We start from the raw sequence: 72,089 nt of genomic DNA, 5'->3' as shown, positions 1-72,089 counted from the left end.
GGGAGCTGTGATGGCAACTAGTGCTTAACAAACTATCACATAACAACCAATCACAGCTAATATATATTAGAAATTCTTAATTTTATATTTTAGAAAAACTAAATAGGGACAATAGTCTGGAAACATAAATATTTTTCCATACTCTGAATCATTTTTTTCATACTTTTCCAGACCTGGAATTTACTTAGATCAAATTCCTTTTCCAAACTGCGTAGGAACCCTGGTTGTAAAGGTGTGACACACGTTTTGACCTACAGGCCTTGATGACTGTAATGAAGTTCTTTGTTCAGGGAAGGAGGAGGCAGGAACCGGCGAAGGTTTAAAAGACTTTAAAGGTCCTGTTCTTCGTGATCCCATTTTTCAAACTTTAGTTAGTGTGTAATGTTGCTGTTAGAGAATAAATAATACCTGTAAAATTATAAAGCTCAAAGTTCAATGCCAAGCGAGATATTTTATTTAACAGAAGTTCCCTTTCAAAGCCTACAGCGAACGGCCCGTTTGGACTACATCCTGGTACTTCCTGCTTTAATGACATCAGTAGAACAGTTTGTTGGCTAACCTCCGCCCACGAGAATAAGCCAAAAAGGGGGCGTGGTCTTGTTGCTCTCCCACGTGGAGAAGAGGAAGTGTTGCGTTCGTTGTGTGTTTGTCGCCATGTCGTCCAGACGCTGTTATTTTCATCCTGGAGTCAAATCACCTTTGTTTGGCCTTCAGGGGCTGTAGTTTGAGCGCGTTCATCTCCCCGTTATGGTAAGAGGCGTGACCTTTCTGGGCAACGTGCGCTAAGCTGCTGTCCAATCACAACACGGGAACCGCTGGCACAATCAGAACTCGTTACGTTTTTCTGAAGGAGGGACTTCATAGAACAGGGAAATCCTCAAGCCGTTTTTAGGACAGTGAAAACAGCGGTATACAGATAAGTAAATTGTGTGAAAAATACTTTGTTTTTTTTACACGCGAAAAATGAACACATGTTATATTGCACACTGTAAACACAATCAAAGCTTCAAAAAACCAGGAAAAAACGGGACCTTTAATCCATAAAACAAACAAACTGAAAGTAAAAGCGGCAGCCGACACATAACAAAACGTAAACAAAACAATGTAAAGTCCAGGGGCCCGTTTCAGAAAGGAGGTTAAGTGAAAACTCTGAGTAGGTTAACCCTGAAATAAGGGAAACTCTGGCTTTTCTGTTTCAGAATGGGAGGTATGTCAAACCCGAGAAAGCAGGGTAAGCCAAGCCCGTTTCTGAAAGAGAGGTAACTTATAATCAGAGTCAGTAACCAGGGTAACTTACTCTGTGAACCTAACCTGGTCAGGAGCAGGTTTTCTTTGGTAAACCCAGAGTTCTTTCGTTCTCCTCCCCCTTTTTAAAGCACCAGCAGTGTTTAAATACTTTATTCATTCATTCAAACGCCACAAATGCTTTTCTTACTGAGTATTTTGGACGTATTTCAAGTATAAATATAAAAAAATTATAAATTTAATCTAAATATAAAGTAAGCAAAGTTTACTTAAAACAAATTAAATTTCCTGCCACTTGACAAAAATACAAAGTAAGAAAAGCATTCTTTGCAGGAACATTCATTGCTCATATTTCCATCTTGAGGACACTGTCAAAGTGACAAAAATGGCATGTCCTTTTATACAGGATCCTGACGTTCACTTGATAAACCTCTAGAAGTGACCTAATAATTCGAAATTTCCTTTAGGATTTCCAGTGGTTGGACTCATTTATGACACTCATATACCCATCATCACACTTTCTGAAAACGGATTATTGTATGGAATGGAAGGATGCTGCCAGATGGTAGTACGAGATATATGGCATAACCACCACCACAGCTGTTAAATACATTTATTTAAATTTTTTATAGTCATTTTTATTTCCTACAAATACTTTATTCTTTTTCCTGTTGGATGTTAATATTCTTCCTCCATCTCGTCTTCACCTGTCAGTCAATTCAATTCAATTCAAATTTATTTGTATAGCGCTTTTCACAATACACATTGTTTCAAAGCAGCTTCACAGAAAGTGCATTTCATAAATGTACATTGAAAAATGTTAGAAAAGAGAATGTTAAAGAAAAAATGTTAGGATAAGTTAATCAATCATGTATTATTTTAGGCCATAACAACGCTGGCGTTGAGTCGTCTCTTCACAGGCGTCGAGTCGTCTCATCACAGGTGTCGGGGCATCTGAAGTCTCCATCAGAGGCTGGATACAAACTGGAGCTGACGAACTAGTTACCTCGGGACTCTCGGGACTAGTGTCCCGAGATAACAACAGAAAAGCAGATGGGAAATAATTAGCATAGCTGCTGTTCAGAATATTAATGCTGTTGGTGCGATTTAACTGTAGTATAAAACTTAATTATAATGTGAATGCTTGGCTAAAGAGATGCGTCTTTAATCTAGTTTTAAACTGGGACAGCGTGTCTGAACCTCGAACAATATCCGGAAGACTATTCCAGAGTTTAGGAGCTAAATGTGAAAAAGCCCTCCCTCCTTTAGTGGACTTGGATATCCTAGGAATGACCAGAAGCCTCGAGTTTAGTGATCTTAAAGAGCGCGATGGATTGTAGGGCGATAAAAGATCAGTTAAATACACTGGAGCTAACCCATTTAGGGCTTTATAGGTCAGTAGCAATACTTTGTAATTGATACGGAACTTAATAGGTAACCAGTGTAGGGATGATAAAATTGGTGTTATATGATCATATTTTCTTGACCTAGTAAGCACTCTAGCAGCTGCGTTTTGGACTAACTGCAGTTTGTTTATCGATGATGCAGGACAACCAGCTAATAAAGCATTACAGTAATCTAGTCTCGAGGTCATGAATGCATGAACTAACTTTTCTGCATCAGAAATAGATAGCATGTTACGTAGCTTGGCAATGTTTCTAAGGTGGAAAAATGCCGTTTTTGTAACATATGAAATATGACTTTCGAAAGATAAGTTGCGGTCTAATATAACACCCAGGTCTTTTACTGTAGTGGATAAAGCGACAGGACATCCTTCCAAGTTAAAGTTGTATTGTGAGAGGTTTTGTGGGCAATTTTTTGGACCAATAAGTAACACCTCCGTTTTATCTGAATTTAATAGCAGAAAATTACACGTCATCCAGTGTTTAATATCATCAACACACGCTGTCAGTTTAGATAATTTAGCGTTTTCATCTGGTCGTGATGAAATATATAATTGAGTGTCATCAGCATAACAGTGGAAATTAATTCCATGTTTTCTTATAATATTACCAAGTGGCAGCATATATATTGAGAATAGCAGAGGGCCTAGCACGGATCCTTGCGGCACCCCATAGTCTACTGATGTTATCTTTGATTTTTCCCCATTTAGACAGACAAAATGGTAGCGGTCTGATAAATACGATCTAAACCAGTTTAATGCCTGTCCCTGAACACCAGTGTAATTTTGAAGTCGATCTAATAGTATTTTATGATCTATAGTATCGAACGCAGCACTAAGATCAAGTAGAACTAGTATTGAGATACAGCCTTGGTCAGAAGCTAGAAGTAAATCATTTGTGATTTTAACGAGTGCAGTTTCTGTGCTATGATGCTGCCTGAATCCTGATTGAAATTTTTCATAGATATCATTTTCTTGCAAGAAAGAGCACAATTGAGCGGACACAACTTTTTCTAGTATTTTAGACATGAATGGAAGATTTGATATTGGTCTGTAATTTGCTAGGTTATTATGATCTAATTGTGGCTTCTTAATGAGAGGCTTTATGACTGCCAACTTGAATATTCTTGGAACATGACCTAAAGATAAAGACGAGTTAATAATATTGAGAAGAGGCTCTTCCACTACAGGTAACAACTCTTTCAGTAGTTTAGTGGGTATTGGATCTAATAAACATGTTGTTGGTTTAGATGCAATGATAAGTTTATTTAGCTCTTCCTGTCCTATGGTTGTAAAGCGGTGTAGTAGTTCTTGAGGGGCGATAATTGCGGTTGAATCATAAGACATCATTAATGATTGTACATTTACAATTTTGTTTCTAATGCTTTCTATTTTGTCAGCGAAGAAGTTCATAAAATCATTACTACTAAACTGTAACGGAATATTTTGTTCAGGCGATGCTTGTTTATTTGTTAGTCTAGCCACAGTGTTAAATAAAAACCTTGGGTTATTTTGGTTATTTTCTATTAGTTTGCGGAGATGCTCAGCCCTGGCTGCTTTTAGGGCCTTTTTATAACGTGACATACTTTCTTTCCATGCGATTCTAAAGACCTCTAAATTTGTTTGTTTCCATTTACGCTCTAAGTTACGAGTTTCTCTCTTGATAACATGTGTAGCACTGTTGTACCATGGTGCTTTAGTTTTCTCTCTAACCTTTTTTAATCTAATTGGTGCTACAATTTCTAATGTACTAGAGAAAATGGTGCTCATACTGCTAGTCATTTCCTCTAGTTCATCTGTTTGTTTGGGTTCACTGAGCAGCTGAGACAGATCCGGTAAGGTATTTGAGAATCTATCTATAGTGGTTGGAAGGATTGTTCTGCCTGGTCGATAACGTGGCGCAACATGACAGATTTCAGCAGTACGCAGTATGCAAGTTACCATGTAATGGTCAGTGACATCATCACTTTGTGGTATAATATCTATATCGGTTGGGTTGGTTCCATGTGATATAATTAAATCTAGTGTGTGATTAAGACGATGAGTGGGACCAGTGACGTTTTGCTTGACCCCAAAGGAATTTAATAGATCTGTAAACGCAGCCCCTAACGCATCATTTGTGTTATCTACGTGTATGTTAAAATCTCCAACAATTAATGCTTTATCGACGTTGACCAATAGATCTGAGAGAAAGTCTGCAAACTCTTTTAGGAAAGCAGCATAGGGCCCTGGAGGTCTATATACAGTAGCTAAGGCTAGAGATAATACAGATTTCTTTCTTACATCTAATAGCGTGACATTTAGCACTAGTACTTCAAATGAATTAAACCTGTGACCTGTTTTCTGGGTAACATTAAGAATATCTCTATATATTGTTGCAACACCGCCGCCACGACCAATCAGACGGGGCTCATGCTTATAACAGTATCCTGGCGGAGTAGACTCATTTAGACCGAAATAATCATTTGGCTTAAGCCAGGTTTCAGTAAGGCAAAGTACATCGAAACTATTATCTGTGACCATTTCATTTACAATAACCGCCTTAGGTGTGAGCGATCTAATGTTTAGAAGACCTAGTTTTAGAAATTGTTTTTGTTCACTAATATTGAGATTTTCTGGTTTAATCACAATTAGATTTTTCCTAGATCCTACAGTAGATTTAATGTTTGACCTCACTAAACGAGGAATAGACACAGTTTCTATATAATGTTCTACATTGGTACTTATGTCAATTAAGTTAGTACAAAATTGGTTTTGTTCACTAATATTGAGATTTTCTGGTTTAATCACAATTAGATTTTTCCTAGATCTTACAGTAGATGTAATGTTTGACCTCACTAAACGAGGAATAGACACAGTTTCTATATAATGTTCTACACAGTTATGTTCAGACACAGTTTCTATATAATGTTCTACATTGGTACTTATGTCAATTAAGTTAGGACAGCAAATACTGTGATTTGGACTTTGACTTACTAGTCATATGATGGTGTGCAGTGCTCTGGAGATGTTGTCCGACAGAAGAGCCGCTCCGATTCTGCTGGGGTGAAGGCCATCAGGACGGAAGAGCCTAGGTCGCTCCCAAAACAGATTCCAATTATTTACAAAGAGCAGCTTCTGTTCATTACACCATGACATTAACCATTCATTTAGAGCAAATAATCTACTGAACTTTTCATGTCCTAGTCGGTACGTGGGAAGCGGTCCGGACACGATGATCGCTGCTTCAGGCGATGTTCTGCGCACCGTCTCGATCAGGCTCCTGTAGTCCCTCTTCAGAACCTCCGTCTGTCGCAGCCTGGTGTCGTTCGTCCCCGCGTGCAGCACGACAGCTCCGATGCGCTCGTCACCGTTCAGGATCTCGGGAACCTGCGCAGCGACATCGAGAACTCGAGCACCAGGAAAGCAGTGAGTGATAACCTTGCCTTTACCTGAGGTAGCGTGGACATGCCGGACGATGGAAGTACCGATGACCACAGCGTCGCGTTCCGTCTCGCGAAGAGGGGAGAAGCGGTTCCGGGTGGAGATCTCGAAGACCGGGAGGGGCGGAGAGGTCCTCGCTCTGGTCCTGGCTCGCGTCTTCCGCTGTGGAAACACCCAGGGTCCATGGCGCTGTGTCGGTGCCGGAGTGAACGAAACCAATAATAATTCAATTCAATTCAATTCAAATTTATTTGTATAGCGCTTTTCACAATACACATTGTTTCAAAGCAGCTTCACAGAAAGTGCATTTCATAAATGTACATTGAAAAATGTTAGAAAAGAGAATGTTAAAGAAAAAATGTTAGGATAAGTTAATCAATCATGTATTATTTTAGGCCATAACAACGCTGGCGTTGAGTCGTCTCTTCACAGGCGTCGAGTCGTCTCATCACAGGTGTCGGGGCATCTGAAGTCTCCATCAGAGGCTGGATACAAACTGGAGCTGACGAACTAGTTACCTCGGGACTAGTGTCCCGAGATAACAACAGAAAAGCAGATGGGAAATAATTAGCATAGCTGCTGTTCAGAATATTAATGCTGTTGGTGCGATTTAACTGTAGTATAAAACTTAATTATAATGTGAATGCTTGGCTAAAGAGATGCGTCTTTAATCTAGTTTTAAACTGGGACAGCGTGTCTGAACCTCGAACAATATCCGGAAGACTATTCCAGAGTTTAGGAGCTAAATGTGAAAAAGCCCTCCCTCCTTTAGTGGACTTGGATATCCTAGGAATGACCAGAAGCCTCGAGTTTAGTGATCTTAAAGAGCGCGATGGATTGTAGGGCGATAAAAGATCAGTTAAATACACTGGAGCTAACCCATTTAGGGCTTTATAGGTCAGTAGCAATACTTTGTAATTGATACGGAACTTAATAGGTAACCAGTGTAGGGATGATAAAATTGGTGTTATATGATCATATTTTCTTGACCTAGTAAGCACTCTAGCAGCTGCGTTTTGGACTAACTGCAGTTTGTTTATCGATGATGCAGGACAACCAGCTAATAAAGCATTACAGTAATCTAGTCTCGAGGTCATGAATGCATGAACTAACTTTTCTGCATCAGAAATAGATAGCATGTTACGTAGCTTGGCAATGTTTCTAAGGTGGAAAAATGCCGTTTTTGTAACATATGAAATATGACTTTCGAAAGATAAGTTGCGGTCTAATATAACACCCAGGTCTTTTACTGTAGTGGATAAAGCGACAGGACATCCTTCCAAGTTAAAGTTGTATTGTGAGAGGTTTTGTGGGCAATTTTTTGGACCAATAAGTAACACCTCCGTTTTATCTGAATTTAATAGCAGAAAATTACACGTCATCCAGTGTTTAATATCATCAACACACGCTGTCAGTTTAGATAATTTAGCGTTTTCATCTGGTCGTGATGAAATATATAATTGAGTGTCATCAGCATAACAGTGGAAATTAATTCCATGTTTTCTTATAATATTACCAAGTGGCAGCATATATATTGAGAATAGCAGAGGGCCTAGCACGGATCCTTGCGGCACCCCATAGTCTACTGATGTTATCTTTGATTTTTCCCCATTTAGACAGACAAAATGGTAGCGGTCTGATAAATACGATCTAAACCAGTTTAATGCCTGTCCCTGAACACCAGTGTAATTTTGAAGTCGATCTAATAGTATTTTATGATCTATAGTATCGAACGCAGCACTAAGATCAAGTAGAACTAGTATTGAGATACAGCCTTGGTCAGAAGCTAGAAGTAAATCATTTGTGATTTTAACGAGTGCAGTTTCTGTGCTATGATGCTGCCTGAATCCTGATTGAAATTTTTCATAGATATCATTTTCTTGCAAGAAAGAGCACAATTGAGCGGACACAACTTTTTCTAGTATTTTAGACATGAATGGAAGATTTGATATTGGTCTGTAATTTGCTAGGTTATTATGATCTAATTGTGGCTTCTTAATGAGAGGCTTTATGACTGCCAACTTGAATATTCTTGGAACATGACCTAAAGATAAAGACGAGTTAATAATATTGAGAAGAGGCTCTTCCACTACAGGTAACAACTCTTTCAGTAGTTTAGTGGGTATTGGATCTAATAAACATGTTGTTGGTTTAGATGCAATGATAAGTTTATTTAGCTCTTCCTGTCCTATGGTTGTAAAGCGGTGTAGTAGTTCTTGAGGGGCGATAATTGCGGTTGAATCATAAGACATCATTAATGATTGTACATTTACAATTTTGTTTCTAATGCTTTCTATTTTGTCAGCGAAGAAGTTCATAAAATCATTACTACTAAACTGTAACGGAATATTTTGTTCAGGCGATGCTTGTTTATTTGTTAGTCTAGCCACAGTGTTAAATAAAAACCTTGGGTTATTTTGGTTATTTTCTATTAGTTTGCGGAGATGCTCAGCCCTGGCTGCTTTTAGGGCCTTTTTATAACGTGACATACTTTCTTTCCATGCGATTCTAAAGACCTCTAAATTAGTATGTTTCCATTTACGCTCTAAGTTACGAGTTTCTCTCTTGATAACATGTGTAGCACTGTTGTACCATGGTGCTTTAGTTTTCTCTCTAACCTTTTTTAATCTAATTGGTGCTACAATTTCTAATGTACTAGAGAAAATGGTGCTCATACTGCTAGTCATTTCCTCTAGTTCATCTGTTTGTTTGGGTTCACTGAGCAGCTGAGACAGATCCGGTAAGGTATTTGAGAATCTATCTATAGTGGTTGGAAGGATTGTTCTGCCTGGTCGATAACGTGGCGCAACATGACAGATTTCAGCAGTACGCAGTATGCAAGTTACCATGTAATGGTCAGTGACATCATCACTTTGTGGTATAATATCTATATCGGTTGGGTTGGTTCCATGTGATATAATTAAATCTAGTGTGTGATTAAGACGATGAGTGGGACCAGTGACGTTTTGCTTGACCCCAAAGGAATTTAATAGATCTGTAAACGCAGCCCCTAACGCATCATTTGTGTTATCTACGTGTATGTTAAAATCTCCAACATCAGTGTCAGTGGTGCTGGAGTTTGGCTGGTCTGAGTAGAAGTCAATAATGTCATTACCCTGATTAATAAATGTAACAGGTGGGATCAGAGAACATTTCATTATGTGAAAAGAGCATAGAGCCTTTAACATTTCTGGGTTTCCGAAGCTGAAGTCGTCATAGTTGGGTTAACTCTTATAGCGGTGAATGAGAGAATACATTAAATATATATTTTTGTGTCTCCATTTGCTCAAATAGCAAAAGAAAAACTCCACAATAATGATTTCACAACTTTCAAAAAGATGGAAAAATTAAAGTGAGATTGATAACTGCAGTGAAAAGAGAGAAAGATGTTTTATTAGAAACACTCTCACAGCAGCGGTAACTTGATTTTTGTAATTTGATGCACAAGTAATATAATACAAAATATTAGTGTTATAAATGTACATACATAAAAAAAATAATACAAAAAACGTTGCAGGATTTACGATATTGATGACCATTAAAACGCGTCATCACAGTCTGTGAAAAGGGTCTCTGTGGGAAAAGCTGCTGCACATTGGACACTGAATGATATTTGTTTAATATGTCAAATGTTTGTAAAGTCATTAAACCTACACCCATGAACATTTTATGCTTAAAGCTTTTCCTGATTGAATGTTTTTTTTGTTTGTTTTTTTTAGCTGCTGCCACATTCTTTGTTTGCATTTTGGATACCATGAAAATTAAACTTAATTAAAATAATTAAGAATTAAACTTGTGTATTGACCCGGAAGTATGCAAACGTCTTTTTGTTGGGTGCTGTTGCCATGGTGAATCGTAATTTCGGAGCTCCATTGATCGTGGCTTTTCATAGTTGGAGTGCATGAGCTTAACTCAGAGTCAGTCTACTCAGAGTTGATTAAACTACCTCAATTCAGCTGTTCTGAAACCCAAAACTCAGAGTTTCCCATCTCAGAGTAAGTCAACTCAGAGTTCAGGTTTAAACTCAGAGTTGGTTGAACCTCCTTTCTGAAACAGGCCCCAGGCCTGGTCCTCTCTCGTCCTTCACTGTTGTCACTCCTCCTTCTATGTGCCCAAGCTCCTCTGTGAGACACAAGACCGGTGCGGCGCACAGGTGGCGCTCATAACTCGCCCCCAGCCTCGTCCCGTTCTCACGGTCACTCTGCCTCGTCCTGCTTGCCACAATGTCTATCAACACCTCTGTATTTAGGAAATCCAAATGGCCCTTCTGGTAAGAAAGATGGGGGTTGAAACAGTAAAGCAAATGTCTTTGTTCATTTTCAATTCTACAGGAATAAATAAAGAGTATTCCATGTACAAAAGGCCAATCTTTAAAGACTTTGGTGCCCTCCGCTGGACATTTATTTTATTGCACCTGAATCACATGATTATTATTTCTGTAATTTCATTGGTTTAAGTCTGCAGAACTAAATGTCAATCAAAGTCATTTTATGTCCAGACATATAACGAAACTTCTGCGGCAATTTTGAATTGATCTATGTTGTTCATACTGTACTTAAAAGTAAGTAGTTAAATACTCTTTTATGCATCTATTGTTGGATTTAATTGCTGTTATGTTATATTACGTTACTAAAAGTTGGTTTATTCCTTTGAAGTAGTCAATGCGCACGTAATTTGCACTGCACATTCATTTCAGCATAAATCAAGCTGAATAAGGCTTTAAATGCAACTTTTTGAATATTATGTTGAAATATTTGCCTGATTTGATAGTTGATTTAAAGTGCATGTACTGTATGTATAAACCAGAAGGAATTTACAGCTGCTGGACTTGTATAAATATATCCTTATCTTCATGGGCGTCGGAAGCAAAAAAAATGTGGGTGGGTCCTCAGAAATTTTTTACTGGAGTAGATGCCAATTACATTAAGTACAAATATACCGCTTTACTTGGTAAACGTATAGGTGGGAAAGACAAATTTACGTAAATCGCCATACCATTTAAAGCGACAGTAGTGTAGGGGTAAGACGCATGGCATCTGGTTTTGACACAAATCGACCCGCGGATCGAGTCCCGCTTTCGCCGAAATCAATCTTCTCCGTTTTCCCATCACATATCAAATCGGAAAGGCATTTATTTTCAATACAAATTAAGAAAATATTAGAAAAGTGGAAATAAAGCGTCTATTATGTGTTTAATAATAAGTGTGTATCGATTAGGGGTAGGTAAACAGACATGTGCTAAATGTTACAGACAATAAAAGTGAGTGGGTCCAATATGATCGTAAAAAGTGGGTGGGTCTTGTCCCACCCATATACAATGGCTCCGACGCCCATGCTTATCTTTATGCTATTGCATTTTTACTTTATATTGTTATGTTATTACTGTTTCTGTTTCATGATTGTATTTATATTCATTATTGCTATTATTGTTTATTTATATAACCACACTCATACTGATGTATGACACAAATGGGAATGGTAAAGGACTGGTACCGAATGGTAATGGTAACATTACGGTTAATTTTCCTGACCGACAGCCGCCGATCACTATCCAATTATTAACCGTTAACTGATAAGATTATAATATTGAATTGGCATTAAATAAATATACAATTGAAGAGTGTCTGTGACCTGTTAAAAAGACACTTTTTTCCACGGGTTTATTTTACTGTACAAACCGCAGCTCAGGTCAACAACAACATCAGAACCTGGATTCACATTATCAAATGTTCACGCACCTGCAGCGGTTCTGACGACAGAGAAAAATAGAATAAAATATAAATAAAAAAAGCATAAAATAAATAAGCCTACACTAAATATGTTTCACTAAAATAATTAACAAATTAAGATGACAAAATGAAAACACTGAATCCGTTTGAAGCTTTGAAGAACCGGAATAGTTTTTTTTCCGTCGAACTAACTTTTTTTTTGTCATATAAAAATAGCAGGCCTACCTCAATCCACACCTTGACTGTTTTTTATTTTTAAGTAGCATGTCTAAGTGGTGTGGGCATTTATTTATTAAATCCGGGCAATTTGGTTGATAAAACATAGATTAAAATTAAGATACAATTTATACAAAATGAAATTCACTTTAAAAAAAGGCTTTCAACAAAACAAAACTTATTGAAGTGTTATTGAACTTATTGAAGACTCCCGTCTTCTGACATTATGCATCTTATGTGTCCTGTTCACTTTTCAACGTAAATTAAATTAGAAAACTATATAAATAACATTATAATATTTAAACTGAATATTCTGCCCTAGATGCGTGTTCCATCTACGCAACACTGACAGATAGCTAACAGGAGTCAGAAAAAGGGGCAGACGCAGAAGTAAAGTTGAGATTTTTACTGTAATGTTCTTTCCTCTTCTTTCTCTTTTTTGTAAAACTGAAAAATGAAAAGACCACAGATGTCTTATTACAAAATGTTCTTAAAATAAACACAAATGAATTTCCATTGTTTACAATATTCTCTTAAGACGTATATCAAAGGCTACATACAGCTCTGCTGTCACAGTGTCGGGTTTGTGTTTCCCCGGGTGACCACTAGATGTCCTCCTCCCCCATGGTGTCATTCACTCCTAAACTACATTTCCCATCATCCTGTTCTGTCACTCATTGATTATTGCACACAGCTGTTTCCCGTCACCTTGTTAGTATCTGTGTGTATATATACCCTGTTTGTTTCAGTGTTGTCACGGAGTCCTTGTTATATGTCATGTCACTGCCGAAGTCTGGGTCACTGTCTTCTTGTGTTGTTCTTGGGTTTGGATTGACTATTTGGAGTTTCACCCTTGCCTGGACTGGTTTTGTGAGTATGGATTACCCTAATAAAGATACTGCAAATGGATCTTACTGTTTCCTGTGTGTGCCGTGACATCTGCATACTGTCATTGCTGTTAACAAATTAGCATCACTGTAAAATAATTCGTTTTTAAACTCAAACTTCTGAATTACAAATATATATGCACATACATTGTACAAATACTGAAAAAAGGGTAATAACTTACAGGCAAAGCCTTTCCAAGGCACAAAACGTAAAATAAACAGAGAGAAGCGATCTCTTGTCCAACCGCATGGAAAGAATCTGGAACACTGCGGTTATTTCCTAGTTAACCTCTAACCTAAGAGCCACATGACCTAAACCAACCACTAAGAAAACAGCTCCATGTCCTTTTGCTGTTACACCAAACCGCCACAAGATGGTGCCAAGATATAATAAATGAATGTGCCATGACACTCCCCGCCTGGTATTGTTTGGATACCACTATAACCAATTGAGATAAAGGAATGATCACACAAGTAGAACCCACAAAGTATCAGTCCTCTGTTTACATGAGAAGGACCGTTTCCGTTATAGGTCTGAGGAATGTCTTGATTAGGGATGCACCGAATCCAGATTTTTGGGGTTCGGCCGAATACCGAATCCACTGGTTAAGATTCGGCCGAATCCGAAACCGAATACCGAATCCTACTCCCATCCGCAGTCCATTATCACAGTAAACACATTAATGAAGTTAACAACGTCCACAGCAGTGTAGGGATGCCATTAACTGTTTTGGTCAAGTTTACTAAAGTAAACGTTGTCGTGTATGTTCTTCTCGACGCTATTTCATGATGGTTTATAGAAAAATTACCCCGAGTCGTCCTCGAATGTAACTAATGCATATGCTATTTTAAATACTGTAGTCTATGCCAGATATATAGCCTACATTTTGAAATCATTTGAGGCTGAAGCATCCATATGCGTGTTTATTTTAGCACTTCCGTCAGTGAAACAACACACTACAGCCTATAAAACAAACTACTTGTAGTAAAATGTGAAGAACGAAATTATCTTCCGCAGGGTCAAGAACTTAGGCTTTGTTTGATTATGCGCTGTGAGAGAAAGCGAAACTAAAAATCTCCGGCGTGTATGAAATGCGCTATACACATAAACTTGACCAAGTCTAATAGCAAGCACAAACTGTGTTAAATAAAGTAAAGTTTGAAGTAAAATGTATCTGTCCTACTCCGTTTTCTACTTTACCACAGTAAATAATGCGAATATAGCCTACTCCTAAATACATCAAACAAGGAAGAAACGTAATCCCCTGTGAGAGACGTAAATGAGGATTTGGGAAAATAAATAAGAGACTCCATGTCCAGTAGAATAAAATGGAGTAAGCCTCTTGTTAAATTCGTGGAAAATCATGTGACCAGATAGCAAAACGCAAGCAAACTTAAATTTAGCTCACCACACAAAGCCTTCCTCTCTCGTTCGGCATGAATCCATATGTTTCCATGGCTGTGATATAACATTTAACTGCGAACCTATTATTTATTTTGTAAATAAAGCTTTGTGCTTCACTCGTGTCATAATATTCACGTAAAACAGCTTCACATACAAAAAAAAAAGTGTTTTGGCCAACCACCGCCGGTGCTCCTGCTTAGTTGACGTGCAACTTTACATTCTCCTATGCGCTGATTTACCAGCCCAAGAGCCGTTGCCCCCGTTTGACGTTAGCTAAATATTTTATAATTTAAGCAGGATTTGATGGCCGCATTCCTACACTTATAAAAATGTAATTCAATGTAGAAGTAATCCAAGTATTCAGAATACGTTACTCAGATTGGCGCATGTAAACTGTTTTCCCTTATTCATCGTATCAGGCTGTCTGTTGCGATGTGTTCATCGCACAAGTTCATATCGCGATGACGATGAAAATTCGATGTATCGTTCAGCCCTAGTATAGACGTTGTAAGTTTGGCCAAACTGTCTTCTCAGTACGGGCTTCAAATTATTGGAACTGTCTCCCTGTTGAACTTAGAGAGAGCACCAGCTATTTAGCATTTAAATTTGCACTTAAAAAATTGATTAAAAACACTCAAAACTGCAATCATCTATAGTTGATTTAGCCTATCTTAAGTACTGCCTTCTTTGTATTGTACTTATTATTATCTATCTAATCTCTTAATGTGAAGCGTTTTCAGTTTTTTCATGTTTTTTTTTGTTTGTACTATGATGCTGTGTTGACCTGCCAAGGGACTACAGATGTAAATTAGCTTTATAGCTAACTCTGGCGCATTTACATTTTGAGTGTAAACAAAAAAATGTTGATTGATGTGCTTCCAGCTCCTTACAGGCTCCTACAAAATTAGTCCCACAGTCAGAACGAATTTGTTTAGCAGGTCCTCGCAGAGCAAAAAACCTTCTCAAGGCATTTATGAAGGTAGATGAATCCATGCAGTCAATCAGCTCGACGTGTATGGCACGAGTGCTCATACAGGTGAAAAGAACAGCCAATCTCTTACTTTGAGCTTGTCCTCCTCGTGTACGCCTTGCGACGACTGCCCAAGGTCCAAAAACATCCAGGCCAACATACGTGAAGGGGGGTTCCATGCTTAAGCGATCGATGGGTAAGTCGATCCCGTCCTTCGGATGAGACGTTAAACCGAGGTCCTGACTCTCTGTGGTCATTAAAAATCCCAGGATGTCCTTCGATAAAGAGTAGGGGTGTAACCCCGGCATCCTGGCCAAATTTGCCTATTGGCCCCTGTCCATCATGGCCTCCTAATCATCCCCATATATATATATATACGATTGGTATCATCCCTCAGTCTCCTCTCCACCAATCAGCTGGTGTGTGGTGGGCGTACTGGCGCAATATGGCTGCCGTCGCATCATCCAGGTGGATGCTGCACATTGGTGGTGGTTGAGGAGATTCCCCCCTTCTATGTAAAGCGCTTTGAGTGCCTAGAAAAGCGCTATATAAATGTAACAAATTATTATTATTATTATAAGTCTGCCATCTTCTGCTCAGTTAGCTTTCCACGAAGCTTGTTGCACATGATGCACCTGTGTAGAGTGCTGTTTATAAGCTTCCTAACACCAATAATCCAGTACCCTGCATTGCGGATAGAAGATTCAGTAAACACACGTCCCTGATGCTTGACTCGTTCATGGTAATGCTTCACAAGCAGTTTTGCAGCATGACTGCGTCCTGGGACGATCAAAGGAAACTTCTCTTCGAGATCCAGAGTTGCATTCTTAAACCGACCTCCCATCCTGAGAAGTCCTGTACTATCTACGTAAGGATTCAGTTTTTTCAGAGCGCTGTGCCAAGGGATGTCGTTACTTTCAGCAATGCAGGTAAGCTCTTCTTGGTAGGCTTCCCTCTGAACGCTTCTGATTACAACTTCCTCTGCTTGCGACAACTCTTTCGCTGTACGAGGCTTAGCACAATAGTGCCACGATCTACAGGATCTTTCTCTGTCATCAGACGACTTGTAAGTCTGAGCGACATGTATGAGAGAAGCTATGGCTCCGATTAATGACCTCCAAGAAGAGAATCGCTCGAATCTTTGACATTCGAGATAAGAATCGTCGGTGGATAGAGTAGTAGCGAGAGGACGAACCTCTGTGTCCAACTCTGGCCCAATGAGGTCGAATTCCTTTTCCTCCACAGATGGATTCTGATCCACTTGCGACAGGAAGGCAGGTACTGTAAGCCAGGTGGTGGTGCTCAACAGGGCTGCTGGAACGGAGCGGGTGCCTTGGTCTGCAGGGTTATGCTTCGTAGAGACATAGTGCCATTGTGTTGGGCTTGACACTTTGCGGTTACGCTGCACTCTGTTGGCTACGTATACGTAGAAACGCCTTGTCTGGTTAAAAATGTATCCCAGGATAACTCTGCTATCTGTGTAAAATTCCACAGCATCTAGAGTAAAGTCCAGCTCATTCATTATCGTCTCTGCTAACTCTGCAGCTAGAACCGCAGCTCCTAGTTCCAGCCTGGGAATGGTATGAGCAGCTTGCGGAGCCAACTTCGTCTTCCCTAGGACGAACCCGGTATGACATGCTCCTTCACTGTTGATGACACGAAGATATGCCACTGCTGCAAACGCTCTGACAGAAGCATCTGAGAAAATGTGGAGTTCCTTTCTCAGAGCCATAGAGAGAGTAGTATGAACATATGGTCTGGGAATCTCAAGCTGTTTAAGATCTTGCAGAGATAACCTCCACGCATTCCATACTTCTTCCTTATCTTCAGGGAGAGGAGAGTCCCAGTCAAGAGCCTCACCTGAGAGTTCTCGCAACAGGAATTTCCCTTCAATGATGATAGGGGCAACGAACCCAAGAGGGTCGAAGAGACTGTTGACAGTAGCAAGTATCCCTCTGCGAGTAAAGGGCTTCCTAATGTCTGTTACATGAAAAGTGAATGTGTCCCTCTTCACATCCCAGCTAAGTCCGAGACTACGTTGGATGGGCGTAGGGTCGACTTCCAAGTTCAGATCTTTGAAACCCTTCGCATGATCTTCAGTCGGGAATGCGTCCATTACTTCCTTGCTATTAGAAGCGAACTTGTGCAGTCTCAAATTTGAAGTAGCTAGCATTTCTTTTGTTCGTGTCAAGAGGTTGATTGCTTCTGCAGCTGTGGGCGTCTGAACCATACTCCTCCATGCCATAAGCCGCTGCGCGTCAGAGACCATTAATGGCTACAGCAGGAGATGGACTATTTCCGAACACATGCACCCTCATGCGCAATTTGATGATCTTTTACCTGGTGTTATTGTCCTTGAACCAAAGGAATCGAAGGAAGTCTCTATCTTCCTCTTTCACGATGAAGCTGTGAAACATCTGCTCGATGTCTGCAGTTACAGCTACCAGCTCCCTTCTGAAACGACTCCCAAGAGGCTGTTATTTAAATCTGGACCAGAGAGAAGAACATCGTTCAAGGAGATGCCCTGTGTTTGTGCGCTGGAGTCGAAGACAACTCTGATCTGACCGGGCTTCTGCGGATGGTACACCCCAAACTTAGGTAAATACCAACAATCCTGGCCTTCTCGAAGAGGAGGGGCTGCTTCAGCATGGTCACGATTAAAGATGTTCTGCATGAAGGTAAAAAAATGAGACTTCATCTGAGGCTTCTTTTCCAGTGTGCGCAAAAGTCAAGTCAAGTCAAGTCAACTTTATTTATATAGCGCTTTTAACAATGTAGATTGTTTCAAAGCAGCTTTACAGTGTTAAACAGGAAAATAATGCAGCATAATTTTATTCAGCTGTATAGCCATTCTGGAAAAAAACGCTGATGTCAGCAGTTCATTTCAATTATCATACAGTGACAGTGTGGGCTTTAGATCAATAATTAGATCAGTAATTTAGTTTAAATGGTTAATTTAGTTTATTAATTGAATTTATTTCGATGTTTAGTTGAAAAATGTAGTGTCCCCAACTGAGCACACCAAGCCAGAGGCAACAGTGGCAAGGAAACCAAAACCCCATTAGGTGACCTAATGGAGAAAAATAAACCTTGGGAGAAACCAGGCTCAGTCGGGGTGCCAGTTCTCCTCTGGCCAATTAACAAACAGCATATTATTATTATTATTCTGGCAGCTTTACAGCTCAGAGGTCATAATAGATCAGAATATTCGAGGGACCGGGGGCAACATGCTGGAGACGGGTTTATTGAGGATGATGTTGATTAAATAATTATTAAAGTGCAATATTCGAATGATCGGAGGCAACACGCTGGAGACGGGTTTATTGAGGATGACATATCGATTTAAGTATTATTTAATTGTAATATTCGAACAATCGGAGTCAACACGGCGGAGACGGGTTTATTGAGATGCCGTGTCGATGAGGCAGTTGCAGGGGGAGTCTAATCACGGTCTCTGCAGACACTTCAGGTTCCTGTGTTGGTCTTCTCTGGGCGCAGGTCCACCATCTGAACTGGATACGGCCCGGATCCAGCTGACTGCAGTAAACCTTGGGATAAAACAGAGAGACTATCATTAGCATAGATGCCATTCTTCTGATGATGTAACGAGTACATCAGGTGTTATGGGAAGTGTTCCCGGTTCCGGCTGACCTAGTTAATTTCTGTCAGATTCTGTCAGAATATATTTTATTATATTGAAATTTCCCCATAACTTAAAAAAAAAAATTAATATAACTTGATTTGAGGTCAAGTGTTTTATGTGTATGCCACAGTAAAGAGATGTGTTTTTAGTCTAGATTTAAACTGACAGAGTGTGTCTGCTTCCTGAACAATGTTAGGAAGACTGTTCCAGAGTTTCGGAGCTAAATAGGAAAAGGATCGACCGCCTGCAGTTGATTTGGATATTCTCGGTATTATCAACTGGCCAGAATTTTGAAACCGCAGTAGACGTGATGGAGTATAATATGTTAAGAGCTCGCTCAAGTATTGGGGAGCTAAACCATTTAGTGCTTTGTAAGTAATAAGCAAGATTTTAAAATGTATGCGATGTTTAATAGGCAGCCAGTGCAGTGTTGACAGAACTGGGCTAATATGGTCATACTTCCTGGTTCAAGTAAGAACTCGAGCTGCTGCGTTTTGGACCAGCTGGAGTTTATTTATTAAGCGAGCAGGGCAACCACCCAGTAGAGCATTACAATAATCTAGCCTTGAGGTCATGAACGCATGAACTAACTGTTCAGCATTTTGCATTGAGAGCATGTGCCGTAATTTAGATATATTTTTAAGATGGTAGAAAGCAGTTTTACAGATGCTAGAAACGTGGCTTTCAAACGAAAGATTGGTATCAAAGAGCACACCCAGGTTCCTCACTGACGACGAGGACTTGACAGAGCAGCCATCAAGTGTTAGACAGTATTCTAGGTTACTACTTGTGGAGCTTTTTTGTCTAATAATTAAAAATTCAGTTTTTTCTGAATTGAGTTGCAGGAAATTACCGGTCATCCAATGTTTTATATCAACTATGCATTCCGTTAATCTTGTGAATTGGTAAGTTTCTTCAGGGCGTGAAGAAATAAAGAGCTGAGTATCGTCAGCATAACAATGAAAACTAACGCCATGCTTCCTAATGATATCTCCCAGTGGTAGCATGTACAGGGTGAAGAGTAGCGGTCCTAGCACTGAGCCTTGTGGTACTCCATACTGAACTTGTGATCGGTGTGACATCTCTTCATTTACTGCTACAAACTGATAACGGTCGCATAGGTATGATTTAAACCATGATAAAGCAATTCCACTAATACCTACATAATTTTCGAGTCTATTCAAAAGAATATTGTGGTTGATAGTATCAAATGCAGCGCTAAGATCGAGTAACACTAATAGAGAGATACAGCCACGATCGGATGATAAGAGTAAATCATTTGTAACTCTGATGAGAGCAGTCTCAGTGCTATGATACGGTCTAAATCCTGACTGGAAATCCTCACAGATACCGTTTCTTTCTAAAAAGGAACATAATTGTGAAGACACTGCCTTTTCAAGTATTTTTGACAGAAAGGGTAGATTTGAGATTGGTCTATAATTGACTAATTCTGTAGGATCAAGTTGCGGTTTTTCAATAAGTGGTTTAATAATAGCCAACTTAAAAGTTTTCGGTACATATCCTAATGACAAAGATGAATTCATGAATTAAAGAGGATCTATGACCTCTGGTAGCATCTCTTTTAATAGCCTAGTCGGAATAGGGTCGAGCATACATGTTGTTGATTTTGATGATTTAACGAGTTTAGCCAATTCTTCTTCTCCTATAGCAGTGAATGAGTGTAATAAGGGAGTTTAGGCGTGTCAGTACCTGCGCTCTATTATTAGGAAGTCGCTGGCGAGGTGTTCTGAATGGGAGTGGTGCAACCCAACTATTGCTCTCGTCCATGAACATCTCTTTGTGCATGATGTCCAGAAAGCGCCTGTCTTCAATGGACAAACCTACTTTGTTATCATCCTTTGATCTCTCAAAGATGGTATCCCCTATAGCGTAGTCATCAGAGATGAAGGTGTCACACGCTAGAGAGATCTCAGGCAGAGGCTTGGCATCAAACTTCTCCTTGACGCTGAATTTGTAGAAGTAGAGAAGGACGTCCATTATCAAGTACATGGGTGCGGTAAGTACTTAGTTCTGCAGACCTGTGTACAGCTCCTAAGCAAACATCTCCTACTACGACCCATCCTAGGTCTAGTCTTTGTGCATAGGGTGCATTATTAGGCCCATTACGTTGTTCCCGTACTTTATGAACCTGAAGGATGTCACGACCCAAAAGAAGTAGGATTTGGGCTTCTGGATCCAAAGGAGGAATGCTATGAGCTATGTGCTTCAGGTGAGTGTGCCAGTGTGCAGCATCAGGAGTGGGTATCTCGGCCCTGTCATCCGGCATGTTGTTGCATTCAATCAAAGTTGGCAATTTCACCTTCATCTCTCCATCCAAAGACTCTATAGTGAAACCTGTGGCTCTTCTGCCTGCTGTCTTTGTCACACCTGCACAGGTACGTAGGGTGTATGTTGAGTTAACGGTTAAACGGTCAATATGAGTATCCCTAGTAGACATGGACCAAGTGATTTATTGTTCTGCCTGAACAATCTGTAGCGGTTGTCCCCTAGTTTAAGAACTGTAACTTTACAACTTTCATACATTCAAAGTATAGAGCAATATAATAATTGCAAAAAAAGAAATAAAAAAAAAGCTCAGACTTTTATACAGTTATCTATAGCAAACTTCAAACACACATTAGTCCTCATTTACAGGTTCATATGTTATTGATTCTTCATGATTATCATCTTAAATCATACGCTGAAGGTTCAGAGTTACTGGAATCACATTCTGCAAAGCTCATCTTCTCTTAAGGGGAACAGCAGGAAACCACTGAAAGTGTTGTGGTTATTCTGGTCATCATATATCCTGTGGCCAGACCAAAGTCTCACATAGACAACATCTCCAACCTCCAGGAGCAACACAACTCCATTCGAGGAGTTTAAACGATCCTGAGCCTGAGGCTGATTATCATGTGCAATAACCACAGACTTTCCATTCTTATCAATAGATGCAGCTGCTGCAATTCCGCCAAAACCAAACACAGAGACTCTGAACATGTAGGCTCCTCTCAGTGGGGCTGTGAAAACACCTGAATCAAACAACAAGAGACACAGAATCAGCTTCACACAGTTTAATGACCAAACACACTGTTATCGTTTTGAAATATGGCAGATCATTTGTGACCCTGTCTGTGAAAACCCAGCTAAAGTCATTTTTTTGTCATTCGCTGTTTTATACATAAAATCATCCTACATAATGTAAAGAACATTTCTGTGAAAATATAACCTTGATATCTTTAATATTGACTGAGTAAGATCATGTCAAAAGTTAGCTGAATTTCGGCCTCAGAAAATCATCATTTTGAGAAATTCCAATTTTAAAATCAAGCTTATTTTTGAAATTGTAAAACATTTTAACCATTATTATTCTGATAATGTGCCATATACCACATTAAAGCTAAGATTCTCCCATTTTCAGTGATATAGGACACATTTATGAGAAAATTCTTAGTTTTGTAAAACAAGTCTATTTATTATGATGTGCATGTCCAAAAAGCGTGAAAAATTGAAACGAATGGGGACACCACAAGAGCTTGATTTACCAAGTCAGTTCACTCTAATGATTTGTAGGCTATAACTTTATTAGTAAAATGAAATCTCAGTAGAAAATGTCATTAATAGGCCTATATATATCCATTAATATATAAAACATCCATAGAAAATGTCACTGTGTAACATTTGGAGTAAATCCAGGACTAGGCCTAATGCCCTAACAAGTTAACAGGTCAGTCTCAAACTTTGTGCAGATAGTTAGTCATAACTGTGAATCTTCACTTGTCTCACAATTCGATTAGATTATGATTCATTAGGATTTTTTCACGGCTCATTGTGCTTAATAACTCTTTTAGCCTACATAAAGCACGTCCTGCACTTTATGTTCTCATTCATGCATATTCTATTCGTATAGGTTTACGAACCAAAACCAAAACATCAGACGCAAGAGCTTTGCTTCCGAAGGACACACGCAACTTTTTTATATTAATATATAATACGGGTTCTTTATTTAGACTACAAAAAACAGTAGGCCTATATTAATCATTATTAATTAAACTATCAGCTGTTCTGTTCCTTGCACTTCGCTTGCTGCGGCCGCCCTGTCAGAGAGCGAATTCATAAACCCAGCGCATCAGCATCCAAAGACCAAACTATTTGACACTTAGCAGCCATTAAATGTCTTTAAAATAAGATGGATGTATAGGCAGAAGGTGGAGTTAGGAAACAAATAAACTGTTCCTGAAATGTCAGTGATGGCACAAAGAAATCCACATAGAAATCGGAACCCGGCTTAAGACGTCGTTTTCTTGCCTTTCCCGACACTGATCTGATCCTTGGTTGTGCGGATTGATATTATGGTCTGTTTGCACTTTGTAATAGTAAAAAATATGTTTCTGAACAGAATGATATAAGAATCAGGAGTTGTTTCTGTGTCGAAAGTAAACAAAGAGACAATTAAAATCAATATTTAAGAAGCCCACGTCCGGTATTTTTTGGTGCAAAATAATAAAACGTAGCGTCAATAAAATCATTAATTTCAGTATTTATAATATTATAAATGAAAAATTGAGTCCTGCATCTCAAATCCCTTGGTATAATCTATAATTTACAGCAATAAACACAAATTGCCTGTTTTGGTCATTTTTATGGCTATGACTATTTTGACGCTCTATATCTCATAATTAGATTATGCTACTTTAGCCGGGGTTTCACAGACGGGGGTCACATATATTTAAGACCCATCGAATCTGAATTTAAGACTTTTTAAGGACCCACGGACACCCTGAGACACTTCAGCTCATACTCGTTGATTCTCGATCACTCCCATTATAAAGCTCAGATGTGTCAGGATATTTATTAATATTTCTCCGATTGTGGTAATCAGAAAGAAGAAAGTCATACACCTAGGAATGATTGTGTTTTAGGTAATGCTGGGAATCGATTAAAAAAATTAACTAATTAATCGCATTTTTTTCTGTAATTAATCACGATTAATACATTTTCCCGGTAATGTGACCAAAAATATTTAAGACCCATCGAATCTGAATTTAAGAAATTTTAAGACTTTAAGGCCTTATTTAAGTAAAACCTTATTTAAGACATTAAGACTTTTTAAGGATCCGCGGCCACCCTGTTCTTTTCATTACCTATGATAAGAAAACTTTCAATAATTGCAAATTTAATTCCATGCAATAGTATTAGTAATTGTGTGACTTCCTTAAAAACCTGTATAACAAGGAAATTCTTTAGGGCAAATTAAGGATAAGTACAAGAGTTTTTTTTATTTTTTATAATTCATCCAAACATAAAAATAGAATTAGCAAACATGAGCAGAAGCTTTTAACTAACCATTTAATTAATCTTCCACTGACAAAACTGTAGTTTACTCACAGCATAAATGCTAGAATATATGTCAGCTTGTATTACATTTTTCTTTAGATTTTGCCATGTGAATGAAAGTCCATGGAGTCAGTCAGTCTTCTCTGAACTACTGACACAACTGTAGATTACTCACAGCATAATAAAAGAAAAACGTCAGGTTGTAGTGTCTTTTTATTTGTTTGTTTTTTCCATGTGAATGACAGTCGATCGAGTGAATGAATGTTTGGCTATGCCAAAATGTGAGAAAACACAAATTTCAACGAATCTTCCACTGGTAAAACTGTGGTTTACTCAAAGCATAATAAATACTGGAATATATCAGTTTGTATTACATTTTAATTCGTTTTTTTCCATGTAAATGTGACCCGTTACGGCAACCAGGGACACAAGTCGGCAGCACAAGTTTCAAGCAAAATGAGAATGAAGCGGTTTTTTTTCTTCAAAATTGGTGATCGCTTTTTTGCCGAATCTGTTAGTTGAGATCATGAAGAAGCCTCTCCATGTTTGAGATAGCAGAATTGGTATATTTAAAAGCATACACTTTGAGGTTGAAATCGGCTTGTTTTTAGGAGATTCTAGCATGCAGCAGAGGCGTGTTTCTCTTTTGTTATTGTCCCGCCCTCTAAGGGAAGCGTGGCTCAGTGTTGCCAAGTCCGCTGTTTTTCATGTCCGCGGGTTGAAGCGACCCCAATTATGTGATATTTAGCCCCGGGAATGTGAATTTTAGTTGGCAACCATGCCAAAAAAAACATATTTTACCCCCTGAAATTACCGGAGAAGCCCCCCTGAAACGCGATTGGGCTAGTTTTGAGTAGCAATTGTGCAGGTTTTGTTGTGAAAACCTGGCAACCCTGGTGGCTGATACACGAGCAGCGAGCAACGAGCAGCTGATACGAAGTGCAAACCTCCCAGATAACACAATGTCTGAAGCAGTAAAGAACCAACACGATCATCTTTCCCTTGTGCAGAAAGAGAGGGCTGAGTACAATGACATGACTGAAAATAAACATACAGGTCCTTGAAAGTGCTTGAATTTATTTTGTGCAAGAAGTTTTCTGGAAGAAATTCCATATTATTCTCTCCAGTCCGATAATGTGTTATTTCGCCAACACTTCGTGGACTATGCTTGATTTACGTTTGTTACTTGCATTTATGCATTACATTAAGTGTTTCCTGCGTGCGGTACTTTGTGTTGTAACGCGCGCACAAAACCACTACGGTACCTCAGCGTTTCACAGACACACCGTGAAATATTGCAAAAATAGACTGGTTACATGAGCCTAAGCTCTTTTCAATAAAATCCATGCAAAAGTTAATATCAGATCATTTTAGAATTCTTCAGTTTTATGCAAAACAGAAATATGACAAATAGAATATCAGACCTCTGTCATATGGCCAAAAGTAAAGTCCTTGAAAGGTTCTTGAATTTAAAGTTAACCAAGCTGTGGGAACGCTGTATTAACAACTATCCAAACTGGTTTAGACCTAAAAGAGCCTTTGTAGGCCTATGTTACCCTTAAATGTCAGAGAAAAGAACAGAATCAGAGATTTTTTTTTCTTATAGAAAATTGTACTTTGCATATTATACTATAAATACACATAATTATAGTTGATTTTAGTTTATCATAGTTGATCATGACGGTTATCACAGAATCCTGTTAAAAAGTCCCAATGCTACACAATGAAATCAATTCACCAAGTTTTATGTAGAAAACCAGCAAATAACAAATAAAAAGTTTTTATAAAAAGATAAAACTCACATATTTCAGCCTCTAAATAATTTTTAGTCAAAACAGATAAATTACTGACATTTACAATGCACATAATCCTTCATTATTAATAGTATGCGGTCCGATTGTAACCATGCAGCTTTACAGGGGGTATGGCTTATCTAAATGAGATGTAAATGAGCCCTATTGTCACTCCCAGCAGGCGAGAACAAAATCTTTAGAGGCAAATTTCTCTCTGTTAAGCTTTTTTGAGTGCCTACTTTCAAATGGCCACAACTTCTCCAAATATGATCAGATTTCCATGTGTTACACATCACTGGAAAGCTTGGAGACTACACTTTCAGAATATGTAAATAACTCAAAATGCCCCAGAACCGACTTGTGTCCCTACCTTCCGTGACTGGTCACAAAGGTCGGTCGGAGGATGATAATGTAACAGTCAATATCAATATTGCTCTTGACACGTTTGACTGAAAACGCCACAATGTGAAAAAAACACACTAACACATACATTTTCCACTGACAAATCTGTGGTTTAATCAAAGTATAATATATACAGGGGCGGATCTACAGGGGGGCAAGGGGGGGCAGGTGCCCCCCCACTCTAGAGCCTTGCCCCCCCAGCTGCCCCCCTAACTTTGATAATCCAAAAACTGTACTTGTAAAAACAACCCGCCAGTATGTCCAATACATTTACCAAAAGTAAACCATTCAAAAAATTTTTTTAAATGTATTAAAATTAAAATGCATAAAATACCCCTCCCCCCGCACCTCTAATACTTAGCTACGTCCCTGATTCAAGCGTGCAGAGCGGCCGCAGCGGCGTTCGCTCAGTCTGGTTCACGCACAGCGAGTCTGCTGCGGTGCGGTCGCCCTACAAATCGACTGGAGAGACTGAGCTGCCCCAGAGCCCCTGAAGGTGAAGTGAGTTTCCCCAGGTGTAGTTTAAACACACGTTTAAAGCTGTAGTCTACGATGTTGAAAATCAGTCGAGAAAGCCTGAATTTAAAAAAAAACTCATCCCGCCCCTCGACACGCACACCCCTCCCCTCTGTGCTACCTGATCCCTCCCACTGGGAAACGACCTGAACAACGTCACTCAGTCAAGCAGGAGTAAACATCGGAACAGAGATGTTGATAGCTCAAAGGCACACGTTTGAGTTCACGCCCACGCAAGATTAGCAACACATGCAATGTTCTATCGGCTCGAACAGAAAACCGCTAACGTTAGGCCTATTGAAATAGTCAAGCACTTCAAGAAATATAATTACTTTGACCCGTGATAGGCGATGCTAAACGGCTAACATTCCAATGCCGACTGGCAGCATGATCATGTTGTCATGCTGATAAAAAGCTATTTATGTAATACACCACACCATAAAAGTATAAATAAATGTTTACCTGCTCAACAAATAATCAGAGTCAGTTTTAAGTCCAAAGGTTTCTCTGAAGCTTCCTCCAACGGGCAACGGTGGACCCTATATTGATTCGGCTTTGAGTCCGGCGTTCTTCACATTTATTTTAAATATCTGCTCTTTCCTCAATTGACTTTCTCTTTATTCCAACCTTGACTGTTGGGGCGAGCAGGGGCCGCTTGCCGCTGTCTGTTTGTTGGTTTTTCTCCATTGCTGAGTTGACGCTGCCTACTTGCCAGCAAAATTTCATGTCGCAGGAGGGGGCGGGGTGGGGTGCGGTCGGGGGGAAACGCGAGTGGAGCAGGGATTGGATGAGAGCAGTTAACCAATGTAAGCTGTCCGGCCGGACTGCTTACATTGGTCAATTTCTCTGCGGGTGTACACCCAATAGAGTGAATGGATTTTTTTCATTCTTTTTTCTCTTCATATTGTTAGGATTGTACTGTAGAACCATAACCAGCATCTAAACGAGATTATTAATAATGAACAATCTTTGAAATCGTAGACCATAGCTTTAACTTGAAATTACATTTGTAATGAATGTATTGTATGCTAAAGACGATTCAGCATCAGCAAAAACAGCGAGTCTATTACGTAAGCCAAAATCAGCGGTTGTGAATCGTAAGAGCACTCTTCCCTTTGATTAGCCTAATTTTGATTTTAGTAAAGACAAGAACATATAAAAATATTGTATCCATAACTGCCAAATCTCACGCATTCACCGTGAGACACATGCAATTGACACTTTTCACGCTCTCACGCCACATACATTATCTCACGCACAGAAAAATCGCGAAGCAAAGAGGACACGGAGACCGACAGACTAGACAGAGCAGGTTACTTATGATATAAAAAAAATCTCAGCTCTCAGATTCTGCCACTTTTATTACGAAATTCAAACAATAAATGCCGTTTTGGCGCTTGTAAATGTTATCTGACAGATCCCTAGCTGCACGTGGACCGATCATCTCTAGCTAGGCTAAATAAACACGAATGAACAATGTTGAAAGAAACAGTAGCCTACAACTTACCTAAATGTATATTCCTCATACATAATATCGACCAATCAATCTAACAAAGGGGTCAATAAAACAACTGGAGAACAATTATGTCACATAACATTTACCTCAGGAAAGCCATTTAATGACCATAATAGGCTATAGCACATTAGTTGGCTAGAAAAAAAGAGCTATAGAGAGTATTTTGCTAAATATGTGTAATGTACCATATTACATATTTATTATATTTTTTATTTATATCATTCAATAAAGTTGTTAATATAATAAAAAAAACGCATTGTATGTAATTCGAGTTATTTTTAACCTTAAATAACACTGCCAGCTGATAGGGCTCTCTCTATGTTTACAGCATTAGGTGAGTTGTTTTTTCTTGAGATTAGGTACATCTTGTGTGCCTAATATTTATCCAAATGAGTCAATATTAAATCAAATCACAATAATTTAATTGAATTGAAATAACAAAAAAACGTAGCTTACCAGAAATTGTACCATGTAAACACTGTAACATGTTGTCACTGAACCTAATAAAATTCAGTTGTTACTAAAATGTTAGTGACAATCACAATACACTTATTGTGATGCAATTATTATTTTTTTTTTTACATTTGATTTAGCTAAGCAGTCCTATTAAATCCAAATCCTCTCAGATATCACAGCAATGAAACCAACTGGGGAAATAACAAATACAATAGGATTAAGTAGTCTAAACATAACTGGTGTGTGCATGTGATTAAATCTTTCTGATTTTATATTTGTTATATAGGCTACTTATTAGCTACATGGCCCTACAGTGTAATGTAATACAAGGATAACCAGAGGTTTTCACATATTGACTTTTGCAGGCAAGAGTAGTTGAAGAAAGTAGCTGGAGCCTAACCATGAAAAGGAAGGCTAACAGTGGGGATATTGCCAGCTTTTTTGCCAAAAAAATTCAAAGAAGTACACAGGAGGAAGAGCGTGAGGGAAATGAAGGAGAAGGTAGTAAACTGGAGAGACCAGGAGGGTCAGAGCAGGAGAAGACAGAAGGAGACAAGGAAATAAGTGACAGAGAAGAGGAAATAAGTGAAGGAGACGATTAAATAAGTGAAGGAGACGAGGAAAAAGAAGAATCAGTGAGGGATGAAGAGGAAGCTCCAGATTCAGAGAGAGGGACAGAGGCAGGGAGTGATCAGGAGGAGGAAGATGACAGAGAGGAAGAGGGTAGACCTGCAGTTCCCCCTGGACCACATGGTATGTTTTTATTCTTCTCCCATATAAATTGCCGTACAGTAGAATAATATGTAATGCCACATATATGCATTGGCTATGTCCATGTACTGTTCAATTGCATTAGATAATTATATTTGGCACTCTCCTCTTTCTTAAGATATATCAAAATGCCAAGGTGATGAAGCAGTGCAGCCTGATTTAAAGACATTCCCAAAGACACAACATGGAGCAGCAAAAAGAAGCTTCCACAGGGAGTGGTACAGTTCTTGGCCATGGCTTGAATATTCCATGTCTAAAGATGCAGCATACTGTTTTGCATGCAGACATTTTGCACATTTAAAAAACAGTGTATTCACATCAGAAAATGGCTATTCTAACTGGAAGAAGGCCACTTCCAAAGACAGTGGGTTTAGTGTACATGCCAGATCAGACACACATGTCAATGCGATGATTGCATGGAGTGATTTCAAAAGAATGGCCAAGAAAAATACAACTGTCTTGGGAATGATGGGAGAAGAAAATCAGAAACAAGTAATCGAAAATCAAAAGTACATTAAAACTTTGGCTGAAACCTTGCTGTTGACAGCCACTCAGAATATTTCCCAACGTGGCCATGATGAATCGGAAAACTAAAAAAACAGGGGAAATTTCCTTGAGATTTTAGATCTTGTGAGTAAACATGATGCCTTAGTGAAAAAACGGCTGTCACAGGGTCCCAGAAATGCTAAATACACAAGCAAAAGCACTCAAAATGAGATTTTGGAGTGTTTAGCAGAAATGGTGAGAGAGGAATTATTAAAGAGGTTAAAGAAAGTGAGCACTTTTCTATTTTAGCGGATGAGACTAAAGACATTCAAAAAAAGTTCAGTGGTGGGGCACAACGAGAACTTCCAAGGCAAAGTGACACTAGATGGGCCTGTCGCTATGCTGCATGTAGAAATCTTATGGACAGGCTGCCTGCAGTAATAAGAGTGCTGGATGAAATTTCAGATGAGGCCAATCCACAGAGAGCTGTAGACGCAAGAGGACTACGTTCTCAAATTGATTTTAATTTCATAGGGCTCCTTGCAGTCTTCAGAAAAGTGCTAGGTGAAACCAAGTTTTTATCTGAGATGCTCCAGTCAACTAATGTGGACCTTACCAAAGCAGTTGAACTTACTGAAACCCTCAGACAGACATTGGAAGATTATCGCAAAGAGGAGAGCTTTAATGACCTGTGGAGTACAGCAATTGACACATGCAATGGTTGCAACATTTCTACAATTGTCAAATCAAAAAGAACCAAACAGACCTCTAGGAGACTACATGATACTCTTGTAACATCTACACTTGGACAGCAAACACATGTTGACAGCAAAGATGCCTTTAGAATAGGTATATTCATTCCCATCATAGACTCAATGATCAGTGAAGTGGACAGGCGCTTTTCAAACTCTAGCAGCAAGATAATGAGGGGTATACAAGCTTTAAACCCATCAAACAATGACTTCTTAAAGGAAGAATTGGTTTTGTTAGTGGCTGAGGAATATGGTTCTGACTTGCAAGACTTGAAAACTGAGATACACCAGGCAAAAAGACTTCTTGAAAGAAACAGAGCAAATGGCAAAGTAAACCCGTCCAGTCTGACTGAGTTTGTGACGTTCTTGGTGCCTTTTAAAGAGGTTTTCTTTGAGCTTTTTCGCCTGTGCAAGATCGCTATTGTTTTGCCAGTGAGTACTGCTGGGTGTGAGCGAAGCTTTTCAACTTTAAAGCTTGTAAAAACTCACCTGCGCTCAACCATGGCAGATGACCGTCTGAGAAATTTGGCTGTTCTCAGTATTGAGAAACAGCGTGCAAAAGCACTAGATTTAGATATGTTTGTGAAACATTTTGCTGCAAAGCACAACAACCGTCGCCTTAAGCTTTCCTAAAAAAGATGGGTGATCATGGGTCATTTCGTTTGTGGACTGTAATTATAAGTTTTTAATTATAATAAGAACTTGAGTATTGTCCACTGTTGTATATTTGTAGTCCACTGCATCTTGGACACAATTATTGTACTTTTTTATATTTTCATTTAGCTTTTTATACTGTTTTGTTTTGTTTGGCTTATTCCTGTTGGGAATTAAAAACCTTTGTAGTGTGTAAGGGCATGATTAAACAATAAGTACTGTAGTTAAGCGGTTTTTTGTTTGTTTTGTTAAAACAATTCACATATAGGGATTTCCATGTACCGTCTACCTCTGCCACCCTGCCAAGACCTCTTGCCACCCCTTTGCCCCCCCATGTAAAATTTTCTAGATCCGCCACTGAATATATAGAAGAATATGTCAGCTTGTATTACCCATTTCTTAAGTTTGTCATGTGAATGACGGTCGCTGGAGGATATTCAGTCAGTCTATTGATGGATAACTTTGCGCAGGACACGCTTGTTTATGCCAAAATGTGAAAAAAACAAACAAATATAAATTACTTTTTCACAAACCTTGAGTAATTTACGTTAACTTAGGCAATGTCGCGTTGGCTCGTCTTAACTGACATGACACAAATTACCATAACTTAGCCCAGGGGTTTTCAAACCTGTCCTGGAGGACCCCCAGCACTGCATATTTTGTATGTCTCCCTCATCTAACACACCTGATTCAACTCATGAGCTCATTATTAGAGACTGCAAGACCTGAAGTGGGTGTGTCAAATATGGGAGACATACAAAATGTGCAGGGCTGGGGGTCCTCCAGGACAGGTTTGAAAACCACTGACTTAGCCAATCGATCTTCTTAAAGGTCCTGTTCTTCGTGATCCCATTTTTCAAACTTTAGTTAGTGTGTAATGTTGCTGTTAGAGCATATATAATACCTGTAAAATTATAAAGCTCAAAGTTCAATGCCAAGCGAGATATTTTATTTAACAGAAGTTCCCTTTCAAAGCCTACAGCAAACGGCCGGTTTGGACTACAACTCTGTACATCCTGCTTTAATTACGTCAGTAGAGCAGTTTGTCGACTAACCTCCGCCCACAAGAGTACGCGAAAAAGGGGGCATGGTCTTGTTGCTCCCGCGTGGATAAGAGGAAGTGTTGCGTTCGGTTGCGTTTGTATAGTTTGTTTGTCGCCATGTCGTCGAGACGCTGTTATTTTCATCCCGGAGTCAAGTCACCTTTGTTTGGCTTTCCCAGGGACGCTGTACTTAGAGATCATTGAGTGCATGCATCCCCGTTATGGTAAGAGGCGTGACATTTCCGGTAACGTGCGCTCTGCGTGCGCTAAGCTGCTGTCGAATCACAACACGGGAACCGCTGGCACAATCAGAACTCATTACGTGTTTCTGAAGGAGGGACTTATGTATACAGATAAGTAAATTGTGTGAAAAATACTGTGTTTTTTTACACGCGAAACATGAACACATGTTATATTGCACACTGTAAACACAATCAAAGCTTAAAAAAAAACACGAAAAACGGGACCTTTAAGATGAACAGAAGAGTCACGACAATACAAAACGTTACCACATAATCAATATGATCGTAAAAAAGTTTAAAAGTGCTCTTAAGAGAATTAAATGAAGCAGTTTGCCGTGCTTACCATAACGTACCTGTTAATCATGGTCGCGATCCTCTGAACTTGTGAGTTCTTCGTCAGCGGTGTGGAGGATTGGCAGATTAACGTTTAAATAAATGTGCGGGCTTTTCCGGTGCGTGAGGTAGAATGCCGTGATGAGTAAAAATATATTTTTACAGTCTATGGTAAAAAGAAAGACCTAAATGTAGGCTTCCAATGAAGCTGAAAACTTCAAATGTATTTATTTATTTATTTATGTTAATTTAATTAACAATGAAAATATAAAAGTATATGCCTTATACTAAAGTAATTTCTTGAAACATATCAGTTTAAAGAAATTAGAAACAATTGTCGTTTCTAATTTGCTTTTAAATGATTTATTAATTACTTTCAACCATAAACAAATTATTCAATTAAAGGTAGGGTAGGTAGGATTTGGTTAAAAAACTTTTTTTCCAAATTTGTTTAAACTTTCTTTATATATCAATACATAATTAAAATGTAAGTACTCTGAAAAAGAAAGTATGAAAATTGAGTGTCTGTAGACCTCTCACGACTGTTTTAAAGACAGCTCATTATTTCCATTCACTCCACCGTCTCCCTTCTGGGCTCTTTCCAAAGCCACGCCCCCAAAACACATGAACGCGCTACGCCGACTGCGATCAGCTCAGCTGAAAGACGCATTATTCACCTGAGACGAGCGGAGAAGAAGTGCATGTAGTGACATCATGTCAGAATCACATGTAATAAAAAATCTAACTTTATCATTATGAATATAAACAAATAAGATGTCTTTTAGTACTCACTCTCAAGCTAGAATAACGATACTGGTAAAGTTTAAAATACACAAACAACACAGTGTCTACGACACACACAGATACAAGATGTAAACATTGGTAGAGTATATAAAAACAAACCAAGGGCCGAAATAAACGTGCAGGTAAAGTTCCCGGTGAACATGGTAAAAGAGTTCAGACAGAGGGTAGTAGCTAAAGCTAACTTAGTTCTAAAAAAAGTTCCTGGATGTGGTGTACTAGCTTTTACACATGCATTTTGTTATCTAAAGTTACATTTTGCGAAATTCAACACGACAGCAATCAACTTGAGATAAGCATATTGAGTATTTATCATCTCTACTAATGGCTCGCTAAGTGTATAACATTGTAACTTTATGCTAAGTAATGTTATGTTCGCTATATTAGGCAGCTACGTGTGCTAGTGAGACATGCTTCATGAAAACATGAACAGGGCGCTGCACTGTGGCGACCTGTGGAAGCAGTAGCGTCAACGTAGTAACTCTGTTTGTTCGTTTGCTTGTTCGTCCTTTTTGGATTGGATTGTGTATACTGAACTATCATGATGATATATCGCACGTTTGCGAACCTGCTGATTACTTGCCTATTCCTCGGCTATTTTGCGAGAGGACAGCGTGGGAACGGAGAGCGGCTTCAATACAGTCATGACTTCCTTGTGCAGTTCCGTGCTTCTGACTACGGCGTGTTGGATCAAATCCTCGACTGGCCTGCAGAAATCTTAAGGAGTGAGTTTCCCAGTGTGCGTACAGAAAAGACTGCTGGCCAGAAGGTGAGGAAACGGGGGAAGAAAGGGGGATTGCGGCAGAGACTACGTAAACAGCGATTGAATCGCATTCCACTCCCTTCAATAATCCTGGCCAATTGCCAGTCTCTCAGGAATAAACTGGACGAATTACAAGCAAATGTCCGGTTTATTTCTGATTATAGAAATGCATGTGTTATTTCCCTGACTGAGACTTGGCTTAAAGAACATGACTTAGACTCTGATTTGGAAATCGATGGCTTCGGTGTTCCAGTGCGGTTGGACAGGGATGCCGCTGTAACGGGAAAATCCTTGGGTGGAGGGGTATGCATCTACGTTAACCAGCGTTGGTGCAGGTCTGTGATTTTGAGAGAATCTGTGTGTACTCCCGATATTGAACTGTTGTCGATTTCACTCCGCCCCTTCTACTTGCCCCGGGAGTTTCCACAAATATTTATTTCTGTTGTATACATCCACCCAAAGGCTAATGTGGAAAATGCCTCGGATATTTTATGTAAAGTGGTACACCGGCTTCAAAGCATCTCCCCTGATGCACCTAATATTGTGATGGGAGATTTTAATCATTGTAAAATGAAGACATCACTTATACATTTTGAACAATATGTGGACTGTCCTACCAGATATGGAAAATGTTTGGATCTTTGTTATGGGTCTATTAAGGGGGCATATAAGTCGTCATTAAGAGCCCCTTTGGGCAAGTCTGACCACCATGTTGTTTATCTAGCCCCTACTTATAAACCGGTTTTAAAAAGGGAAAAAACAGAGAAGAAATTAGTTCCTGTTTGGTCTGAAGACTCAATTCAAGAGTTGATGGGATGCTTTGAATGTACTGATTGGGACTTGTTCAAATCCGAATGTACTGACTTAGACGATCTTACTGAAACTGTGACTAGCTACATCGAATTTTGTGAAGACTTGGTAATTCATAAAAAAGAATGTATAGTTTTTCCAAACAATAAGCCTTGGATTACTAAACAAGTTAAAAATTCTATTAACTTAAGGAATATTTATTTTAAACAAGGCGATAGTATTCGGTACAAAGAGGCCAATAAACAAGTTAGAAATGAGGTGAAATTAGCAAAATTGCGGTACAAGGAAAAGATAGAAACAATGTTTACAAATGGAAAGTCTCATGTAGCTTGGGACGGAGTGAAGTCTATTATCGGAACTAAACAGAAGAGAAAATGTATTAGTTTTGGAGGGAAATCTGATTATGAATTAGCAGATGCTTTTAATTCGTTTTATGTACGTTTTGACAATCATGATTTTTCAAGAGAATTGTCTGAATATAGGGGAAATTCTGTGACTCAGAACACTCCTGTTAAAATTCAAATTAATGAGGCTGATGTACGTAGCTGTTTTAGTCAGGTCAAGGTTAGAAAGAGTCCAGGCCCTGACCACATTGGTGGTAGGTTGTTGAAAAACTGCAGAGCAGCTCTCAGGGATTTATTCATTTATTTTTAATGAATCATTAAAATGTTCTAAGGTCCCTCGTTTATGGAAAGATGCCATTGTGGTACCAATTGCGAAAAAGAGAAATTCTTCTTCTCTTAAAGACTACAGGCCTGTTGCATTAACCTCCTTGATTATGAAATCTTTTGAAAAAATAGTAAGGAAGGAGATTTTAACCCTAACTAAGCCAGCACTTGATCCTATGCAGTTTGCATATAGATCTGGTAGAGGAGTTGATGATGCCACTTGTACCTTGTTGAATATGATTTTAGGACATTTAGAAGGCAAGAAAAGTCATGCACGTTTGCTTTTTATAGATTTTTCTTCTGCTTTTAATTGTGTTCAGCCTCACATTTTGGCAAAGAAATTGATTGATACTTTTAAACTAGATCTAAATACTGTGTGCTGGCTGGTGGATTTTTTAACTAATAGATCCCAAAGAGTAAGGGTCAATGGAGTGGTGTCGAATATTTTGATGTCCTCCACGGGTACGCCACAAGGTTGCGTTTTGTCTCCTCTTTTGTTTTCTTTATACACTGATGATTGTCGTAGTGTTTTTAATGGGAGACACATTGTTAAATTTGCGGACGACTCTGTGATTGTGTCTCTTCTCACTGAGTCTGAGCCAGATGTTGGGCCAGTGATCGATAATTTTATTCAATGGTGTGATAATTCATTTTTAAATATTAATGCTTCAAAAACAAAAGAGATGCTTATTGACTTCCGTAAGAAGAGCTCTGCACCTGTGTTGCCCTCTATCATAAAGGGACAGCAGGTAGAAGTAGTCAAACAATATAAATATTTAGGGACTATAATCGACGATAAATTACAATTTGAGGAAAACACCGATATAATTAGAGGAAAAGCTCTTCAGCGTATGCATTTTTTAAGGAAACTTAGACTTTTTAACATGGATGTTTCTTTTATGAAAATGTTTTATACATGCTTCATTGAAGCCATTTTAAGTTTTTCCATCGTCTGCTGGTATGGTAACCTTAATTTAAAGAACAGGAGGAAGCTGACAAGCATTGTGACAATGTGCAGTAAGATAGTGGGGACCGATTTAAGGACTATCTCACAGATTTATGAGTGCAGGACGATTAGGAAGGGCCAGGTAGTGCTTTCTGATGTTACTCATCCATTGTATGCTGAATTTCAACTCCTTCCTTCAGGGCGGAGATTTAGACTCCCCTTGTGTAAGTCAAATAGATATAGAAATTCTTTTATACCGGCGGCAATTAAATTTTTAAACGATTTTTCTGTAATTCAAGGTAATTGATGTGTTGTGTTGTGTTGTTAATATGTGTATGTGTATACTACTGTTCCTACTGCTGTCTATACAAAGAATTGCCTTTAAGGACAATAAAGTTTAACTAACTAACATAAACCAAAAAAATTTATAATCAAAATGAAAGATTACCTTTCCAGCAGAAATACAGCCTCTTGAACTCAAACGGGTGCGCCAGGGTTGCCAGGTTTTCACAACAAAATCTGCCCAATTGCTACTCAAAACTAGCCCAAAACAAGCCCAATCGTGTTTCTCCGGTAAAAATCGCATTTGGGGGGTAAAATATGTGTCTTTTTGGTAGGGCTGCCTGCTAAAATTCGCAAATCCCGGGGGAAAATATCACATAATTGGGGTCGCTTCAACCCACGGACATGAAAAACAGCCCGCGGCAACAGTGTTGAAGTAGCCCGACTTGGCAACACTGGGGTGCATGTGGGCAGATCCTGTAGCAAAAGCGGCGGTTGCCATGGTAGCGAGAGAGAGTGACAGTCGCCCAAGCCAATCACTTCTTTTCGGCCCGAACGAAAATAATGAGCGGTGTTTATTGCAGATTAAAAAGTCTAGAGTCACTCGATTTTTATACTCTCTTTTTCAGAGTACTTAAATTTTAATTATGTATTGACATATAAAGACAGTTTAAACAAATTTGAACAAAAGTGTTTTAGATCATTCTTACCTACCCTACCTTTAATTAAAGGTGGGGTAGGTAAGAATGATCTAAAACACTTTTGTCCAAATTTGTTTAAACTTTCTTAGCACTGACTGTACTAAAAGTTTACGTTAAAATTACCTTTTTCTATCGCGGAATGTGAATATGAATATAGTGTATATAACGCAGCACTGACTGTACTAAAAGTTTTTGACATTTTGACAAAGAAACATGCGTGAATGTAGAATAATGAGCAGGACATGCATGTGTTAAAATAAGCCTCCCTCAGACAGCATGCGATCCCGAAATCAATTATCTTTATGTAAAATGCGCACAATTATCTCAAAATCCCTGTCATGTGAGGTATTCACTTGATTTAAACAGTCAGTTATGTCTGAAGTAAAGTTAAACCGTTCAAGTTAACTTGGGGAAACCCGGATGCGTGTCATTCTGTGCATCCGTTCTTAAAGGGGCAGCAGATTAATAAACTGCTGTCTGTCATAATTTTAATCAAACAACAAAAGACTAGAGAACACCTTCTGCTTCTTTAAGAATCAAGTGATATTAATTCATAGAATATCTTACAGTGAAGACTTTTAAAGCAGTATTATTCTGTAGCATTTTAATAAAATATCTATCAAAATAAAATAAATATATTGTGATATCGTTATTGTGAAATAAAATTTCTTATGTGTGTAGAATAATATGGTCATAATGCCCATCCCTACTGTCAGCTAGTTTTAAGATCAAACTGTCATAAATGTAAAGGAACTTTGGAATGAGTAATCTGAGAACACTGTCATGTACACTCGTTCAGCAGAGAGGACAGGAATCCACCATACTTGGACTCTGAAGAATTATAGGCAAACCAGGATTTTGGATCTACTGTGAAGTTTTTGTATGGACCTGGTGAGTACGTTTTACAAGTCCATGTCTCTGTCAGTAAGTTGATAATTAATATTAATTATGATTTATATATATATATATCAAAATATGCATAGCTGACCTATTACCAATCAAGTCACTATGCTACAAACCTAGCCCACCCTTAGCATTAGAAGTAACCAATAAAATCACTTTTCTGGGTCTTCAATGTGTCCTGTCCTCCAATAGCAGTCTGGGTTTTGGGAGTGGTTTTAAAAGAACAACCAATCCAGTTTGAGATGAAGGACCAATAGGGAATGGAAGGCAAAGCTGTGAAAAGGAGAGGTGTGAAAATGTCTCCTGGGAAAAACCACTGATGGGATTATTTGCCATGGCAACAAATGGCTGTAGCATGGGAGTATACGGCCACAACATACATCCGATTTGGTATCATTTCGGATGTATACGGATATATACAGATCAATGGAATTTGACCTATCCGGCCAGTATACTCCTGGATTCTTCCGTATTTTAGCAGTGTATACAGGAGTATACTGGTCCGGATACACCTTTTTTCATGCAGTGTATATTTAGAGACAATCTTCTCATCAAACACACTTCACAGCCAGAAATGTCTCCTGTGCAGTGGAGGTGTAGAGGTGTAGAGAGCAGTATAATTTTGGCAGGTATTGGCACTTTGGCAGGTAACGAAATAACACTGGACCACTGGAAACCTCTTGCCTTTGTGTCTACAATCACAGTCTTCTCAGCAAACACACTCCATATAAATCACCAGTATGAATGTGATGCTTGTGAACCTGTACAGTGGAGTTTGGAAGGGCAGCATCATTTCGGCAGGTGTACTGTTGTAAAATTGATATTATATTTGATATGCTATGGCAGGGGGTAACAGGCAGCAGAAATGAGAATATGTACAGAAATAAGCAGAATTGATTGCACATAGGATGATAAGGAACATTTTTTTATATAAAAGATGTATTTTATAAAACATGTTGAACTCAAAAACTGCTAGAAAATCAAAGCCTTAAATCTAAACAAATTGTGTTCTACATTTGAGGTTGATGTCTCAAAAAGTGAGCTTTCAGTAAGATTTTATTTGGGCACAGTATCAAACCTTTTCCATTAGATGCCAGCAAAGCTCCACTGGTACACGTGTGGGATTAGTTATTTGCAGTACAGTATAATTTATCTCAAATATTACTTGCACACAATTTTTATTATACACATAACCACACTCTGACATCTGCACCAACATAGCCTACCCACACAATTATAGCGGCATAAGCTACAGTATATAATACAGCAGAAGCAGAAAACAGGAAAAAGCAAGTATTTTGTAGGCCAAACCATGGGAAATTGTGCCATCTGATAGAGAATAGTAACATTTAATTTTGAAGCCTATTAACAAAGACTGTATCGTTTTATAGTTAAATGGCCTTTGATTAAAAATTGCAGTTTTAAGGGTTTCAATGGGGACATTTTGTCATCAAGGCCCTACAAGTGCAACTGTGTTTACTCATTGTCAAATATTTAGGAAAGGATATAAGGGTGAAATATTAAAATTACAATAAAAATACACACTTCTGCCAAAATGTATGCAGTTGGCACTAACATGGGGAACATTTAAAAAAAAGAAAACACAAAAATGTCCCTAGGATGTTAAGGTTAATTCACACATTCCCTTATACTTTGTGTTGATAAATTCAATAAAACAACAACAACAAAAACACCATACCCCTAAGTGGAGTATTAATTTCAGTTAAACTGTACTTTTCACTATTTCTTAACCCTTTTTTTACGTTTGATGTTGTTGTCGTGGTGTAACTTGGGTGTAACTTATGTTTATCAGCATAAGGATGCAATAACTACATAAAATAAATAAAATAAAATTGAAAAGGCAACACAAACATATTAAATTCATTGGCTGCACGGATGTCAACAAATCACGTCATGCGCATGCACGCGGAGGGCAGTCGAAATTCGGCACAACACCGGCCATATAATGTATCCATATTTCATAATTAATGACCAACATCAAATAAACATTTAGACTAGACAAACAAGCTTGTAAATGGAAATTATAATTTCTTGTTCAATGATGATCACAGAATTAAAGCATTTCACATCATGCAACAATCACCTGAAGAGTGTGCATTCATCTGCCTTATGGCCATCATCCGTTCTTCGTGTTGCTGCATCATCATACCCATATACTGCTCATGTCTGCGGTTGGTGTTGTCTAACATCACTGCAAACTTGCTAGCTCTATTACTCTGGGCTTCTACGTTCCGTCTCTTGAACTCTTCTATCTCTTGGCTCATCCTGTCTGCTTTATCCTTAAAGCCCTTCTCCAACAGATCGGCCTGCTCCCTCAGTTTACTGTCCATGGCACGCTCAGCCTCCTCTCTCTGGAGCTTCATCTCCTCATCCATCTTCTCCTTCATCTGTCTCATCCTCTCTTCATTACTCTGTCTCTCTGCTTCCATCTTCTCTTCGAGTTGTCGCTGTTTCTCCTCTTTAGCTTTGACTTCCTGCTCCAGGAGGGCTGCTTTCTCTTTTTCCTCTGGTCATTCATTGACAAAAAAGGAGGGAATAAAAAGGATGTGAGAAGAAACTTAAACTATGATATTTAAGGGCTCTATTTTACGGTAATTTTTTTTTTACTTTTTTCAAGCCGCCAACAAAATAGCAAACTTGTTACAGAATAAATGTCTATACACAATGTATTTTGCAGCCAAGGATGATGTCATTAGGTGCATTAACAGTTATTTGAGACAATTATAATGTTATGTAAAGGAAAACTATGCAAGTCATAGCTGAATGCTGTTCATGCGTACACTCATAGAAAATTATGTGTTCAAATTTTAAAGACATGGCACCATGTCTGGAGTGTGTGACCCTCTTAAGGCAGAGAGATTTTGCATAGTAATATCAAATATTATTAAAAAATAATAAAAAAATAATAATTAATTGCTCTATGAGAAAATATGCTGGTGCTTCTAAACATAATAATACATCGTTTAACTCTTCCCCCACCAGAGTATTTTTAAGTTGCTGGCCACCACCAGCATTTAGAAACAATAAAATAGAGCCTGAAGAGCTACAAGTACTGATCTTGATCCCGCTGATCTCTATTCACAATGAAAATGGGAACTAAACCCTGGACTTCAGTTGTTATTTGAGTAAGACTATCTTCGCTCTGAAAGTGCAACAATTCATGGCTGCATCCTATGAATGCTGCGTTCAGGGTGGACTGTGTCACCGCTGCGTGACAAAGGCTGTCTTAAGGCTCTTTTAAATGCGTTCACATTCAATACAGTGCATTCAAATGAGTCCTTCTTTTCCCATGAAATGAAGGATACAACAGATGAATCCTTCGTGGCCATGCTTAACCCAGAATTCATTGTGTGCCAGTGATGACAGGGTTTTTTTTTTTTTGCAAAATTGCCGGATTGAACTTTTAAACGAAAGTATTGGGTTTCAATTGACTAAAAAATCGAATGATAAATCTAAATAGGTTCAAGTGTTGACTTGTGTCTTACCAAGATGCGATTTTAAATGGTTTATATGTACATTAATTATTATGTACATAAATGCACCATGGTGAACAAATGTAGACAGTTTGTGAACCCAATTGTTTTTAGGCAGTTAAATATAACCTTTTAAAAAGTCTAGGACAATTATTACTGCCATCAATGGCAGCTGTCACAGTTGCTAGGTGACAAGAACAGTCCTCCATAGGCTAGACCATCCCATTCAACAACGCTCAGTCCGACCTTCACGGCCTTCAAAGTCGGGGTCTTTGAAGTCCAAATCCTTCGAAGGATGCAGCCTCTAAATTAGGACACATCCTTCAGTGTGCATCAGCACTCTCACAAGTACCTAAACCTTTGAACATCTTTTAGGAACCTAGTAAGAATTTAGAAACAGGGAAATTGGGATTTTATGACTTAAATGCTCACTCATAATCTTTTTTTCCTTGTCAGTTAGTTTCTTGTCAGCCTGCAGAATGGCTTCAGAATCCACAGACTTCTGCTTCAGAAACTCCTCTAGGACCTCTACAGCCTATTGACATACAAATACATACAGGAAAACAATTATGACGATAATGATGAAAGAGTTCATGTTCCTGTGATGTCTGATATGGGCACAACCTTGACTTCTTTATTGGCCTGGCTGTTATATTTCTTCACAATGTCCTCCAGATACTTGCAGAAGAGATCATAGCCGCCAGATTTAGCATAGAAGCCCTGTTTGAGACTTTCCATCATTGGTGTCGAGAGGGATGAAAGGAGATCCTCACATCGTCTCTTTGAAGCTTGTTCGTTTTGGCACAGGTATCCATCAAAGAGTTTATTAATGTTTTCCTAAAAACATAAGATGTGGCATGTCAGTAGCAGTTCCCTCTCAAGGGAACTCGCGCTGCGTCGGTACGCTGTGAGAATGCTCTGCGTGATTGCGTCATGAAGCATGTGTGAAATCAATCCACTGGCAAGACGAAACATCATATGCGGGTGACGTCATAGACCCGGAAACTATAAAGCACCCATGCAGGCAAACAGAAAACAGCTTCTTTGCCTTCAGTAAGCGATCTGTGTGAATATTGTCTGTCAAAATTGGTGTTTTTGTCTGTCATTAGTTAAAAAAACTAAGCAGGAGTTTCCACCTTTGTTTAAATATTACAAAAAGAGAAAAACAAATAGTATGGCGAGTGAACAGCAATTCACTACATGTGATAATTCTATGTTTGTTGCCTGTTTGGGAGAACAGCATGCTCAGGCAGCCCTCGAGGGGGCTGGTTGTGAGCACTGTGAGCAGCTACCTCTAAGAACCCTGCGCTTCGCCGAGCACTCTTTGAGGAGGGTGCTTCGGATCGTGTTCCTCTTGGCTCAGGTCCCGCTTCTGCTGAGGCAGAGCGGCGACGTCAGTCATGGGGTTTGCAAATGGATCTCACAGCGGGGTTTGAGACGGGCCAAGCCTTATCTCAGCCTTTACCTGTGAGATCCAGTGCCTCATCTCGGGGTTTGGAAGCCTGCCCTGCAGTTTCTTCCTCCCCGGGTGGGGCAGCGGTGCTGTAACTATCCAGCTCTGAGGAGTTGGGTGTTGTAGGTATTGCCACTGATAACTCGCCAAGTCAAAGTACACCAGCAAGCAAGGAAGTTAAAAGAGGTACTCAGGAGAGCGGTGGCCAGATTACAGATTGACTGGCCATTGGAAAGACAGGGAGCGCATCAAAAGAGTAAACTAGATGAGCGCTTTCTGCCCTCTCGTGCAGTGCAGCCTCTGCATCGGAGCTTGCCATTCTTTCCAGACCTCCACACTGAGGTGTCGAGGTCCTGGAGGAAGCCGGCTTCAAATCGGGTTTTTAGCCCTCAAACATCTACCTACAGTAACATCGTAGGGCTAAAATCACATGGTTATGAGGAGATGCCGAGGGTAGAAGATACGCTTGCGAGCCATCTCTCTCCTTCAGAGGCATCTTCCCTAAAAGCTCAGAAGCTGGGTAAAGCTTACTCTACGGCAGGTCAGGCTGCGGCGTGTCTGCACACTATGGCTTTAGTGCAGGCATACCAAGCCGACCTGCTAAGAGATCTGGGCACTGCTGATGAGGTGGGGGGGTCATCTCTGAACTGCGTCAGTCAGCTGATTTAGCTCTCTGAGCCACCAAGGAGACGGCCCATTGTGTGGGTCAGCTACGGAGAGGCATTTATGGTTGAACCCCACCGAAATCAAGGAGAGGGACAAAAGTTTTCTCCTGTTGACAATAAGGTTTCTCCTGTTGGCCTCTTCGGTGACGCAATACAAACTGTCACCGAGAGGTTTCAGGAGGCTAAAAAGCAATCTGCGGCCCGCCCCCTCTGCGAAGGGACTCAGAACAGTTAGGGCAGGTGTTCCCTGCCGGTGCGCTGCTTCAGGGCACTGCTCTGGCTGTTCAGAGTGTACCAGAGGTACCCTTAGTAGATTTTCTAGTAGAGTGGCAACGTCTACCAAATATATCTCGTTGGGTCCTGCAAACAATAGAAAAGGGGTACGTGATTCAGTTCAGCAAACGCCCACCCCCGTTCAATGGGGTCCTACCCACAGTGGTAGGCACCGAGCAGGCTCTGGTCATGTCACAGGAAGTAGGGACTTTGCAGCGAAAGGAGGCTATTGAGAGGGTTCCTCCTCCCAGCAGGGAGTCAAAAGAAGGATGCCAAAGAAGGATGGAGGTTTGCGCCCAATATTATATCTGCGCCTATTGAATCGCTCTGTAGGGAAGCTCAAGTTCAAGATGCTTACCCTGACACAGATTGTGTCACAGATCAAGTCTGAGGACTGGTTTGTGACCATAGTTCTCAAAGACGCATATTTTCATATATCAATCCTCCCACATCACAGGAGGTTCCTGAGATTTGCTTTCGGGGAAGAAGCTTATCAATATCGGGTACTTCCATTCGGTCTAGCAATGTCACTCGGCACACTCACGAAGTGTGTGGATGCTGCTCTGGCACCGCTGCATCTTCAGGGCATCCAAATTCTCAATTACATCGACGATTGGTTGATATTAGCTCAGTCCGAGCAGATGCCGGTTCAACATCGAGATATTGTTCTCACTCATATGAAGAAGTTGGGGTTAAGACTAAACACAAATAAAAATGTGCGTTCTCCAGTTCAGAGGACCACCACTCGGTGGTGATGCAGGCTCGTCTATCACCTGCACGCATGGCATCGATACTGTCAGCAGTCAAAGAACCAAAGCTAGACCGGTCACTCACTGTTAAGCAGTTCCAGAAACTGCTAGGTCTGATGGTGGCAGTGTCCAACGTGATACCTTTTGGCCTGCTGAACATGAGTCCGTTACAGTGGTGGCTCAGAACCAAGGGGTTTTCCTCGAGGGGGAATCCATTTCGCATGATCAAAGTCACGCGGCGATGCCTTCGTGCTCTGGTCATGTGGAAAGATCCTTGGTTTCTGTCTCAAGGGCTGATGTTGGGAGCTCAGAGTTGTCACGTTATGCTAACGACGGATGCCTCCCTCACGGGTTGGGGAACAGTCATGAGTGGCCGCTCATCCCAAGGTCTATGGCAGGACCATCAGCTTTCATGGCATATAAATCGCTTGGAAATTATGGCTGTGTTTCAGGCTCTGAAGCACTTCCTGCCAGACCTCAGGGGTCACCATGTGCTCGTCCGTTCAGACAACAAGTCGGTGGTCTCATATATAAATCATCAGGGGGGTCTGCAGTCGCGCCCCTTGTACAAGTTGGCACACCAGATCCTCCTGTGGGCCCAAGGGAAACTACTGTTTGTCAGGGCAGAGTATATCCCAGGGGTCCTGAATCAGGAAGCACCCCAAGTTGGTGGATCTCCTGTGGGAGAAATTTGGAAAAGCAGAAGTAGATCTGTTTGCTTCAGCAGAGAATTCACACTGTCCTCAGTGGTTTTCTCTGACCCATCCAGGCTCTCCTGTAGAGATTCCGACCAGGATGGACCTTCTATCTCAGGCTAGCGGGTTGATCCTTCACCCCCGCCCAGAAATATGGAAGCTGTGGGCTTGGCCCCTGAGGGGGCCCAGCTCATAAGTGCTGGTCTCTCAACTGAGGTTGTTGAGACCATCCTTCACTCCAGAGCTCCGTCCACGAGGAAACTATATGCACTGAAGTGGAGGTTATTCACTTCAGTACAGTGCTGGAGTTCCTGTAGGATAGATTCTCGGCGGGCTTATCCCCCTCCACACTGAAGTGGCGGCCCTAGCTGCTTTCCACACTCCTTTTGGTGAGGTTTCTCTGGGGAGACACCCATTTATTACTTGTTTCCTTCGTGGCGGTTTGAGGCGGATGCCTGTAGTTCGTACGAGGGTTCTGGCCTGGGATTTGGCCACTGTGCTTCAGGGCCTTTCTGGGGCTCCATTTGAGCCCATTGAGGAAGTGTCTGATTGCCATCTTGTCTCTTAAAAGAATTGGAGATATGCAGTCCCTCTTGGAGGTTCCCTTGTGCTTGGAATTTGCATGGTGAAGGCATTTCTCCACCCTAGGCCAGGTTTTGTTCCCAAGGTTCCTACAAATACTTTGAGTCCTATTGTACTTCTGGCTTTTTGTCCTTCGCCTTTTCGGACGTCAGACCAAGAGAAACTTAATCTGCTGTGCCCGGTTAGGGCTTTGGATGCTTATGTTCACAGAGCTGCCCTGTGGAGAAAAGCTGAACAATTGTTTGTGTGCTTTGGGTCACCTAGGAAGGGTTAACCTAACCTCAGAGAATGAGTAAGTGGGTGCAGCCAAAGGAGACGGCTGTCCGGCCGCCTCATAAGCAAGTGAGATGGCCTCGACATCTCACTTGCTTATGAGGTGGCCGGACAGCTGTCTCCTTTGGCCGTTCGGGCGCATTCTACTAGGGCAGGGGTCGGCAACCCGCGGCTCTTTCATCCCTGTGAAGCGGCTCCCCCTAGTTTTGAAAAATATATATGGGAATCAATAAATAAGCTCTTTTTTTCTTTTTTCTCAATGGTATACCTATTATTTTCAAGATCGAAGTGATCTTGTAACATTAAAAAAGCTTTTTTTATTTTATTTTAAAAAATATTTTTGTCAAAATATGCGTCATAGTCCACATGCACCACAGGACTCACAGCACGCTGCTGCATGTCATCGCACGCCGCAATAATTGTGATTTTTCGGGTAAGCTAACAATGGATAAATGTAAAAAAAGAAAAGTTTCTGAAGAAAATAGAACATTTAATGTTTCATGGACAGATTAATTTGCCTTCTCTGCTGACGATGCTGGCTTACCCGTGTGCTTGATATGTGGCGAGAAATTAGCAAAAAACAAAAAATTTTATGTAGAAAGACATTTCCAGAACAAACACACAGCATTCGTGGAAAAGTACAAAGCTGGAGATGAATGAAAAAGAGCAATATCGGAACTGCTGCGGAAAGCTGAGCAAAGCAAACATACTTTCAAGAAGTGGATCAAGTCTACAAACGTAAGTCAACCTGATCTTGAAAATTGAACTGGCCGACATAGCTGATAAAGACGTATGGATGTCTAAGTTCAAAAGAATGACAGCTGATCTTGAAGATGTTGCTCGTCAGAAGGCCATTCTTGCTCAGAATCACAAATTGAGAGATATTGAAAACCTCTCAAAATCCGACCAACTTGTGTTTGAAACATGGAATGCCATTCCTGACACTTACATGAACATGAAAAAGTATGCATTTGGAGTCCTGTCGATCTTTGGATCCACATACTTATGCGAGCAGCTTTTTTCCAGCATGAACTACATAAAAAGCAAACATCGCTCGCGCCTCATGGATGACAGCTTGCAGTCCTGTGTGAAGAGCAAAAGTCTTGTCTTACAGCCCTGATATCGAGAAGCTCTGCAGTGATGTTCAGGAACAGAAATCACATTAATCAGGTGATTAATTTAATACGCTATTATTTTGATAAATATATATTTGTGTCTTGGACCCTGAACTGATGTAGTTGTGTTTTATGTTCAGGCTCAATGGTTGATTGCTGTATACGTGACTGAGAAAAAAAGAGGATTACAACTGACAACTTCGGTCATAATTAAACCATAAACTGGCAGAATTTTATGCTTGCTCTTTCTAATATGCTGCTGCTATGTATGGGAAGGACTCAAAAAGCCATGCATTATGCATTTTGTTTTAAAGTAACCCTACACGTGCCAGTGTTTGAGTTTGATGTTTTCCATTGTCACAAACAGCAATAAAATATCAATAGTTTTATTTTTGTAGTTCTGTAATTTCATAAATGCTACACACTTTAGTTATTTTATGTGCAGTGATATTTTAATTTTAGGGATCACATAGGTTTGTGGCTCCCGTGAATTTTATTCGGTGGTAAAGAGGCCAAAATGGCTCTTTTGATTTTGAAGGTTGCAGACCCCTGTACTAGGGGTATGGCTGCTTCTAAAGCTTTATTATCGGGGGTTTCCCTCCAAGATGTCTGTGATGTGGCAGGTTGGTCTTTGCCGCATACCTTTGTCAGGTTCTACCAGAACTTGACTTTGGCTCCACTCCTGGGGATCAGGTGGTTCATAGTAGTGTGCGCTGAGGTTTCACACATACAGTCACTTGTTCTTATGGTGGCGTGGGTATTGCGTTCTCACAGCGTTTCGACGCAGCATGAGTTCCCTTGAAAGGGAACGTCTCGGTTACGTATGTAACCTTAGTTCCCTGAAGAGGGAACGAGACGCTGCGTCGCCTCGCCATACTCCCTATGTGCCTGTGATCGGCTTACTTCAGGCTTGTAGAAGCTGTTTTCTGTTTGCCTTCACGGGTGCTTTATAGTTTCCGGGTCTATGACGTCACCCGCATATGGCGTTCCGTCTTGCCATTGGACTGATTTCACACGTGCTTCATGACGCAATTATGCAGAGCGTTCTCACAGCGTTTAGACACAGCGTCTCGTTCCCTCTTCAGGGAACTAAGGTTACATATGTAACCGAGACGTTCTCATTTTTATAATGAATCAGAACGGGGACATACACTTCAACATATTTTCATGTCACTGAACCCCTAGTAACTGTTACATTGATTACTAGACATACAATATGTATTCAGAAACAACAAATGGCCAGAAGAGAGATTAAAAATTTTCAGTTGGTTGCCCAGTGTTAGTTTACCACATCATCCTAATTAACCGAAACTGAAAATCCGTAAATGATATTCGGTCTACCTCTAGAGATTTCAGGTACTTCCCGTCAGTGTCCCTGAAGGAAAGCTTCATGAAGGTTTGTGTTGCTGCACTGCTGAGACATTGGTGTTCTGAAGACACTTCCTTCAGTTCCATAGGGAAGGAGTCCTTTAGCTTCTCCATTCCACTCTGGTAAACCTTAAGCCCTTCCTTCACTGCAGACTCATTCTCAATCATTGACATGGCGATCACAGCGTTCTCCAGACACGGCACAGCCCCGCTGGAGATGGTGTCCACGTACATTTTTGCCAACTGACCCAGAACTTCAGAGAAGGAAAGCATTCAAACACTATAATACGGAAAATGTATTGAACAACAATCTGTAAGTACATGCCAACTCTTTATATTTAAATCACCTCTGCCAGTGACTGTGATTCCATCTTTCAGCTTCTTCACATTGCTGTCATGAAAGACAAACTTGCAGAAATTGTCTGTGACCTTCAGAAACTCAAAGGAAAGGTCAGCAGGATTTAAGCTGTCCAGACCAGACACTTTTTCTGGGGCAGTTGGAAACGGAAAAATGAAGCACATCCTGGAAGGGAAGAATTTTTTGATGCACTCCCTGGGAAAGTTGTACTCCATCACATTTCTTGAAGTGCCTAGAAAAGATGAGATAATTCTTTAGCTGCTCTCAATTGTAGAGGAGTAAAGAAAAGCATGCTTGTTCTATGTTTAGAGTGGAGCTGGTTGAACTACTGGATAGAATTGTGACAAGTTTGTAGTCTAGAAATAGTAAGCTTGAATACCAAAATAATTCACCACAGTAATGATTTGATCACATGTTGTGAAACCAAAAATATTACCTTAATAAATTATGAATTTTAAAATAGTAATACAACAGATCTGTTGACAAACCTGAGAAGTCAAGTCTGAGAAGCTAGTCACAAGAACCCATTGTTATAGTGATTAGGAGGACTCTTAAAATAAACTTTTGCAGTATTTTTTACTTACCATGTTTCAGCTTCAGGGCAAACTCTAGGTACTCATTCACTGTTGCATCTTTGCCGTCGATCTTTAGCTCCAGTGTGAAGTCCCTCACAGCCCAGATGAAACTAGGGAAAAACTTCACAAACTCACTTGAATCGTCGGCATCCTCATCTGATGATTTGACCTTAATGCACTCAGTTAGTTCAGTAATGTATCTGACAGTTTGTTCAGGCATGAACACAAAGCGACAAAAAAAAAATTTACATAGTAGGGGTGTGAATCGTCACTGGTCTCACGATCTCTGGTCTCATGTCAACCATTTGATTTGATATCACGATGTATTGCATCCTCAATTTTCAATATTATTGCACATGGCTGCATTTTTGTCAATTGAATACAAGCAGTCAGATATATGAAAAAAACCTCACCTAATGCTGTAAACATACAGAGTGCCCTGTCAGCTGGTATCATGGGGGTCACTAGTTACTTCTGCCCAGCCCCACTAATAAAATGTGTGATTAACTCCATGATTAGAAGACTAATTCATGATTGCATCATTCCACTTTATGAAACCGGCAGCAGGTTGTGGCTTCACCCTGTATTTTAGTCTGCGTAAATCAGCACGCGCTTCTTCAATCCACAACAGCACCGAGTAGAGCGCACGTCAGAAGCAGAGGACAAGGTGTGTGCGTTCATCTGAGCCTCATTGGTCTGTCACCACTCGTCAATGTCAAAATATTTGAGATAACCAATTAAATCAAAGTAGGCGGGCTTAGGTGGGATAATATGCAAGTATAGCTAAATAGTACATATTTGACAGCTGCTTTTGGTCAGAAATGTTAAACGAATTACAAAAATTACAATTGAAAATTGGCCTATGTAACGTGATTCATGTAATGTAATAATAGAATTCAAATGGGTCTGATATGTTTTGTTGTCTGCGCTGACTCGCGTATGTGATCCGCTCTGTGCTCTTGTGTCTGGACCGGAGCAGACTGTGTGTGTGTCAATCGGCTAAACTTTTGTAAGAATGTAAAGAACAAGGCCAGATTGTCTGGATGAGGAACAAAGACTGTCTGAAAAAAATGAAAGAGATTAACATCTGAATCCACTCATGCAATTATCTCTCTCATCTGAGACAACGTCCCACTGAGTGAGTCAACTGAGAATGGCTTCATTTGCATGTATTTACCTTGTCCCAAACTTCCCCCAAACTCCTGATCCCCTCTCCTGGGATATCACCAAATCCAATAGATTTGGGTATATTTCAATGTAATTTCTCACTATACAATATTATATGTGTTTGGTATCGTTTGAAATGTCTCAGTGCGAATGGTACAATAATCTCATAATCACAGAAGTATACAAGAAGTTAATAAGAATGTTTAGAGCTTAGAGGTATTTTACTAATGATGGTGGGTGTGGCTGTTGGAGCCATTTGGTTTCCTTTCAATCGAGCCAAATGGGAATTCGACTCAATTTAAATTCCCTTTGTTTTCATGTATTTCCATTTGAAACAGTTTTCGTTCTGGTCTGAGTTATTTAAAGCAATGTAGTAATGAGTTCGGGGCGCTTACTGTAATGAGTTCGACCCGACACTCTGCGTTGCGTAATATTCAGTCAGGTATCGATATCTTATTCTTTGCTACAGAGTATTTGATGTTATGTACAAATTATCTTTGAATTGATTATGTAATTGGCATTATACATTTACCTCACTGTTAATAAAATTGTTACATTTTGATCCTTTCTGAATTACTCTGTAATTATTAACTATCTCCAGAACGGAACAATATAATTGCAACAAAGGGTTAAAGGTCCCATGGCATGAAATTTTCATTTTATGAGGTATTTCAACATTAATATGAGTTCCCCTAGCCTGAATATTGTTCCCAAGTGGATAGAAATGTTGATCGGTGTAAAACCGAGTTCTGGCTGTCTTTCTCTGCCTTTGAGAAAATGACAGGCCAGACGAGCCAATCCTGAAGTCTCCTGGTTTGACGTCCAAGCAGGAACGGTTCCCTCCCTTTCCTCCGCCCAGAGAATCTGGCACGCCCATGCAAACGCTCGAGAGATCATGGGTTGTGAACGAGTGAACGCTGGCAGTTTCTCAGTGTTTGGATGTACAAATGAAAACAGAATTCTTTTTCAGTTCCTTCTGATCTGTGATTTCTTATGTGTAGCTAATTATTTATTATTCGTGCACACACTGCGGCTTCTCTCTCTCCCGACAGAACGGTGTTTTCGTGTTTTCTATCTTGTGAGTCAGTGTTTTTGTACGTCCTCGTCGTGTCTATCTGTTCTTAAATGTGCATACAGTCGGGAGTTTCTGCTTAACATCGGCAGAGCCACATCTTGAGAGATAAATCTCACGCACGCCGAAGCTCGGCCTTCAACATCCCCAACCCCCAGTACTGCATCTGGCCCACAGCGGAGGCACCAAACGCGGCGTGAGATTAAGCAGAAGGGGGGTAAGCGTGAGCATATCCGGCTAGGCTAGCCAGCTTTCCCCACAATAAACTGGATTACATTCGATTACTGCTGTTGTGTCTTTGTCAGCGCTGTGTAAGTTCCTCAATGCGCGTCACTGACGCTTTTCATATGATTGGAACATATCTAGAAATAATGCTTTAATCAAACTTACTAACTCGTTTATCTCGCTGTAATGGTACATTGCATGTGTTACAAAGTTGGTAGAATAATGATGAAGACGGACTCGGCGTGACTGGGACTCGTGTTTATTCAGAACTCTCAGATACAAACACAATAAACTCGCGCTGACTGACAGAGCTCTCACAACTCAGTAGTTACTATAAATAACTTTGTTAGCAATCGCTCCGTCTCCGTGATGTCCTGGTACATTAGTGATGTCCGGTTCGCGAACGAATCATTCTTTTGAATCGGTTCTTTTTAGTGAACCGAACCAGTTCACCAAATCGGACTGAATCGTTCTAAACGGTTCGCGTCTCGAGTCAGCGCTGATCCATAATTTACTAAAGTTACTAACTTTCTGACATGAGTGACAGCCCCTCCGACTAGAAATAAACTAATAACCTGAAGTATATTCTAGTAACTACAACAGTTCACCCTGAACTGAGACATGCTAAGAGAACTGATGAGAAGTGAACTCAGGTCCATCCGTCTCTCTGGCAGCAGCTCGTGCGTCGTAGACCTCGTCAAACCACGCCCCCTCCGCTCATTTCAAATGCAAATATGTCAGCCAATCACAACAAACATTAAGAAAGCTGTTTTCATCATATTAGGCATAAGATTAATAATCAATGTGAATAGATCCTTTCAGATCGGTAAAGCCACTGTTATCTCCTAATTGCTGCGGCGATGCGCATGAAACTAACATGAAACCAGACCTCATTTGCCTCAACTGAAAGCATATTTACACTGTCTGAATCATTTCCTATCCCCTATGTAGTGCACTATGTGCCATTTATCATGTAGAAAATAGTAAATGTGTGAACAAGTGAGCGATTTCAGCCGCAGCTTCAGCGTCTATTTAGGGGCGGGACGCTTCAGATTCTAGAGAGCATTTGATTGGACAGAAGATGTGATGAGAAGCTGAAGTCCGCGGTGATGTCATAAAAAATCTGTGATCAATTTTAGTGGATGTGAAAGACTGTATGTTTTGAATGCTTATATCCCCTAAATGCGAATTTTGTCATTGTTTTGGAACACACCAGCTTATTCATAACCTTAAAGCTAACCTATTCATACTAAAAGCTAAAAATTCTCAGCTTTAAAAGGGGTAGAGACAGGGCAAGATAAGTAGACTGAGAGAAAAAGAAAGAGTGATGGAGATGAGGAGAGAGCAGGAATTGACAAATAGTCTACTGCCCTCTGACATGGTTTTAAAGAAAGCTATTTTTTATCCCTTTTTTGGCCTTCAAACATCTTGAAATGAACATTTATAGATCAGAGAAATAGAATGTTCTCAGGGGAGCCCCCGAACCCCCTGACAACCTCAAATGTATGACCTGTGTGCTTATAAAGACCGGCTTACGGCCCTGTATTAGACATAGTGTACATATATATATACGCATTAATGTGTACATATTGTGAATGAACATCCTGGTAGCCTTCAGTAAATAAGGGCTGGCTAGCATGTTATCTTAGCGCAGCATCAAAATACAGATTAAACAGATTAACACCATGATTTTGCATTACACTCACTTTCTAACATCAGTCGAGTGTTTGAAATAACCTGTGATCTCAAGTGGCTTATCACAGAACGAGGCAGAACAAATATTATTTTATAGTATTCTGCACAGTGATAAAGGCTATGTCGATTAGCATTGCATTTTAAATGTACATTATTCTTATGAAAATCATGTTTCATGGACTAGCGATCTCTAGATGCCTTTGTCCATATAAGAAGATTTTTGACTTTGAGTCTCCCTTGTGGATTTCTGCACAAGGGAATCCTCCGTCTTCCAGTATGAATGAAACAGACATTAGATGAGAGTGTTTGGCACTCCATAATGCTCACATCGCCTTATTTTGGGAAACAATGTAATAAATTTGATGTAAACGAGAATTTGACCGCAGAGACAGTAGGTATCTGCAAATGGTCAGAAGGATACTGCAGCTCCTCTACAGCCCTGTTGTCAATCGTCCCTCGACTGTTGTAGACCAGAGTGCTGCTCAGTAACACAGCCAGACAGAAGATGTTGGTGTCATGCTTTGAGTCTCCCTGTGAGGTAGAAAGACAATCATGGACAGGGGTCCATTTTTTAATGATCAGCCTCGCCCAATACGTTTTTCTGTTTGGACAATAAATGTCATAAGCTCATGAGTTCCCATTCTCGATATTAATTTGTGTACTCATTTTACTTGTTTGTGTATTTGTAGCCAGTGTTAATTTCATTAATGAAGACGATGACGAAAAATATTCGTCAATGCCCACTTTTTCTGTGACTAAAACGAGACGTTGACAAGCTAAACTAATATCTGATGATAAAGACTATGACGAAACGTATGCTTATTCTTTGTTTACTAGACGAGACGGGACTAGAATATTATTTGAGGAATATTGTACATTAAAAATACATGATGTCTTCTTCCTATGCTGTCTCAAAAATGTTTGTCCGTCTCTCAGGCAGCCGCAGCGGTAGCTGACGTCACAAGTACGGGTAGTCTAGGCTACCAAAACGCGAACTAGCAAGCTCGCGGCAACAATTTGTTTATTCAGCACCTACGGAAGCATCTGTTATATATTATCTGAAGGGAAAACATTGCGCAGTGTCACGGAGAGAAGCCCTGTGGCTATTAGGATTAGGTACCGAACACTTTTAAGGGCACCGACCGAATTAGGTCTGTACAATTTTTTCACATTAAATCAATCGGTACCAAATTTTGGTACCTGAGAAGTTGCGGTGATATAGAATATCTGTATCATATCGTATAATAGTGTCTGTGAATAGTAAACAGCAAGAAGACTGTCTATACAGTCTTACGATTCCTGCATGTCTCTGTGAATGAATCATGCTGAAACGCAGTTTATTTACCTCTCTCTCTCTCACACACACACACACACACACACAGAGAGAGAATTGCGTGTGACGGTCGCGTTTTAACATCTCATAAGAGGACATGAACGCATGTCAGTCAGTTAATCTGCATTATACCATTTCATTTGAGAAAAAATACCATCATATCATAAACACACAAACTCAAAGGTATTCACGGCAACCCATCAAAATAAAAGTTTGGTTTATTTGTACAGTAGAATTGAGATGCGTCTCAGTGTAATAATAATACTAACACTAATGTAATAATAATAAATTATCAAAACTTTATTTTTTAAAGTAATATATCACAATTTTTCTTCCATTGTTTAATTGTAACAGTATAAAGTTCAGAAAGCTTTGTGCACATGGCTCTACCTATCAGCTTCTAAAACCCCTGGCCCAAGACCTTCTTGCTGTGCCTGCATCTCAGGCATTTGCTGAGAGAGTTTGTTTTACTTGATACTTGATTCTTGAACTATAATACAATTTTTTATCTATCCTTCATGTATGATCCTACCTCGCACAGCATATAGGCTATCTAACTAAGGAAAAGGAATATGTAGCATTGCACAAGTGCTACCACTAAGATTGCAATGTCAATACAGTCTGTTACCTAGATTTAAATTTCTCATACGACCAATTTAATTGGTCTAAATAGAGAAAAATTATCATGACCATTTTTGTCTAAAGACTATATATAAAAAAGCTAAATTAATGTTGGTAACAGGCAGTTTGACTAAAAGTAAACTTGACAAAAATGGAATGACTTTTCGTAGACTAAAACTAGACTAAAACTATGAAAGACAAAATAACTAAAATGTGACTAAGACTAATAAGCATTTTCATCTGAAGACGAAGAATGGCTGTCAAAATTAACACTGTTTGTAGCCTTTATAGTGTGCAAATTGGATACGGACAGGTGTTCAGCTGTCACTCAACACACACAAGCAAAACACTTTAAATAAAGACCAGGTAATGCTAAATTTACAGAACTGATGTGATGAATTTGATGAAAATGACAGTGAAAAAAAACATGTATATGGTGAATGTGTGTAACCCCCTTTCAACGTATTTTGCTGAAATGTTCCACTAAACATCAAAGAGAATTGTTTAGCACTGTGTTCATTTACTCGCAAACAGTTCATCATAACATTGTTTTCAGTGTCTCAGGGCAACTAAACACAGTAAATGCTGTTGCCCAATTTATTAAATGAGAAGTGGAAAAAAAAGAGAAGCTTTAATGTCTTTTGTGGTTTTCTTGAGAAATTAGTTGCTAATCTTCAAAATGTTGTACATACAGTAGGTAGTCAACCAAAATGCCTATTACTGTGCTTAATGTTCCAGCTATTTGACTACTTGCTGGCACTGTAGCATATACATATTATATACTTATTGTAGTAATTAACTGGGTAATAACCAGGTTCTAGACCTGAACCTACCCCTAAACCTAATCTTAACCCATGTAGTTACCTTAAAGTACTCAGTACTTTCTTGGTAAGTACACTAGGTGTATTGAAAGTGCATGTACTGTAAAATAAAGTGCAACCGACTACTTTTACAGTGCATTTACTTTTTTACTGTACTGTACTAGTATTTTAGATTATTACACATGAGAGTTCATTATGAAATTTTAATTTGAATAGTATTGTTAAATTTAATAAACCAATAGAAAATGTGGATTACTCTGAATAGGAATGCGTTATATAGCCTAGTTCCCTTTCGAACGGTCAGTCGTACTGCGTCAAAGACGCTAGGGGTTAACTCCTGTTCCCCGCTTTCACTGAAAGCTTATAAAATCATGCAGTGCTACAGCACAGCCATAGCAGTGAAGTGGGCTCTCGCACGCTATTGGCTGGCCAGTGGAAACTGCATGAACCAATGGCAGAACGGCGTAACCAATCAGTGCTGAGCCCGCGAAGCTGAGCGCAGAACTCGCCAATATGGGCGGGGCATCTGCCTATAAAAGACGCTCGTAATGCCATATATTCAGATTTTTCTCCTTCATTGACGGTCTACTCACCTCATTGATCCCTCCTCGAAAGCTTCACCTTGCTGAGAACAGCGAGCCAGCAGCAGAACAGCGAGCTACCCAGCCCGGCCTTCCTGAGAGAGAGTCAGCGGCCTGATATCAGCGCGATCCCGCGAGCTGTTGCGCCGTCTCCTCTGCGCTCTCCGGCACTTGGTGTATCCTTTTTTTCTGACATTAACTCGAAAAAGAGCAGACAACATTTTAATGTCGAGCCACCTCTGTGGCACGTGCAGCTAGGAACTGCACAAGGAGGACGGCCATGATGAGTGTGTACTGTACTGTCTGGGCAGAGCCCATGCGGATGCAGCTCTCACCGGGTCAGGCTGCTCTCACTGCGAGAGCATGCCCATTTCTTCCCTCCGCTCGCGGATAGCATTCTTCTCAGAGTGCGACCCCGCCCCTCTCGCTCTCCCGTTCCCTTTCCCGTCCGAGCCTCGGCGGAAAAAGTGGCGAAGCCAGAGGGCTGAGTATTCTGAGGCCAGTGAACTCACGTCGTCCCAGTGCCTGCGTGACTCGCTTTCGCCTCTCTCCGGTGATGTTCTCACGAACAGACCTGCACCCTCCGCTCGACGACGAGGGACAGGTTTCTTTCGGTGTGTCTGATGATGACACGCAGGAGCGTCACGATGACCCAGGGCTGGTGTTGACGCCGAACTCACCCACGTCCTCACAAAAGCCGTCGGCGAGCTGGGCCTTGCCAGAAGAGCTTGCACGCAGCCGTTTGGATGAATGGTTCCTGCCGGGGCGTCAACAGGCCCCTCGTCAGTGAGCTGCGGCATACTCCCCAGAAGTTCATCAAGAACTGGCAAAGTCATGGCGTGCGCCCTACTCTGCGCGCCTCTGCTCATCCACTTCGCACGCGCTCTCCTCGATTGACGGCGCTGACGAAAAGGGATATGAGAAGCTTCCCCCACTTGAAGAGGCTGTGGCCGCACACCCTGGGCCCTTGGTCAAAACCCCACCTCTACGAGACAGGGGTGGACTTGGGGACGGTCTCAAGACGAATGGTGGTAACCATGGACGCCTCCAACACGGCTTGGGGCGCTCTGTTTGAGGGCAAACCGGCCTTCGGCTCGGGGTCGAGTGCACAGTCACGGGTGCACATTAACTGCCTAGAAATGCTGGCGGTGGTGCTAGGCCTCAATACCTTCCTACCTCGTCTTTCGGGTCATCATGTCTTAGTCCGCACGGAGAACACGACAGTGGTTTCAGTCTGCTCAGGTCGAGACGACTCAGCCAGCTGGTTAGAAGTCTCCTCCTATGGGCAGAGGGCAACCTGCGCTCGCTGAGAGCGGTGCATGTGACGGGCAAAATGAACCAGGGAGCAGACATGCTCTCCAGGGGCCTCGTGACCCCAGGGGAATGGACCCTCCATCCCCAGACGGTTCAAATAATATGGGAAGTTTTCGGGAGGGCTGAGGTCGACCTCTTCGCCTCCGAAGACAACGCTCATTGCCAAATATATTTTTATTAAGAGTGAAAAATATATTTTTTCCATGGCCCAACCACTTGCTTTATGCCTTCCCTCCAGTTCCGCTCCATCCCCAAGTCTTGAAGAGGATCAGGAAGAGCGACCACACAGGCTTGTAAGTGGCCCCACTCTGGCGGACCCAGTTTTGGTTCCCCGAGCTGGTCCAGCTGCTATCAGCAGCCCCATGGCCAATTCCGCTGAGGAAAGACCTCCTTTCTCAAGCGAACAGGACAATCTGGCACCCCCACCCCAAACTGTGGGCGCTGCACGTATGGCCACTCAAAGGGCGCTCAGTGACCTCCCAGCGAACGTCCTGAGCACCATGAGTGAAGCTAGAGCCCCGTCGACCAGGCGCCTCTATGCTCTTAAATGGTCTGTGTTTTCTGATTGGTGTTCAACCAGAAGCCAGGAACCATTATCATGAGATGTATCAGAGATACTCGTTTTTCTGCAAGAGCTGTTGGATGCGGGAAGAGCCCCATCCACACTCAAAGTCTATGTGGCAGCTATTGCCGCTTTTCACGCGCCAATAGCTGGTCAATCAGTAGGTAGAAACGACATGATTGTGCGTTTCTTAAGGGGAGCCGGAAGGCTGAATCCCCCCAGGCCTCCTATGGTGCCCTCCTGGGACCTCTCTCTAGTCCTACGAGCACTTAAAGAGCCTCCTTTCGAGCCGTTGCAGACGACCGAATTAAAGCCACTCACGTTTAACCCTCTGGAGTCTGAGCTCTTTTTGGGCCCTTTAGAAGTTTTGACATGCTCTGACATTTGTGTTTTTTTCAGTTGCTTATAAACACATTAATGGCTAAAGTGTAATTACACTGTATTCAGCACAAACTGGGCTACCATAATATGTGAGCAACATGTATGTACATGCTTGTATTTTTGAGAGAAAAATGTTTATGCACGGATTTTGAAAAAACAAAAACATTTGTTTTAAAATGAAGGCCTCAAAACACACAATAGATATCTGTTCCCAAGACTTTTGACTCCATCTTGTATTTTCATTGAGTCTACTCATTCACATAAAACAATACACTGATTTAAAATTTGTAAGACAGTTTCTCTTCTCAAAGCCAATATGCGAGGAGGCGTGATAGCTAATGAATAATAATGAGATAACAAAGGACTCGCATTAATGAGCTGCATAATGAATGAGCTTCAGTTAAGTCTGTGACAGAGAGCAACAGGGCAAAGGAAAAATATTTTTTTGTAGTTTATTATATTTGGAATGTAATCAACAAAGGCCTATTATATTTTAAATGATCAGAAGATTTGACTACACTGCAAAAAATGCTCTTCTTATTTGGTATTTTTTCTTGTTTCCAGTCCAAATATTTAAAATTCTTAAATCAAGATTTGCTTCATAAAGGTAGACCAGATAACTTAAAGCAATCTATATTCTCTGCCACAACAATTTATGCTTTATTAAACTATATTTTATGATTTATTACACCAATTTATTAAAACACAACAATTTGCTAATGAGATTAAAACCATGTTTTTACTCCAAACTTACTTTTGGCTTTGGATCAAAAAATCAGACAGAGAATATATATTTCACAATATTCTGCATAATTATAAAAGCTCGAGTAGCATTGCATTATAAATATAATCTATTATGAAAACACCCAACATGGCATAAATAACACAGATAAGCCATATATTGGCTTATAAAATATAAAAAACTCTTCATACTGGCAGCCGGAGGGCGCTCCGTGCACATGTAGTCCATATATAGCATGCATGAAGAAGATAGAAGATGCTATATATGGACTACATGTGCACGGAGCGCCCTCCGGCTGCCAGTATGAAGTATGAAGAGTTTTTTATGAATGAGAGCAGCTGATGCTCGTATTACTATCTTTAGAAGGTACCGACGGTTTTCATATTCATAACTCCTGACACATATTAACAAATTACGGTCACTATATGTCTTTGAGAATAAAACAGAGGTCAAAAATGGAAGCTTGAGTCTTAGATCTTTTAAATGATGTATAGTTTGTCAGGGTAATTACTTACATCTGACAGTAATTTTGAGCTAATTTAAACAAAGAAAGCTTCAGTGCGCCTCGTTGCACGATGTGTTTGTTTGAGCTGATGTGTGTGTGGGCGTCGCCTCAGTATTTGAATCTCAATAGAGCGCACGCTTCGAGGGCGTGGTCGCATTAACGTATAATGAGCCGCTCAGGAACGACTAACATCGATCTGCTTTCAAACGGATTACATAAACACAGAATATTTGTTTTTGATTTGGTTTACTGTGTTTAAAACCTGACATTTCAGCGTTTCTTTAGACTTATGGCTCATGTTTGTGAGAAAAGTATTCAATAAGCTAGAGGTCATTTTCTGAAGACTATCTGAATGAACGTCTTTGACAGGCTGCAGATCGCGCATCATGTTTAATTTCTTTATTTTGCAAAAAGCACAACAATTTGTTTTTATTGTGACTGTACTAAAAAAAAAAGAAGAAACTTAACAGATTATAATGATGTATAACACTTGCCTGAATGATAAAAAATGACAGAGTTATTTGAGTCTCTTTGACACTGATAAGAAAAAAGCAAGCCAATCACGCCGGTGTGATTGCCGACTCAAGAGGGTTAAGACTGCCCTGCTATTAGCACTAGCGTCAGTTAAACGTGTGGGTGACATACAAGCGCTCTCCGTGAACGCTTCCTGTCTGGAGTTTGGCCCAGGTGACTCCGAAGTCATCCTCAAACCAAGACATGGGTATGTGCCCAAAGTGTTTTCAACACCGTTTAGAGCACAAGTGGATACCCTCTCTGCCCTTCCCCCTGAGGAGGACGAGAGACAATTTCACCTGCTTTGCCCGGTCAGGGCACTCGTGTTGAGCGATCCCCCCACTTCAGACAGTCGGAGCAGGTTTTTGTGAGCTTTGGTGGCTGCATGAAAGGCCGTCCAGTCACCAAACAAATCCTATCCAGATGGCTGGTTGGTGCTATTGCGTTGGCGTATGATTCTATGGGCCTACAATGCCCCATAGGTATCAAGGCGCACTCCACAAGGGGCATGGCCTCTTCCTGGGCATGGTCCAGTGGGGTTTCTATCGATGATATCTGTAGAGCTGCAGGTTGGTCCTCACCATCTACATTTACCAGATTTTATAACCTGGAGGTCCCTGCTCTGCAGGCAGAAATCCTTGGGGTATGAATAAGAGGGTGGATGGCCTCTATGAGCCCGCTCCTCGCTAAGTGACATTCGGAGCCTTGTGTCCTGATGCTCCAGTGTTTTTTTCCCCCTCCAGTGTATAGCTGGTGAGCCCAGTTTGCAAGAGGATATATCAAGATATGTCAATAAATCTGGTCTGGGGCCCTTCTTTCCAGCGCTTCAGCATGAGGGAGTATATATCGTTATGCTATCATAAGCACGGCAGGATTTTATAGGTTCCCCTAGCGTCTTCGACGTAGAACAACTGACCGTTCGAAAGGGAACATACTCGGTTACGTATGTAACCTTGGTTCCCTGAGATAAGGGAATGAGTACTGCATAAGACTGCCATGCTATGATGCTACCATCTGGCGACCGTCGCTTCCGTCGGCATTACGAGCGTCTTTTATAGGCAGATGCCCCGCCTATATTGGCGGGTTCTGCGCTCAGCTTCGCGGGCTCAGCACCGATTGGTTCGCGCAGTTACGCCGTTCTGCCATTGGTTCATGCAGTTCCCACTGGCCAGCCAATAGCGTGCGAGAGCCCTCTTCACTGCTATGGCTGTGCAGTAGCACTGTGTGCTTTTATAAGCTTTCAGTGAAATCGGGGAACAGGAGTTAACCCCTAGCGTCTTTGACGCAGTACTCGTTCCCTTATCTCAGGGAACCAAGGTTACATATATACGTAACCGAGTACGTTTTCTAACACATTGAATTATTTACTTTGTCAATTTTGTTACCAAATAATTTAAAAATGAGATGTTTGAAACTTTAATTATTAACTTATGTATTTCAACAGGTCACACATGCACACATATTTAGGAAAACACAGTTTTTACATTCCCTGCCTGGTTGCCTCCTATTTAAACATCAAGCTGTACTGCAGTTTTTTATATGAATATGGTTCTCTTCTTTGAAAGTAAAAGTATTCTTGAACTCAAAACTGCTTGTGACATTTGATGCCAGTTGTGTTTTTGTAGTTTACTTGTTACTTCACCTTGTTCACGTCTCCAAGTCCCTCAGTGTCCAGCAGTACCAGAGTGGTTCCTGCTTTAGTGGGGTGGGGCACACACCACATCCAGATGCCCTTCGTCTTGGACTCGACTGTGCTACCCAATGCAAACCCTGATAATGCCACATCAAAAACCTGCATGATGTTTCTCCTAAGCTTTTGGATGCTATCAGTGCTCTCTGTGGGGTCTAACCTGTTTGTTTTTCTGCGAGGCGGTTCATCAGGTAGGACTTCCCAGTGCGATAGAGACCCACCACGGCCACCACCACCACTGGCTGCTGGATCTGCTGCAGGATCTGTAGCGCTGACTGCTGCACACACAGCTTCCCATCTGACTCCGTGTCAATCAAGCAGATTGGTTTGTCCATGGTCACTGGAAATGGAGCTGTTAAACAGATATACACATTTTAAACCTTTTAATTAAAGGATTAGTTCACTTCAAAATGAAAATTTCCTGATAACTTACTCACCCCCATCTCATCCAAGATGTTCATGTCTTTCTTGCTTCAGTCGAAAAGAAATTACGTTTTTTGTGGAAGACATTCCAGGATTTTTCTCCACATTATAGACTTCTATGGCAACCAAAATGTTGAAGGTCCATATCAATGCAGTTTCAAAGTGCTTTGAATGGCTTCAGAGGCTCTGCACAATCCCAGATGAGGAATAGAGTCTTATCTAGTGAAACCAACGTCATTTTCAAAAAATAGAAAAAATGTCTATACTTTTTAACCTAAATTGCTCATTTTGCACTGCTCTGCGGCTCGCCACGGATTGCGTAATCACGCCAGAAAGGTCACGCTACACGTAGGCAGAAGTGCCGCCCCATGTTTACAAAGCGCACATGCGGAGACTAAAACAAATGTCCTTTAGCTATAAAAAGGTAAAGCGAAGATGTCTGACGATTTTCACGTTGAAGATGGAGTGCTATTTGGTAAAGGGCGTTTCTATTAGTCCTCGCACGTTCGCTTGGGGCGGTACTTCCGCCTACGTCTTGCATGACCTTTCCAATGTGATTACGCAATCCATGGGGAGCCGCAGAGCAGCACAAGATGAGCAATTTAGGTTAAACGGTATATACATTTTTTTGCTAGATAAGACCCTATTCATCGTCTGAGATTATCGTGCAGAGCCTCTGAAGCCCTTTGAAACTGCATTGATTTGGACATTCAACATTTTGGTTGTCTATCATGTGGAGAAAAATCCTGGAATGTTTTCCTCAAAAAAACTTATTTTCAAATGAAGAAAGAAAGACACAAACAACTTGGATGAGATGGAGGTGAGTAAAATATCAGGAAATTTTCATTTTGAAGTGAGCTAATCCTTTAACTGCAGCATACTAGAAGTGAAAAGTTAAAGGTTTATTTCATCCAAGAATGAAAATTCTGTCTCTAATCACTCCCCCGAACTTTTTGATGAAATCTGTGAGCTTTCTGTACTCTATAATGACAGCCACGCAACTACCACTTTAACGCTTAAAGAGATCATAAAGAGATCATAAAACGTCTCGGTTACGTATGTAACCCTCGTTCCCTGAGGAGGGAACGGAGACGTACGTTAGTGACTAACGAATGGGGGTTTCGCTTAGAAGCCAATCATCTTCGAGAATTCAACAGCGCCCAATGGCAGTGCCAATGCCATGGGCATGCGGAATTTGCATACGTAACTCCGCCCCACCTCGTGGGTATATAAGGAAGTACGCTGGCAACATCGCATTATGTTACTGCTGCAGGAGCCAAGACTGAACTCCGCGTTCTAGGCAGCACAGCTGACGTGGCAAAGGAAACGTACGTCTCCGTTCCCTCCTCCGGGAACGAGGGTTACATACGTAACCGAGACGTTCCATTTCGTTCAGTCACTACGACGTACGTTAGTGACTAACGAATGGGGGTTCCAATACAACAACGCCACTCAGCTGTCATCCAGTGCCCTGCGTAAGTGTGAGTACCCTGTCGTAAGACTAGTACGGACGAAGGACTCCCACTTATCACAGGATTACCAAGGTACACTGGGAAGCATATCCCAGTGAGGGAATGCCAAGATGCCTACCGTAGGGAGGGCTTAAGAACACACATATGACCCGCTAAGGGCTGCATATGGAAGATCTCTAGGGTACCAGCCGAAGGTGGATTTTTAACCCTAGGGGAGGCAGGGACTTGCCAAGGGAAAGACACCTGCTCGCTGAGGAGGCTTACGGTGAAAATACTCGTGTGGGGGTCGCCAGAGGGGAACCATGCACACGGAGCACCTGGCCGGACATGAGGGTCTGGACTCGAAAGGGCAGACTGAACTGATGTCGGCGTGAGCAGTGCTGGAGGAGCTCAGGGCTCTCGGGGAGCTCACCTGAGGGAAAATATCGCACGTATCCAGTCCTTGGAGTGGAATGGCGAGCAAGCGAAGACACCTGAGCCTGGCCCATTACCGGCCACCCGTAGGGGCGAGTACATAGTCGGACACTGGCTCCACTCGGAGATTGTAGAATCTGGCGAATGTGTTGGGTGTCGCCCAGCCTGCAGCTCTGCAGATGTCTGTTAGCGAGGCGCCATGCGCTAGAGCCCAAGAGGAGGCCACACTCCGGGTGGAGTGTGCCCTCACACCAAGGGGACATGGTCGACCTTGCTGCTGGTAAGCCAAAACAATGGTGTCCACTATCCAGTGAGACAACCTCTGCTTTGAGAGAGCACTTCCCTTCCGCTCTCCACCATAACAGACAAAGAGCTGGTCTGAGGTCCTGAAACATTGCGTACTGTCTACATAGGCGCGGAGAGCGCGTACTGGACAGAGCAATGCCAAGGCTGGGTCTGCCTCCTCCAAAGGCAGCGCTTGCAGGTTCACCACCTGATCTCGGAACGGAGTGGTGGGAACCTTGGGCACATATCCGGGCCGGGGTCTCAGGATCACGTGAGAGTTAGCCGGCCCGAACTCAAGGCACGCTTCGTCAACCGAAAATGCTTGCAGGTCCCCGACCCTCTTAAGCGAGGCCAATGCGGTCAGCAGAGCCGTCTTCATAGACAAGAACTTAATCTCAGCCGACCGCAAAGGCTCAAAGGGAGGCCTCTGCAGAGCACTTAAGACTACTGAGAGGTCCCAAGAGGGAACGAGAGGAGAGCGAGGAGGATTCAGTCTCCTGGCCCCCCCTCAGGAACCTGATGATCAGGTCGTGCTGACTTACCTTTTTGTCTCCCAGGAGATCGTGGTAGGCAGATATTGTGGCCACATACACTTTAAGGGTGGAAGGAGACAGCCTTCGCTCCACCCCCTCCTGGAGAAACGATAGCACGGACCCGATCGGGCATTTCCAGGGGTCTTCTTGGCGGGAAGAACACCATGTGACGAAGAGGTTCCACTTCAACGCATAGAGACGTCGCGTAGACTCAGCTCTAGCGGAAGTGATGGTAGCGACCACCGCAGGTGGAAGACTACTCAAACCTGCCGCGTCCCGTCCAGAAGCCACACGTGGAGCTTCCAGAACGCTGGACGCGGGTGCCAAAAGTTGCCCCGTCTCTGAGTGAGGAGGTCCGGTCTCAGAGGAATAGGCCAGGGAGGGGCTGTCGCAAGGAGTATAAGTACTGGGAACCAGGTCTGGCCGTGCCAATACGGGGCGACCAACATGACCTGCTCCTTGTCCTCCCTGATCTTGCACAGTACCCGTGCAAGAAGGCTCACTGGGGGAAACGCATACTTGTGTAGCCCTGGCGGCCAGCTGTGCGCCAGTGCATCCGTGCCAAGGGTGCCCTTGGTCAGGGAATAATACAGGGAGCAATGGGAAGAGTCCTGGGAGGCAAAAAGATCTACCTGTGCGTCGCCGAACCGTTCCCATATCAGCTGGACCGTCTGGGGGTGGAGTCTCCACTCTCCGGGGAGAGGCTGAATCCGTGAGAGCTCGTCGGCTGCACGGTTCAGGTCTCCCGGGATGTGGACAGCACGAAGGGACCTCAGGCGCTTCTGACTCCACAAGACGAGATGGCGGGCGAGTTGAGACATACGGCGGGAGCGTAGACCGCCCTGGTGGTTGATGTACGCTACTATGGCCGTGTTGTCTGTCCTGACTAGTACATGTTGACCCCTCAGCAACGCTCGGAAGCGGTGCAGGGCGAACCGTACTGCCAGTAACTCGAGGCAATTGACATGCAGAAGGCGCTGGGGTCCTATCCAGGAGCCCGCGGCTGCTTGTCCATTGCACATGGCACCCCAGCCCGTGGATGATGCATCTGTTGATACAACAACATGCCTGGAAACTCCTTCTAAGGACACTACGGTCCGTAGAAAGCTGAGGTTCGACCACGGGGTGAGTGTCTGTAAGCAGGCCCGAGTCACTCGTACCCGGAGCGTGCCAGACCGCCATGCCCATCTCGGGACTCGATCGCGTAGCCAGTGCTGAAGCGGTCTCATATGAAGCAATCCGAGCGGCGTCACCGCGGCTGCAGATGCCATATGCCCCAGGAGCCTCTGAAATAGTTTCAGTGGAACCGCACTCTTGCCCTCGATTTGACGAAGGGAAGTCAGCAGAGACTGCGCGCGCTCGCTCGAAAGCTGCGCGCACATGGCGACCGAGTCGATATCCATACCGAGAAAAGAGATCCTCTGCGCGGGGCAAAGTTTGCTCTTCTCCCAGTTGACCCGAAGGCCCAGACGGGCTAGGTGATGGAGCACCAAATCTCTGTGTCCGCAAACCTGCTCTCGAGAGTGACCCAGTATGAGCCAGTCGGCGAGGTAGTTCAGGATGCGAACCCCGTGCTGCCGAAGGGGCGCAAGGGCTGCCTCGGCAATCTTCGTAAAGACGCGAGGGGACAGAGATAGCCCGAATGGTAGAACTGCGTACTGATATGCCCGCCCCTCGAAAGCAAACTGTAGGAACGGTCTGTGTCGAGGTAGAATGGAGACATGGAAGTAGGCGTCCTTCAGGTCGATCGCTGCAAACCAATCGTCTGGACGAACGCATTCGAAAAGGCATTTCGCTGTCAACATCTTGAACGGAAACCGGTGAAGGTAACGGTTCAAGACGCGCAGGTCCAGGATCGGTCGTAGCCCACCGGTCTTTTTGGGTACAATGAAGTACGGGCTGTAAAACCCGGAATTCATCTCGGCTGGAGGGACAGGTTCGATCGCACCCTTCGCCAGTAGGGTGGCAATCTCCGCTCGCATGACGGGGGCATTGGCCCCGATCATAGTGGAACGGACTCCCCGGAAGCAGGGAGGAACCTGCGCGAACTGAATCGCGTAGCCGCGCCTGACGGTCCGCGCGACCCAGCGGGACAGCCCTGGAAGCTGAAGCCAGACATCCAGAAACTGCACCAGCGGGGTCATACGGAGTACAGACATACCCGGTGTGGGCTTGCAGCGATGCAGCGTCACCGGCCCGGACATGGGAGGCTGAGGGGCGTCCCGGTGCGGGGGCACGGTTGACTGCTGCGTCCTGACAGAGGAGACCAGGGAAGGACGCACGTTCCACTGGGGTCTGCTCTGCCAGGAGGCTGGCGACAGAGTGGGATGTGAGTGGCGGGACCCATGGGTGGCGCGCACCGTCATCACCGGACTCTGTGGGCTCAGGGATGGGAGTGTTAATTCTTTCTTTGACCAAAATAGGGTGCTGCTGACCCGGGGGCCAGCAGCTGAACAAAGGATTCTCCCCTGGCCCTCCACCGGGGGAAGGAGTGGTCCTGCTACCATCTCCTCGAAAGAATTTCCCATCCCTGAGCCGTCCGTCTCAGGAGCGCCGCTTGGCCTGGCGTTTAGCGGGGCGCGGGGCGGCCTGAGGGGACTTGGACGCCTTCCTACGGCTTCCTCCGCGACCCGGCCCGGGTGAAGGCTGCTGCTTGGACTGGGTGGGAGGGGCGGGAGCCTTAGGAGGGCGTCCTCGGCGTGGAGCAGACTGAGGCGACTGTGCCGGCGGCTGGGTGGAGGCAGCAGCTGGCCGCCGGGGCAGTACGTGTTTTATAGCCTCAGTCTGCTTCTGGGCGATTGAGAACTGTTGGGCAAAGTCCTCAACCGCCCCGCCGAAGAGGCCGGCCTGGGATATGGGGGCATCGAGGAACCGGGTCCGCTCGGTGTCCCGCATATCGGCCAGGTTCAGCCACAGGTGACGCTCCTGGACCACATTTGTGGACATCACTTGACCCCGCGATCTGCGTCTGGACACTCGCGGGTTGCAGTGTGCAAGACGGGGGTGTGGCCCGAGGCATGAGCGTCGGGGCTTTGTTCCACACCGTAACCGTCAGGTCACCCTGACCACCAGCCGAAGTACTGGGCCTCTGGGACTCAGTAGATCGGGGTGTGGTAGAGGGGACTCTCACTTCATTACGAAGGTCATGGAGTCTTGACCGCAACACCGCGATGGTCATGTTCCCGCAGTGGGAACATGACTCATCCACAAACGCTGTCTGAGCATGCTGAAAGCCCAAACATATCAGACAGTGTTTGTGCCCATCAGAGGGAGATAACAACCGGCCACACCCAGAAGTACACGGACGAGACATCCTGAAAAGGACGCGTCACGTGTAAGCTCTTTTAGGAGAGGAAGCTTCGCAGAGAACGCCGAAGCGCCCAGGGACCACACACCAGCTGTCTAGCGCACCACTGCGCAGATCAGCAGGCAGGCAGTATGATGAATACCTTTCACTGGAACGCGCCGTAACACCAACGCCTCTGGAAAGCTGCTCGTCTCGAAAAGCTGTCGAAGACTCAGATCAGGCTTGAAGGAGTGAAGAGATCCTCTTGGCTCCAAAGCAGAAACATAATGCGATGTTGCCAGCGTACTTCCTTATATACCCACGAGGTGGGGCGGAGTTACGCATGCAAATTCCGCATGCCCATGGCATTGGCACTGCCATTGGGCGCTGTTGAATTCTCGAAGATGATTGGCTTCTAAGCGAAACCCCCATTCGTTAGTCACTAACGTACGTCGTAGTGACTGAACGAAAGGGAACTAAGGCTGTGTTCACACTGCAGGGCTTAATGCTCAATTCCGATTTTTCGAAAAAATTCGATTTTTTTGCAAGGCCGTTCACATTTCCAATTAAATGCGACCTTTTGTGATCTCCTGTGTGAACGTGAAATGACCCAGAAGTGACCCGCATGCGCAGAAGAGTACTCAACGGTCAACGACGTCACTTGTTGTTTACGGAAGTAGCCAAATATGGGTGTCAGCATTGGAGTTCGTTTAGCTTTATTAAAGTTATTTTCGCAACGGAGCCGGCACCATTACAATCTTCTCATGTTAAGAAGAAAATTAAAAAAGAGGAGGAGAGCAAGGTTTTTTGCCATGGCGTTTTGTGGAGCAGTGGTAGCAACGTCGGTACAGAGAAACGTGTGAGTCGCAGCCAGGAGTGGTGGGATACTGATGTGAGTGGCTTTACTGATACCGAATTCGTCAGTAACTTCAGAATGACCAGATCCACCTTCAATTATGTTTGTGAGCGCCTTCAACTAACTTTGTCACGGGAAGAGACACGTCTGCGGCGGCCCATAACAGTGCAGAAACGCGTTGGAGTTGGAGTTGGAGTGTATTGGCTAGCAACAGGTGCATACTTCTTTTATTTATAGTTGTTTATCTTCTCATTCCCGCCTACTTCAACGTACAATGATGACGTTTGTCGCGTATCAACGACGTGCGGGTCGGATACATGTGACCTGGCAGTTCAGACTGAAGACGCATTTCAAAAGATCGGATATGTATCGGATTTGGACCACATACCCAAGTGGCCTGGGTCGCATTTGAAAAGATCGGATCTGTGTCGTTCAGACTGTCATGAAAAGATCAGATACTGGTTGCATAAGGGCAAAAAAATCGGAATTGGGTCGTTTCAGCCTGCAGTGTGAACGCAGCCTATTTCGAATTATATGGAGAGACACGACCACTTTATATGATGAACAGATTGAATTTACTGTGGAAGTCAATGGCTACCGTAATCTGTCTGGTTACCGACATTCTTCCAAATATTTTCTTTTGTGTTCAACAGAAGAAAAAAAACTCATACAAGTTTGGGGTGAAACTTGAGGATGAGTAATTGATGACATAATATTTTTTTTGGGTGAACTATCCCTTTAATTGCTTAGTTGTTGGAGAGGATATGAAACATGGAGAACGCCTCGGTTACGTATGTAACCCTCGTTCCCTGAAAGAGGGAACGGAGACACCAAGTACAATATAAAACAGGGGGTGCATTAATCAATGAGCGTTAATCAATGAGGTATCCACATACATACATA

General features: G+C 41.7%; 1 protein-coding gene across 1 annotated transcript; it reads right to left on the bottom strand.

The window, feature by feature from the left end:
• Window positions 1-17,717: 17,717 nt before the first annotated feature.
• LOC307126319 (guanylate-binding protein 2-like) lies at window positions 17,718-64,252 on the bottom strand (the record flags this gene model as incomplete). The annotated part of the gene is made up of 13 exons (XM_079816783.1): window positions 17,718-17,945; window positions 20,631-20,886; window positions 20,960-21,308; window positions 21,692-21,952; window positions 41,200-41,622; window positions 43,022-43,124; window positions 43,214-43,426; window positions 49,736-50,016; window positions 50,110-50,352; window positions 50,705-50,895; window positions 55,276-55,385; window positions 63,870-63,997; window positions 64,078-64,252. 13 exons carry the CDS (start codon window positions 64,250-64,252, stop codon window positions 17,718-17,720), a joined length of 2,961 nt encoding a protein of 986 aa, XP_079672909.1.
• Window positions 64,253-72,089: the final 7,837 nt, after the last annotated feature.

Source organism: Gobio gobio, assembly GCF_949357685.1.
Source record: "Gobio gobio genome assembly, chromosome: 5".
NCBI classification, from domain to species: Eukaryota; Metazoa; Chordata; class Actinopteri; order Cypriniformes; family Gobionidae; genus Gobio; species Gobio gobio.
This window is presented reverse-complemented; position numbering and strand designations above follow the sequence as displayed.